The sequence below is a fragment of the Peromyscus eremicus genome, unplaced genomic scaffold, assembly GCF_949786415.1.
Source record: "Peromyscus eremicus unplaced genomic scaffold, PerEre_H2_v1 PerEre#2#unplaced_143, whole genome shotgun sequence".
In the NCBI taxonomy this organism is placed as follows: Eukaryota; Metazoa; Chordata; class Mammalia; order Rodentia; family Cricetidae; genus Peromyscus; species Peromyscus eremicus.
Genome location: NW_026734381.1, coordinates 412,100 through 484,188, shown reverse-complemented (window position 1 = coordinate 484,188; position 72,089 = coordinate 412,100). Strand labels below are relative to the sequence as shown.

Sequence of the window (72,089 nt, the reverse complement as noted above, 5' to 3'; positions counted from 1 at the left end):
GGGTGTTTAGTAAGAAATGGGTTAAGGTTATAGGGAAACCAAGGAAAAAACATTTGTTGAGCAATTAATTTCCAAAAGTGCTCCTAGTACATCTTACTGGGTTCATCATGATGTAGCAAATATGAAAATGCAGCAGCTGTGGATACCTGCAGGAGGTCAAGTAACAGAAGTCTGTCATCCGTGGGGCACATGCTCTCTAGGACAAGTCCCACACTGAAGAGCTCTAACTGCTTGGGGGAGAGAATTATTCCCTTTTGGGGTTGTGACATCTATTAGGACGTCCATGCTACAGTGTGTGGCCCCCCATGCTATTTCACAAGCAACATCACTCAGCTGGAAAAGGCAGTTGTGGCCAATTGTGAGGATCAGAGTTTGACCCCCTGAACCTCTGTGGAAGGAAAGAACTGATCCTGCAAACTGTCTTCTGACTTCTACTCATGCACATGCCTTATACTCACACTCATGTATGCAAATAAGAGTAATTCAGTGTAAATAAAACATTTAAAGTCTGAAGGATCCCTCTCACCTCTTTACATTAGCTATCATTATGTATTTGTCAAAAACATTTCATATTTAATATTGTGTGTGTGTGTGTGTGTGTGTGTGTGTGTGTGTGTGTATTTCCCAAGGAACAAAGAAGAGATTGATGGATCTCTTAGAGTTGTGGTTAGGCAGTTATAATGAGTGATAGGAGTGGAACTTAGGTCCTCTGCAAGAGAAGGACCCCTCTTTAACCAACGAGCCATTTCTCCAGCTCCCTTATGAAATTCTTAACATATCCTGTAAAAAAAAAAAAGAAAAAGAAAAGGATTTCTTCCATAGACTCCTGAGTTATAATATAACCTTATATTCTAGGTTGGTTACATTTCCCCTCTTGATTTTAGACTTCAATCTTGAGTGATATGGGGTGCTACATTGGAGTGTAAGTTAAGTATGCCCTCACATGAAACAAGACTAGCACAAGGATAGTGTAGAAGACATTCCCCCTAAAATATATGTTTCTTAAAATATTTTATTTTAGGTGGGTGATGGTGGCACAAGCCTTTAATTACAGAACTTGAGAGACAGAAGCAAGTGCATCTTTGAGACTGAGGAAAATCTGGTCTACAGAGTAAGTTCCAAAAAGCTAGGGCTACTCAGAGAAACCCTGTCTTGAAAAACAAACAAAAATTTCATTTTTAATTATGTATAAATATGTGTATACATGTGGGTTTGCTCATGAAAAATTAACACATAAAATTTACTAATGGATGCTGGGCGGTGGTGGTGCACGTCTTTAATCCTAGCACTTAGGAGGCAGAGCCAGGTGGATCTTTGTGAGTTTGAGGCCAGCCTGGTCTCCAGAGTGAGCTCCAGGAAAGGTGCAAAGCTACACAGAGAAACCCTGTCTCGAAAAACCAAAAAAAAAAAAAATTACTAATGGAATGTACATTATATTTGACCCTAATGATGTTCATGTGTTGATATAGGGGTTTTTAATGTTTACTAAATTTGTGTACAAAACATGAAGTGTATTGATTGAACATATTTGGTTCAAATGACACCAAGAATGAGTTAACTATGAAGCCTTGCATTTAGAGCCTTGCCATTTTTATAGTTAGCATGGCTTTCTTATAATCAACTGCAATTTTTGTTTTTATTTTGATTTTTTATTTTCCTTAATGGATTAAGTTTAACATTTTAATATTAAACTTGCACATTAGTTTCTATCATAACATTTCTCCCTCAAGGATTTTGGAAATAGCTGTTTGGAACCTGATATGACTTCCACTGTTGGCTGATTTGGAGCTGATTAAAGATATTATTTGTGTATGCTCAAGCTATCTCCAGCATGGAAGACAGTTTAATTCCTGTTCTGTGCAGATTGAGACGATGAATTCTCAGCTCCTTCTCCAGCACCATGTCTGCCTACACACCTCCATGCTTCCCACCCTGATCATAATGGACTAAACATCTGAAACTGTAAATGCTTCCTTTTATAAGTGTTCATATGACCATGGTGTCTCTTCACAGCAATAGAAACCATAACTAAGACACAGGGTCTAAGGAAGTAATTTCAAATGTGTAGATGCAAGTTGTAAAGGTCTGAGGATGTGAATGCTTAAGTTGTAAGAGTCTAAGAAAGTGATTTAAGAAATGTGAAGGGATTTGAAACATGTTTCATATTTTTCTATGCTATTGTTTTACTAAGATTGTAAATGTTAAGAGTTTTAACAGTAATCAGTGGAGTTCTGATAAACTGTTAATCTTTCCCTGGTAAAGTACTAATTACTATCATCATAGTCACAAGCTCAGAATTTAACATGCTTTTGGTTGTTTTCTAGGCATAGACTTAAAAGTGCTTCTCCTTGTGATGAAAACATCTCATTCTAATCTTTATATATCCATCTCTATGGACAGAGGAAAAAATGTTCATGGTTTTAACCCAAAACCACAGCTTGTGGTATGACTCTAATGCATGAGTCTACCCTAGCTGTTTTACAGACACCTGTTAACTGCTTTCACTACAGTGAGAATTTCAGGACTGATTATAAGCAGTGGCAATGCTAAATCATAAAAAAAAACCCTTTTATCTATTTTTGTAAACTTAAAAAATTCATGTAAGCTTCAATGAGTCATGACTTGGATCCTCCGCCTGTCACAGGCCAGACTCCAGGTGTGGACTCCTCTCAACCAACAGCTTAAGCTTCCCCACTAACCTACTGTCTATACTTAAGTGTCCTCTCTCTCTCTCTCTCTCTCTCTCTCTCTCTCTCTCTCTCTCTCTCTCTCTCTCTCTCTCTCTCTGCTACCCCTAGTCTTCAGACTATTTCCATATCCCAACAACCAGGAGCACAGGTCTGGAAGTTTCAGTGGTACACCAAAGAAAAAGATTTTTTTCCATGAAGCTCTTAAATTTTATCTTATTTCTCTAGTCTATACCTATCCAATCAGAGTTCTAATCACTTAAAGACTCGAAACTGCTACAAATCAAAACCAGCTAATCCTAGATTTATTGAAAACCAATGTAAGCTAGATGCTTCTGATGGAATTTCCAACTGTGCTGAGCCTCTGGCTTTAACCACATTTTTCAGACTGCTCCAAAGCTGCCTGCACTTTGCTAGCCCCAGGTCGTCACACAGAACCTAGGAAGCCTGCATTCATCTGTAGATGAATTTCTAAATGGTCTTAATAAATAAAATCATGGAACCAAATATAAGGGTGAAAGCCTTAGAGAAAGATCAGAGGAATAGGACAAACCATGGGCTAATCTCACCTCACTAATTCTGCAGCTTCCAAAAAGAACTTCTTCCTTTATACTCACCTTTTATGCCTTTTTGGTGTCTTCTCTCATTGGCTTTCTTAGCACAGCTACATCACTTCCTCTTCCTACACAGCTTTCTGTCTGTCTGTACAGACCTCCTTACCTCTATGTTTGTTACTGGGATTAAAGGAGTGTGTCGCCATACTTGGCTCTGTTCCCTAGTGTGACCTTGAACCCACAGAGATCCCGCCTAAAAAGTGATAGGATTAAGGCTCTGTGCTACCCATGTTGGACTTCTTTGTTTACTTATAATGACTGGCCTTTTTCCTCTGATCTCTGGGCAAACTTTATTTTTTAAAGCACAAATGAAATACGACTACATTCATCTCCTTCCTCCCAACCTTTGTTCAGTTCTCTAACCTGCCTAGGTCCTGACAATGTTCTAATTTGACCTAAGAAGAAGTTACAGAATAGATTGCATTATCATCAACAAAAGGGTATGATATGTCAGGCCCAAAAGGAAACTTGGTACAAATGGCTAACTGTGGTGCCTATTAGCATAACAAAGTTCATGCTGGCCTCCAAGAACTCTGAGCAAGTATTTGTTATAGAGTCCACTTGGGTATCTGGAATCCTGACTCCACTCAGCTGATCTCATTCCAGGCTCTAGCCTAAACTTCTCCAGATCATGAACTACCCTTCCCCAGCTTCTGCTTTCTACATAACCAAGACATTTTGAAATGCTCCTTCTTGACTCTCTTGGTCTTCTTGCCACTCTCTTTCTAGGCTCCTCTCTGTTCATCCTCCTTTCTTGCTCCCCATCTCAAGGCCTGACCTATTCTGCTGGCCATATTTAGTCTACTACTTTCTCTCCCTGCTCTGGACTCTTCCAGGTGCCCCTGGCTATATTCTCTATCTTGTCTATCAGAAAAAAACTTCCATTTAACCATAAAAGTAAAGAGAGTAATGCATTCTTTTCCAGTCTGCACATCCAGATTTAAATATAAGTGCATCTCTATGACACACAAGCAGAGGAGGACCATGTGGGAGCAGAAAGTACTAACAGGAACATAAGGACAGGACTGGGCAATAGAGGAGAAATACTGAGTAAATTACAATGATGTGCATGTTTGTATCAAAGGTTCCTAATGTAATGCATTATTTTATACATCTACTAAAAATTAAAAAAAAAGAAAAAAGAAAATACAGGTACAAAATACTGAGCATAAATGTAAGTTTATAAAGATCTTACTATACCTTAGGTCTTACTATACCTTAGGCTATTTGAGTTTGAGTATTTCAAACTCTCTATAGATACACTTTTTAAAATTTCTTTTCCACAAAAGTCACAGAATAAAAATTACTTAAAGTTTCTTGTAGTGTTTTTTTTTCTGCTTAAAATGTTACAAAGATTGTTTTAAACTGGGATTCAATAAAGCATATTGGAGTTAGCTAATAATGTATAACAAACCACCAATAAAAGAAGCAAATATTTGTTGACTCAAGACTCCAAGATTCACAGCTAGAGAGATGATGCTGAGGTCAAGAGCATTGTACCACCCTTGTAGAGGACCTGAATTCAATCCCAAGACACAAAGCAGGGGCCTAACAGCACAGTAACTGCAACTCCTTAGGAACCAATCCTCTCTTCTGACATCTAAAGTCACTGAACACAGAAATATGAAAACACACACACACACACACATACATACATACACACACACACACACACACACACACACACACAAACTACAACTACCTCCACTACTATTACTACTAATAATACTTCTATCACTTAATATCTAAAAAAAACCAAAGTCTACAATTCAATAACAGGATTTATTCTGTGACCACACCCAGTCACTCACAAGTACAAGAACAGGAAAATAAAACCCACTCTACATATATATTTTGAATTTATTCCCATGGAAACAGCCCTGGAGGGAAATTGGCAATTTTCTCCTGGAATACTTCATCAAAGGCTTCAGCTTGGGCTACTGTAAAGTGATTCTTCCAGTCCCCAGCCATGCCTAGAAAATGTGAAACAGACACATAGATGGGTTAATGATGATCTCAACACTGCTCTCAGTCCTTCCTTCACATGCTCTTTCCATTGGCTTGACAAGGACCACACAGTTAATAAAGTAGAAGTACCAGTAACTTTCTGGAGAACAAGTATTATTTCCTTGAAGTATTTTACATCAATCTTCTACCTCTGTGGCAATAATCACCCCCCTTCCTGATCTCATGACAACTACAGACTCTAAGGGCTTCCATACTAGCTCTACCTTTCAGATGTTGAAATTATTCCTGCTTCCCACTACACCTGCTTCCATCACATTGTCCAATCCAACAGAGTTTCTTATCTCAATTATCCAAACAGGTTTCAATTCTTCTTTCTAAATTTTAGTGTTTACATATAAAATTTCTACAAAACATGCAATCAACTTTTAAAAGATCTTTAAAAAATATGTTTAATTATGTGTGTGTGTGTGTGTGTGTGTGTGTGTGTGTGTGTGTGTAGGTAGGTACACATGAGAGCAGGTTCCTGCAGAGCTTTGAGGCATCAGATCCTCTTGTTCTGCAGATGCACAATGTTGTGAACTACATGCCAATCATCTTGATGCTTTCATCAGATGAAGGAGACCCAGATATTGCCTGCTGAGAACATCTCAAAATTTCTGGTTTTAGTCATCATGGTGGCTGGTGATGCATCAAGACCTACATGATCTTTTTACTATATCTTTTTTTACCAGTCTTTGGTTCTCATCACTCCATTTTGTATGTCTTTAGTTTTGACATTAGAGATGACAAATTGTCCAATTGCTGTCATTGAATTGTGTATTCCTTCTTTCTAGAGTTCTAATGTCTTCCATATACTCACTTCTTGTTCTTTGGTTTCCTAATTTATGCTGCTGTGACTACCTCTCTCCATATTCCCTTCATGTAGAACCCTGTAGGCCCTATCCTTGCTGTGTTTTATTTAATAACTGTGACTTGCTGGAAAGGAACTTCCTCATAGTTCTGGAGGATGAAGTTTTCACAAAAGGTTGTTTTCCAGACTTTCCCTGGCTTTATTGGCTTGAAGATAGTGGGAGTCTCTCTAGGTTTTCTTTCCTCTATGTCTCAGATTAATGCCGTCCAAGGACACAAGTAAAAATGATTAATGGCTCAAGTATTCTATTTAGAAAACATCCACTGTGAAGTATTGAAATCTCAAACCTTTGAAGTTTGTCAGAAGATGTTTCCTTCATCATGTCTTCATTGTGACAATGTCTTTATAAAAGTTCTGTCAATTAAACAGCAGATGAATGGGAATGAGCATCTCTCTAGTCTGTATTTCCTGCATTGTCTAAATATGGAATCATAATGAGCAAAAATTGTTTGTAGAAAATTATTGCTTGAAGCTTCAAACCAGATTCATCCCACCTAGACAGATGATTGAGTCTCCCAGGTAAAGAATAGCTCTTCAGAGTAGCTCTTCAGAGTAGCTCTTCAGAGGCAAGAAAAGGTATTTATGGGGGTTTTGAGAAGAGCAAGTAAAGGACAGTGAAAATTCATCAAGAGAATTCCTTCCATTTAAGGCCAGTCTAACAGTTAGCAAAGCTTTTCATGCATTATGATTTAGGAAATTAAGTATCTACTTGTAAGTAATTAAATTAATTTTAGAATTAAACTTTAATCATTCATATCTTCAAGATTAAAAAAAGGAACGAATCTGATATAGTAATTGAGGAAAGCAACATTATCCTCATGCATCTTATTCTTCAAAAGTGTTTCCCAGTTATTCATCTCAGTATCCTCTATAATGAAGTCATGAATCATGGTGGGGTGAGTAATGAAGTTGGTCTCCCCCTTCAATGACCTGGTTTCCAGTGGGACTCAGGGCTTATAATGAGTTTGAGTACAAGGAAAATAATTCCTTAGAGTAAAAGCTTTCTTCAAATGTAAAATAAATGAATGTCATATATAATCACTATGATAATTTAATTGCAAATGAGTTATAGAGTCAGATCAAATTTTCTGACAGAACTAAGATATATGATACAAAAAATACTATGTTTTGGAAGAGACTTAACTAAAATCCCATTGTGATCTCATCCTAGAAGCATTTACATGGAAAAGAAGAAATAAAAATTGTCTTCACGGAATTCTATTGCATCAGCTCAAGTGTGTTTCTGACAAAACTTTTATTTGTTATTTTCTATAGCCTTTCCCTATTTAACAAGACATTTTATTCTTCTTGTCATTTCATTAAAGCCTTTTATGTATACATACTGTTTTCCCTCTGCCAAATTCTTATTCATTACAGGAAATCCAAGAATTGGCAAATTCTCTTCTTATGTGGGACCTTCACTTTTAGTGCAGACAACTCTTCTCTCCACAAAGCATGGATGGAGCACAGGTGTTGAAGGTTATCTGTCAACAGCAGTGGATTCTCCAGAGGTCTCAGTACATAGTGTACAGATAAACATATTTTTGAAGTGACATATATGCATGCTCAATTCTGAGTCCAAACTTCTTCTTGTGAGGACACCCGGAGTAATGTATTAAATGTAATCTGCTAAACACTTTAACTTACATATCTATATGTATACCCCTGCTGTCTTTATATTCTAGGACCTGATCCTTACAATCTAGAGTGGAGAAAGTTTGAAGGTTAAGGCTGAAGCCTGTAAATTATTGGGAGAAGAAAATGAAACCCATAACTATCCACTTCCTGCATCTATACCCATGTTCTTTACTTGTTCCCAAAGATATGACATTGGATTAATTCCTTCTTCAATGCCACATCCCATCTTACCAATTATTCTCTAATTACTTAAAGGTGACACTCCAGATGTGATTCATTCTGGCAAAGTTGCTCCTCAATTTTACAGCTGTGAAACTATACCTACAATCTGCTTCCAGCGTAGAGAGGTAGCACAGACATAGAGAAGATGGATATTCCCATTCTTGGAGAGGCAACATTCAGAACAAACTGAGTATGCCTGAGCCTGAAGCAATCCCAATTTAGGTTGGCAAATATCATCAGAGTTTAACACTCATGAATAATTTACTTAATCTTTATGGGGTCTATTCTCAGCATAGTATGAGAAAACAATCTTGACAGGTTCAAAATTTTTCCAGCAATGAATGGAAGTGTTTTCTGTGGTTATCATCCCACGTATATCTTTAGTCCTATGCACTAATTTTTTTTGGAGATTCTATGATACAGGGAATCTTACAAAGCCTCATTGCAACACATCTACCCTTTTGTTTTCCATTGAGGGTACTTAACACAACCATCTGCAATCCCAAGATGATCTGCCAAAGCAAATCATTTGTTTCAGAGCTACTGAAGCCTACATCATCACCATGGAATGACTCTTCTGTACGGTCTGTGAGAAACTATAATGTGATGAGCAATGGCTTCTGAAACATTCCCAACTCTTTCTTAGATTCTCATTAAAACACCAAGCCCTCCACACATTCTGACATCATTTAAAGCTCAAAAATTTCTTCACCTTTTTCAAGAGAACCAAATCATGAGTAGCCATATCTTCAGGCATGAGACTAAAATTGGACATTTTATTTGCTTTCATGGCTTGAAAAGAGCTGTACTTGAGGACCGTATCCAGCTAATCTGGCTCTAATTTTTCTCCGAGGAAGTCACAAATCTCTATGATGCTCTTTGTGTCCTAAAAGAAGAAGAAACAAAATAAAGATAATTATCAGAAAGCTCTGAGAGAACAGATGCAGATATTGGAACTATGGATGAAAGATGAAAAGGGACATAAAGAAAGAAATGGCAACATGAAATGAGAAAGCATTGAAAATGTTTTAGGAAAGAAACAGACCACGTAAAGATGATAGGAATCCCACACAGCATTTGTATGTTGAGTGGGCGTGGAATGTTGCTGATCTGTCACCCTAAAAGACAGAGGCTGGAATTTCTTCTAGGGAGGAAAGGGTGTTAGAGACAGGGTCTCATATAACTGATGCTGTTCTCAAACTTACTTCATCGTGGATAAAGTCCTTAAACATCTATCTGATCCTCCTGCTTCCATCTCTGTAGTGCTGTGTTCACAGGTGTGTGACAACCCACCTATTAAATGCTCTGAGATTTTTTTTTTCTGAGAGAGGGTCTCACTATGGAGCCCTGTCTGGTGGGATGGAAGTTGCTCTGGAGACCAGACTGACCTCAAGCTCAAAGAGATCAGAGACCTACCTACATGCCTTTGCCACCTAAGTGCTGGCAATAAAGGTGGACACCACCATACCCAACCTGCCCTGTGATGTCCAAAGAGACTTTTAGGCATAATTCTAGACAGTGATCCATGGGAATGAAGAGAATGTGCTCAAAGAATTTGAGTGAGGTTACTGTTTACACAATATAATACTCTGTCCTATGGGTAAATGAGAATAATATAGCTTTACACTATCATGAGACTGAGCTCAATAATTATTACTTTGTGGCAGCATGGACCTAGAAACTTCTTGGAGATCGGGAAGTAAATGTGGCTTCCAATGCTGGTGATAAATGTGGCCCTGCCATGAGATTAGACTATCAGGGAACTGAGAGAGAGGAGCTAGCACCAGTATGCTGTGATCTAAGTTACACAGCAGTTCTTTTGTTCATGCAGACAGAAAATATTATAGATGTGCAATAAGGACAGATTAAGACAAAAAAGAGCCTCTAAATGGGTCACAGTGTATTTAAAAATATGAATAGGTTTGGGAGAAAGAAAAAAGAACATATATATATATATATATATATATATATATATATATATATATATATATATATATATCCTACATTAAAATACAGTAAGTTCCTTACACAATAAGCCATGTAAATATGGAAAACATAGAGACAGTATGGATACTGTATGTTATTGTGTTGTCTTTAAATCTTTTGACTACTCATCAACAAATGAGAACTGCAAAGAAACATTTGATTATGAAAGCTGCTAGATTAAATCAACCTTTATATTTTAAAATCATCTTGATATCAAAATTTAATTAAAAAATATGTTACTTTGGGAAAGAGGCTCTGCTTTTATTTCCACAGGAAGGGAGAGACTCTGGATTCATTCTAAGTCAAGAAAAATCAGGTTTGAATAAAAAGACCCCCTAAAAGAATTTCAGATTGGAACAGATGACAAAAATGATGAGGTTTGAGAGAGCCTCTGTTACAGTTCCCTTTGAGTTCTGCATCAGAACAACTTCAAGGCTGCTGGCTGAGATGATCCAACCTCACAGAGTACTTCAGTCAGGACTTGACTATAATCTTAATTTTTTCTGGGTTGCTACAAGATTACTAGTTCCCATAATCAATAGGAAGTAATCTAGAGAACTACACACGCATTCCCAAAAAATAAATTATGAATATTTGTCATGATTTGTTGAGGTTGGTTACAAGTTGCTAAACATAATGGTCAGAAAAGAAAGCTAAACGAAGAGATTAAATCCAGGAATCTTTTTCTGAAAAGAAAAAGGGGGTATAGAAATTATTGGATAAAATGATAGATTACTGAGTCCACTTCAATCCAAAAAACAAGTATTAATCTTAGGTATATTATATTGGTATGGATTTTGGTATCTTGATACAAATTTAAAGTTAATTTTTTATACTGTATGTAATTCTACTCTTATTTCAGGTATTATGTTTATGCATCTCATTTAAAAATGTAATATATAGTTAAATATAGATTAATAGTCATCTATAATAACAAACTTACAGTCATGTTATTTAGGTCTTCAAGGTATACAGAGATATATTTCAGATATATACATAATCTTCAAACACTTCAAAGACCTACAGAATATGGCATTTGAAATGTTTTAAGAACTTAGATATTTCTTGATTTAGTGAGACATCTCTGTTCCTGGCATTATCAATTATTTCAAAAAGGATGATGGGTATGGAAGAAAAACAAATGGAGTTTGTTTTCTTTATGGCAAAAGTAAGCAATAGGGGCAAAGAAACTGTCATTGCCTTAATTGCTGACAGTTATTGTTTAAATTGAACCAGTAGGATGCAAGAAAATTGACTGCTGAACTTTACCAAGACAGTGTAGGACAGTCCTTCAAAATTCTCTATTTTACAGGAAAGTCAGTCAGATATGCTTGGCCTGTAGGTTAGAGTTGGATGCCCCAATGTTACAGAGAAACTTGGGGTAAATGTGCAGGCAAACTGATGTCCCTGTTATTTGGTAACTTTTTAGCTTTCTGGGGTTTTTGATGGAGTTAAAGACTAAAAAGTTATAATCATAGTTTTTCTTAGTTATAATAGAAAGTAAATTCAACACAAAACTTTAGACAAACCAAGATTAAGATAAATAAATATTTTCTCTAATTTTGACAAATGTAAATGGATTAGATATTGTTATTATAATTCTTACTTAATAACTCTTTTAGTTGTATATACTCTTACTATATTAAGGTTAAGATCTTCCTTTTTGTTAGACAAAAAGGGGAACATTCTGTGTAACAATCTTTTTCTATATTATGAATATGGATTACTCACATTAGTTAATAAAATGCTGACAGGCTGGTAGCTGGGCAAGATGTTAGACAGTAAAATCAAACTAAGAATGATGAGAAGAAGGAGAGCAGATTCAGGAGAGATGTCAGCCAGCTGATCAAGAAGTAAGACAATCTAGAGGACAAGTAAAGCCATGTGGTACCTGGCAATACATAGATTAATAGAAATGGGTTAAATTATAGATAAGAGTTAGGTAATAACAAGCCTAAGCTAACAGTCAAGCATTTATAACTCACATTTAGACTCTGAGTTGGTTATTTGGGACCAGGTTGTTGGGACCGGAAACTTCCATTTACATAGTCCTACCTGCAAGATATGTTAGGGCAATGTTGCCACAGAGCGCATGGGAGTAACCAACCAATAACTGATTTTACTTAAGACCCACTCTATGAGTTGGAATCCATAGCTGGCAATGCTTTGTGGACCAGAGACTAGATAGTCTGGGGACCTAGGGTAAAACCAAGTAATACTGGTCTGAAAAATCGGTCACAAAATGGCTCCCAATGGTGTTCTGCTATGCTCAGATAGAGTCTCTTTCAGCCATCATCAGAGAAATTTTCTCCCACGACATTTGGGAAAAATAGAGATTCACAGATAGAGAACACACAGAGTTTGAGATACTTTTGAACAGTCAGCCCTAAATGGAATATCTCTATCAAATCTCTCACTTTAGATCTCAGATAATGCTTCAGAAGAAGAATAAGAATGTTAGAGCCAGAGAAGAGAGAGGACACCAAGAAAACATGACCATTCACATCAACATAGGAAAAGCTTATATGAACCCACAGACTGGAGCAATATGCATAGTGCCACACCAGTCTGCACCAATCCTCTGCTTATATGTTAGGGCCCACAGTTTAGTGATTTTTATGGTCTTCTTAGATGTTTAAACATGTGGGTCTCTGCTTGTGCCTTCTTTGTGCTTATTTCCTTCTGTTGGTTTGTCTTGTCCAACTTTGAGGTGATAATATTATCTCATCATATTGTGCTTCATTTTGTTATATTTTGCTGAAGAGAGCATATGAAAACCCTGAGGTGTTGCCAGTAGAATCTGTGCTGGAGGTACACAAGAATGAGGACATTGATCCCTCCAGGGCTGCCCCACCTGATATCCTACTAAGCCTGTGGGCCAGGGAGAAAACAACCCCTGTGTCCTGAGGGCAGACTTTATGGTGTATGCATGTCATGCTCTCATCCATCCAACTGTTACTTGTTTTTATAACCCTCCTACTCTTTATGATTTTTCTTTCTCTCTCCTGAAGTGGCTTCAATGAAATTAGAAACGATATTGAGATTATGACAATGGCAGGAGTTAAAGCTGTTATGAAGGTCACGGGAAAAACCCAGAAGGTTGGTGGCAGAAAACTGTAGATGGAGTGACATATAGATAGGATAGAAGACAAGAGTTGTCCAGAACTTGTTAAAAGACAACTTGATGATTTACAGAGATGAAGGACTTAGACTGACAGTTTGGTACTTTAAACCATTGCTTGTACTTCTGTGCTTTATAAGAAACCGCAAGTAGATGGCCTCTGGGGTGATAACCTCAGATGTTCTGATAATTATTAACCTGCAAAAGAACAAGCTGACACGCTTTGGATTTCTTCCTGGGAATTTCTATGTGTAATCAAGGGGTACAGGGTAAACTTTGTTGATTTAAAAAAGCATTTTTGAAACTATTGTGAAGAACCCAATCACTTGTTGAATTTTCTAATCCCCTATTTCCTTGTATTATTACAATAAAAGACTGGGGTTGAGTCAGATCAGGAGAAGGCAGAGAAAATGCACATCTTCAGATCTGACAAGACTCGTCAGCTTGCACCAACTCTTGTGTCCCAGTCTTTTTTTTGTGCCTGCCAGACATCCCTGCCCTTTGAGACCCTCGAAACTGCTGAGGCTTGCCCCTTGCAACATTTTTTAAAAATTAATGAATGGAAATTGAGCAACTAGAGTAAAGGTTAACAACTGGAATGTCATTTATACCTGCTGGGAAAGGGAAAATTCCATTTTCTCCAATGAAGTGAAACTAGAGATATCAAACACTCCAGCAAACTCCTCCTGTGAAAGCGTAGTTGACAAACATAATAGGCTCTATAACTGTTTTGTTGTTGTTGTTGTCTTTGTTGGTGGTGGTGGTGTGTGCGTGTGTGTGTGTGCGTGCACGTGTGTGTGTGTGTGTGTGTGTGTGTGTGTGTGTTTCATTTTGTTGCAGTTCAGTGTTTTTATTGTTCTCTTTTTGGTATTGTTTTATTTTGTTTTCTTACAGGGGGATTTTTGTTTTATTTGGATTTTGTTTGTCTTTTCAGAAAGAATTTAAGGTTGTGTGGATAAGGAGGAGGGGAAAATTTGGAAGAAATAGTGAGAGAGAGAGAATATGATCAAAATGTATTTAAATTTAAAATTGTTTTAAATAATAAAAAGTTAATAGGGGAAATGAAAATGAACACAAAGAAGTTACAGCTGTCAGTAACCTTCATCATCACCAGAGTGTAATATAAAAGGTACACAGGTAAGACTGTTTCTTCTCCTCTTTAACTAAATTTTTTCAACTCTTCTAAGGATGGGCAAGTGTTTTCTCTGACAGAGTACACACTTTTTTTTTCTTGTTCAGTGAAAAGTACAATTAATATTTTTTATCTGTGATATATAAGTGATGGTTATTTTTTACTGATAACTTCCAAACTACTTAAACTTTTGAGTTGCTGATCAAATGTGAATATTTTTCTGCTTATATGCTTAGTGTCATTATTATGTGTCCATCAGTAGAGGGAGAATTTTTTAACTATATGAAAAAATACACAAATGAACTTAAAAATATGTTAGTTAATGATCTTGTAAATCAATGTCTCTTTTAGCCAAGGTTGACCTCAAACCCACCATACAAACAATGATAACCTAGAAATTCTGAATCTAACTCTCTCTCCCAGTGCTGGTTTTAGAGTCATGTGACACTTTGCCAAGATTTTTTTTTTAATTTTTAAAATAAGAGATATTTGAGAAATATGCACAGTACTTAATCATATTGATAATCTTCTGTGGGGCATTTCAATGAAATGAAAGCTGCAATGATCTGATAAGGGTGTGGCCTATCAGTCTATTTACAAATATGGCATTACTATATGTTCCAAATTTTAGATTTTTCTCTACTAAGAGTTTTGAAATCTCCAGTGTATTCTAGCCCACCATGCAGAATCCTCTCTACTGCAGAGCACAGGACACAGTCCTCCCTGATTGACTGCATCCTGTACATGCCTAGTCAGATGTGAGTTTCACTCATGTTTTTCATGTGGCTTCAGCACTTGTGCTCTCCCAGGATTCTCAGATGGATTTCCTGCCTTTGTTCCTCTTCTTGCCATCCATAGGAGAATGACTTATATTTGGGAACAACAGTGGAGTGACACTGTGTTACCCATTCCCCACTGACCACTGGGTTACTAGGTGTATTGAATGTGTTGCATAGACAATTAAAAAACCTACACTACAAGTGTGAGCTACCCCACCCTACCCCAGAGTGGAGTAGGGTAAAGAAGATATGGATGATGGACAAGGAGGCTAGAGAGAAAATGCCAGATGCAGGGCAATAAAGGACATTGGACATAATCTCACTTTTATTGACTCTTCATTAGCCTAACACTGACATGGGAATACCTAGGAATGTGAGGTGCTGCATGGGGTGAGTTTGTGAGAGGCTTTGTGATTGCTGTAAGAGTTAAACATACCTGTTCCATGTCTCTGTAGCTCAGGAGCAGGAAGTTGTTGCTTTCTCAAATGCATAGCCAGGCATGTGTGTACTCAAACCATGATCCATATACCACTGTATGAAGGGAAGAGGAAAGTGTTGATTATAAAGAATGAAAGTGAGGTCTGCTTGATATTCTTCACTTTTCCGGAAATGCAGACAGCTTTACTAAGAAAAATCAAACTAGTATTTAAAATATACAATGTGACATTGGACACATACACCCAGATAGTGAGCTGATTATATCAAATTCTTTAGTAAACTAATCACCTCACACCTTTACCCCTGATACTATATGGAGACATACTCTTAGTGGGCTGGAAAAAGCAATCATACCAATACAGTAAGCCAGAGGGTTCTTGGCATGGCCAGACTTGGACTTTATATTACTGTCATGTATAAAGAACTATCTTAACTCTTGCTGAGGGATCTACCTCTAAGCTTCCACCTCTTCTCAATAGTAATTCATCAACCTCTAGGCTTTCACCACTTCTCAATAGTGATTCATTAACACCCTAGCCTCCCAAAACACAGACAACTAGAGAGAGACCTTCCAGGCACAGCCCAAAAGCTTCACCCCAAAGTTTCATTTACATTCCTAGGACTATGGTGATGTGTTCTCAACAGTCACAGTGTCTTCACTGTTTCTAATCTAAGGCTTTCTGTACATGTTTCAGCCTCCATTGCACTCTTGGATTGTTTGCCATTATCTGAAGAACTAACAGAATCAAGTCAGGAGGCATACAACCAAAATATTCAACCCCAAAGGTTCAGATCAGAAGACATCAATTGCAAACTCATAATGATTTTCAAATATCATTGGGAAATATTAGTTGGGTATGACTCAATATTGAATTGGCTGGTCAAGAATTAGGTAATTTTTTTAAGATTTTGCATGAATTCATATTTAAATAGTCTGAGAGATCTAACTGCTGAAGCAGATAGAGAACTGTCCCAAAAGGAAAATGATTACAAGAGGCATATCTGAATCAATTAATTCCCAAACGTGAATGTATTTTAGTTATTTTACCTTCTACCCATTTCCCTACTGGACTTATTATGCAAACAGAGGATAGTATTTTAGAATGGACTTTTTTAGACACCAATTATAAAAAGTTAAAAACATATAGAAAAGTTGGTTTAGTCTCTGTGAGCAATTATGAGACCTGGTTATTTGTTTATGAGGCCCATGTCTTTTTTTTTTCTTGTCAGTTTCCTTTTTTTTATTTTATTTTATTTTTTTTTTAATTTTTATTTTGCAATACAATTCAGTTCTACATATCAGCCACGGATTCCCTTGTTCTCCCCCCTCCCGCCCCCCTCACCTTCCCCTCATCCCGCCCCCCATTCCCATCTCCTCCAGGGCAAAGCCTTCCCCGCAGACTGAGATCAACCTGGTAGACTCAGTCTATGTAGGTCCAGTCCCCTCCTCCCAGGCCGAGCCAAGCGATCCTGCATAGGCCCCAGGTTTCAAACAGCTGACTCATGCAATGAGCACAGGACCCAGTACCACTGCCTGGATGCCTCCCAAACAGATCAGTCCAATCAACTGTCTCACCCACTCAGAGGGCCTGATCCAGTTGGTGACCCCTCAGCCATTGGTTCATATTTCATGTGTTTCCGTTCGTTTGGCTATTTGTCTCTGTGCTTTATCCAACCTTGGTCTCAACAATTCTAGCTCATATAAACCCTCCTCATTCTCGCTAATTGGACTCCCAGAGATCCACCCAGGGCCTAGTCATGGATCTCTGCATCCAGACCCCTCAGTAGTTGGATGAGGTTTCTAGCACGACAATTAGGGTGTTTGGCCATCCCATCACCAGAGTAGGTCAGTTCGGGCTGTCTCTCGACCATTGCCAGCAGTCTGTTGTGGGGGTATCTTTGTGGATTTCTGTGGGCCTCTCTAGCACTTTGCTTTTTCCTATTCTCATGTGGTCTTCATTTACCATGGTCTCCTATTCCTTGTTCTCCCTCTCTGTTGTTGATCCAGCTGGGATATCCCGCTCCCCCAAGCTCTCTTTCCCTCAACCCTCGCCCTTCACTACCCCCACTCATGTCCAGGCTGTTCATGTAGATCTCATTCCATTTCTCTGTCATTGGGCGGTCCCTGTGTCTTTCTTAGGGTCCTGTTTTCCAGGTAGCCTCCCTGGTGATGTGAGTAGCAGTCCAGTCATCCTTGTTCCACATCTAGTATCCTGCTATGAGTGAGTACATACCATGTTTGTCTTTCTGAGTCTGGGTTACCTCACTCAGGATGATTTTTTTTAGATCCATCCATTTGTCTGCAAACCTCATGATGTCATTGTTTTTCTCTGCTGAGTAGTATTCCATTGTGTATATGTACCACATTTTGTTTATCCATTCTTCAGTTGAAGGGCATCTAGGTTGTTTCCATGTTCTGGCTACAAAACAACTCTGAGATACCACCTTACTCCTGTCAGAATGGCTAAGATCAAAAACACTGAAGACACCTTATGCTGGAGAGGATGTGGAGCTAGGGGAACTCTCCTCCACTGCTGGTGGGAATGCAAGCTTGTACAACCACTTTGGAAATCAATATGGCACTTTCTTAGAAAATTGGGAATCCATCTCCCCCAAGATCCAGCTAGACCACTCTTAGGCATATACCCAAGGAATGCTCAACCACACCACAAGAGCACTTGTTCAGCTATGTTCATATCAGCATTGTCTGTAAGAGGCCCATGTCTTTGATCCCTCTATCTCTGCTTTGGTTGAGGGACATCTAGGCTGTTTCTACTTTTTTATTATTATAAATAAAGCTGCCATGAACATAGATGAGCAAGTGTCCGCCAACAATGAAAGAGTGTTCCCCTTTCTTCACATACTTGCCTGAGAGAGCTGTCACTTTAGGTTTATTTTTAATTTAAAATGTATTTATTTTTCTAGAGAGTTTCTCTATAAACTTGGATGTCCCAAAGATTGCTCTGGAGACCAGGCTGGCATTGAACTCACAGAGATTTACCTGCCTCTGCCTCCCCAGTGCTGGGACTAAAGACACTTGCTACCGCCACCCAGCTATCACTTGTGTTTTTGACCTTAGCCTTTATGAGGGGTATATAATGCAATCATTGAGTCATTTGGACTTTTATTTTCATGATGGCAAAGGGTACCAAACATTTCTTTATGTCCTTCTCAGCCATTTGAGATTCCTCTGCTGGGAATTCAGATGTGTACCTAATTTTTAAATTCAGATTATTTAGTTTGTTGATGTCCAGTTTCTTAAATTCTTTTATATTTTGGATATTAGCCTTCTGTCAGATGCGGAGTTGGTGCAAATCTGTTCCCATTCAGTATGCTGTTGTTTTTTACTATTGATGGTATCCTTTGCCTTACAGAAGCTTGTCAATTTCATGAGGTGCCGATTTTTAATTGCTAATCTTAGTGCTTCTGCTCTTAGTGTTCTGTTCAGGAAGTTGTCTCCTGTGCCAATGAGTTCAAGGCTATTCCCCACATTCTCTTCTATAATGTTCATTGTTTCTGGTTGTATGTTGTGATCTTTGAATTGCTTGGATTTGAGTTTTGAGCAGGGTGATAGATATGGATCTACACCATTTGCATTTGTCTACAGGCCAACGTCCAGTAACACCAACAGCATTTGTTGAAGATGCTTTATTTTTCTCATTGTGTATTTCTGACTTTTATAAAATAAAAAAAAATCTGATGAGTGGATTTATGTCTGAGTCTATGATTCAATTACATTGATCCATCTGTGTGTTTTTATGCCAATTCCATGAGGTTTTCATTACTATAGCTCTGCAGTACAGCTTGAAACCTGGGACGTTGATACCTCCAGTTCTTTTATTGTACAGAATTTTCCGGTAGAATTTTTGGGGTCACTTATGTATACTATCATATTACCTGAAATTAATGATATTGTGACTTCATATCCAGTTTGTATCCCCTTGACCTTCTCTAGCTCTTTCTTGATCTAGCTAAAACTTTTAGGACAATATTGACTAGATATGGAAAGAGTGGATAGGCTTCTCGTTTTCCTGGTTTTAGTGCAACTGCTTTGAGATTCTGTTTGAATTGATGTTGGCTTTAGTCTTGCTGTAAATTGCCTTTATTATTTTGAAGTATGATCTTTGTATCACTGATGTTTTCAAGCCTTTAATCATGAAAAAGTCTTGTATTTTTTCAAAGGCATTTTCAGCAACATATGAGATGACCATGTGCTTTTTTTCTTTCAGTTTGTTTATATGTTGGTTTACATGGACAGATTTTTGTATGTTGACCTCTCCATGCATCTCTTGCATAAAACCCATCTGATCATGGTAGATGGTCTCTTTAATATGTTCTTGGATACCTTTTGTGAGTATTTTATTGAGTATTTTTGTCTCAATGTTCATGAGGGAATTTAATCTGTAACTGTCTTTATTTGTTATATCTTTGTGTGGTTTGGGTATCAGGATGACTGTGGCCTCATAAAACGAATTCAGCAATGTTCCTTCTCTTTTTATTTTATTTAATAATTTGTGGATTTGTTGGTATTAGCTCTTCTTAGAATGTAGATTTCTTTGAAGTTAGAATTCTGTGATAATACTTACTTGCCATGTTTTTCTTCTTTGGAAGACTTTTTATTATAAAAATATCCTTTTATTGTGTTACTGCTTTGAACAGACACCATGGCCAAGGTGATTTTTACCATGCTATACTATTTTTCTTTCCGGTTGTGGTAGCACATGCCGGTAGGATTTGCTAAAGGAGGCAGAGGCAGGAGGATCACAAGTTCTGTTAAGAATTTTTTCAAACATTTTACACACCAATCAAAGATCCCACTCTTCCCTCCTCCTACCCTCCCAGCCTGCCCCTCCCAACCTACTCCCTACAAGAGGCAAGAGCCTCCCATGGGGAGGCACATCCAGTAGAGGCAAGTCCAAGCCCTTCTCCCCTGGTCTCAAGGTTACACGAGGTGTCCCATCATAGGTAGTAGGCTCCAAAAAGCCTGCTCATGCACCAGGGAAGGATTCTAATCCTAAAGTCAGGGGGCCCCCAAGCAGATCCTGTTTCATGAAGGCTCCACAGCCATTGATCCAACTTTTATGAGTTCCCACTAGTTTGGTTTGGTCATCTCTGCAGGTTTTCCCATCACGATTCTGATGCACTTTCTCATATAATCCTTCTTCTCTCTTTTTGACTGGACTTCTGGAGCTCTGTCTGGTGGTCGGTGGTGGATCTCTGCAGCTGCTTCCATCAGTCATTGGAGAAAAAGCTCTGTGATGACAGTTAGGGTATTCACCATTCTGATCACTGGGGTAAGCCAGTTCAGTTCAGGCACCCTCTCCACTATTTCTAATAGTCCAAGTAGGGGTCATCCTTGGGGATTCCTGAAAACTTCCCTAGCACCAAGTTTCTCCGTCCCCATGATATCTCCCTCTGTCATGGTATCTATTTACTTGCTTTCCAAATCCATTCCTGTTCCAGCTCAACCATCTCATTCCCTTATGTCCTCATCCCCTATTCCCTATTCTCCATTCTCCACCCCTCATCCCCAGTTTACTCATGGAAATTTCATCTATGTCCCCTTCCAAGGGCTATCCATGTGTCTCTCTTTGGGTCTTCCTTGTTAGCTGGCTTCTCTGGAGTTGTGGGTTGTTGTCTGATTATGCTTTGTTTTACATCTAGTATCCACTTATGAGTGGGTACATACCATGTTTGTCTTCCTGAGTCTGGGTTACCTCACTCAGTATGATATTTTCTAGTTCCATCCATTTGCTTGCAAACCTCATATGTCATTGTTTTTCTCTGCTGAGTAGTACCCTATTGTGTATATGTATCACATTTTATTTATCTATTCTTCAATTGAGGGGCATCTAGGTTTTTCTGGTTTCTGGCGTCTATGAAAAATGCTGCTACGAACATAGTTGAGCATGTGCCCTGTGATATGATTGAGAATTCCTAGGGTATATGCCAAAGAGTGGTATCATTGAGTCTTGAGGTAGATTGATTGCCAAATTTTCTGAGAAACCACCACACTGATTTCCAAAATGCTGTACATGTTTGCATTCCCAACAACAGTGGAGGAGTGTTCCCCTTGCTCCATACCCTCTCCAATGTAAATTCTCTGCAGTGCTTCTGATCCTAGCCATTCTGACAGGTGTAAGATGGTATCTCAGAGTCATTTTGATTTAAATTTCCCTGATTACTTAGGATGTTGAGCAATTCCTTAAATGTCTTTCAGCCATTTGAAATTCTTCCTTTGAGAATTCTTTGTTTAGCTTTATACCCCCCCTTTTTAAATTGGATTGTAAGTTATTTTGATGTCTAGTTTCCTGAGTTCTTTATACATTTTGGAGATCAGTTCTCTGTCAGATATGGGGTTGGTGAAAATCTTTTCCCATTCTGTAGGCTGTCATTTAGTCTTATTTATACTGTTTTTGCCTTACAGAAGCTTCACAGTTTCAAAAGGTCCCATTTATTAGTTGTTGCTCTCAGTGTTTGTGCTAGTAGTGTTATATTTAGGAAATGGTATCCTGTGCCAATGTATTCAAGACTATTTCCTACTTTCTTTTCTATCAGGTTCAGTGTAACTGCTTTTATATTGAGATATTTGATTAACTGGTACTTGAGTTTTGTGCATGGCAACAGATATGGATCTATTTACAATATTCTACATGTTGACAACCACTTATGCCAGCACCATTTGTTGAAGATGTTTTCTTTTGTCAATTGTATAGTTTTGGCTTTTTTTTTGCCAAAATTCATGTGTTAATAGGTGTGTGGGTTAATGTCAGGGTCTCCAATTTTATTCCATTGGTCCACATACAAAGCTGTTTGTATTTCTCAAGCTCTATAGTAGAGCTTGATGTCAGGGGTGGTGATTCCTCCAGATGTTGTTTTATTGTACAGGATTATTTTGGCTATCCTGAGTTTTTTGTTTTTCCATATGAAGTTGAGTATTGTTCTTTCCAGGTCTGTGCAAAATTGTGTTGGGATTTGATGAGGATTTCATTGAATGTGTAGATTATTTTTGGTAAGACTGCCAAGACTTACATAAGACTATGTTAATCCTACCTATCTATGAGTGTGAGAGATCTTTATATTTTCTGATATCTTCTTCAATTTCTTTCTTCAGAGACTTAAAGTTATTGTCATACAGATCTTTCACTTGCTTAGTCAGTGTTAACCTGAAGTATTTTATATTATCTGTGGCTATTATAAAGAGTGATGTTACTCTGATTTCTTTCTCATCCTATTTATCATTTGTATATAGAAGGGTTACTTTTTTTAAGGTTAATCTTGTATCCTACCACAATACTGAAGGTGTTCACCATCTGTAGGAGTTCCCTCTTAGAGGTTTTGGGGTCACTTATGTACACTATCATATCATCTTCAAATACTGAATGTTTGAATCCTTCCTTTCAAATTGGTATCCACTTGATCTCCTTTTGTTGTCTTATTGCTCTAGGTAGAACTCCAAGTACTATATTGAGTAAATATGGGGACAGTGAACAACCTTGTCTTGTTCCTGATTTTAGTGGAATCACTTTGAGTTTCTCTCCATTTAATTTAATGGTGGTGGTTTGCTGTAAATTACCCTTATTATGTTTAGGTATATTCCTTATATTACTGATTTCTCCAAGAACTTTATCATGAAGTGGTATTGGATTTTGGCAAAGGCCTTTTCAGCATCTAATGAAATGATCATATGTGTTTTTTTTCTTTAAGTTTGTTTATATGGTGTATTACATTAACAGACTTTCGTATGTTGAACCATCCTTCCATTTCTGGGATGAAGCCTACTTGATTATGGTGGATAAATTCTTTTGATATGTTGTTGGAGTCAGTTTGTGAATATTTTATTGAGTATTTTTGCATCAATGTTCATGAGGGAAATTGTTCTGTAATTCTCTTTTTGCTGCATCTTTGTTTGGCTTGGGAATCAGAGTAACTGTAGCCTAATAAAAGGAGTTTGGTAACATTCTTTCTGTTTCTATTGGGTGCAAAAATTTGAAGAGTATTTGTATTAACTCTTCTTTGAAAATTTTGTAGAATTCTGCATTGAAACCATCGGGTCCTGGTTTTTTTTTTTTTGGTTGGGAGACTTTTAATGACTGTTTCTATAACCTTAGGAATTATTGGTCTATTTAAATAGTTTATCTGGTCTTGATTTAACTTTGCTATATGGTACCTATTCAGAAAATTGTCCATTTCTTTTAGATTTTCCAATTTTGTGGAGTACAGGGGTTGAATTATGATCTGATGATTCTCTGGATATCCTTGATGTCTGTTGTTATGTCTCCCTTTTCATTTCTGATTTTGTTAATTTGGACGCTCTCTCTCTGTCTTTCGGTTAATTTGGATACGGGCTTGTCTAACTTGTTGATTTTCGCTAAGAACCAACTGTTTGTTTCATTTATTCTTTGTATTATTCCCTTTGTTTCTATTTATTGATTTCAGCTTTTTATTTGATTATTTCCTGGCATCTATTCCTCCTGGATGACTCTGTTTCTTTTTGTTCTAGAGCTTTTAGGTATGCTATTAAGTCACTAGTGTGAGATTTCTCCAACTTCTTTATGTGAGCATTTAGTGTTATGAATTTTCCTTTTAGCACTGTTTTCTTAGTGTCCTGTAAGTTTGGGTATGTATTACATTCACTTTCATTGATCTCTAGGAAGTCTTCAATTTCTTTCTTTATTTCTTCCTTGACCCATTGGTGATTCAATTGAGCATTATTCACTTTCCATGAGAGTGTAGGCTTTCTGTAATTTTTGTTGTTATTTAAATGTTACTTTTAGCCATGGTGGTCTGACAGAATACAGAAGGTTATTCCAATTTTTTTGTATCTGTTGAAATTTGCTTTGTGACTGAGTATGCGATCAATTGTAGAAAATTCCATGGCATGTTGATAAGAAGGTATATTCATTTTTGTTAGAGTGGAATGTTCTGTAGATATCAATTAAGTCCATTTGAATCATAACATCATTTGGGTCCCTTATTTCTATGTTAAATATCAACCTCGAAGATCTGTCCAGTGATGAGAGTAGGGTGTTGAAATCTCCCACTATTAATGTGTGGGGTTTGATACGTGATTTGAGCTTTAGTAATGTTTCTTTTGAATATATGGGTTCCCTTGAATTTGGAGCAAAAATGTTCACAATTGAAACTTCATCTTGGTGGATTTTTCCTATGATGAGTATGTAATTTCCTTCTCAATCTCTTTTGAGTGGTTTTAGTTTGAAGTCTATTTTCTTAGATATTAAGATACCTACACTAGCTTGCTTCTTAAATCCATTTGATTAGAAAATCCTTTCCTAGTCTTTTACTCTGAGGTAGTGTCTGTCTTTGAAGATCACGTGTGTTTCTTGTATGCTGCAGAAGGATGGGTCCTGATTTCATTTACATTCTGTTAGCCTGTGTCTTTTTATAGGTGAATTAAGTCCATTGATATTAAGTGATATTAATGCCCATTGGTTGTTAATTCATGTTACCTTTTGGTGGTAGAGTGTGTGTATTTCTCTTCTTTGGGATTTATTGCTGTGGGGTTATCTATTGCCTGTGTTTTCATGGATGTATCTGACTTCCTTAGGTTGAAATTTTCCTTCTAGTGCTTTTTCTAGGGCCAGATGTGTGGATAGTTATTGTTTAAATCTGGTTTTGTCTTGCAATGTCTTGTTCATTCTGTCCATGGTGATTGAAAGTTTAGCTAGGTATATTAGTCTAGGCTGGCATCCATGGTCTCTTAGTGTCTGCATTACATCTGTGCAGGTCCTTTTGGCTTTCAAAGTCTCCATTGAGAAATTGGGTGTTATTCTGATGGGTCTGTCACTAAATGTTACTTGGTCTTTTTCCTTTGCAGCTCTAATATATTTTCTTTATTCTGTATGTTTAGTGGTTTAATTATTATGTGTAAAGGGACTTTTTTGGGGGGGTCTAGTCTATTTGGTGTTCTATAAGCTTCTTGTATCTTTATAGGTATTTCCTTCTCTAATTTGGGGAAGTTTTATTCCACGATTTTGTTGTGTATATTTTCTTTGTCTTTGAGTAGGTATTCTTCTCCTTCTTCCATCCCTATTATTCTTAGGTTTGGCCTTTTCATTGTGTCCCATATTTCCTGGACATTTTGTGTTATGTCTCTTTTGGCTTTGGTGCTTTCTTTGACTGATGAATCTATTTTCTCTATTGTATCCTCTGTACCAGAGAGTCTTTCTTCCATCTCTTGTATTCTGTTGGTTGTGCTTGTATCTGTGTTTCATGTTGATTTACTCAGATTTTCTGTTTCTGGCATTCTCTCTGTTTGTGTCTTCTTCATTGTTTCTATTTCAATTTCCAGGTCTTGAACTGTTTCCTTCACATGTTTAATTGGTTTTTCCTGGTTTTCTTGCCTTTATTTAAGAGATTTATTGATTTCTTCCATTTTTTGTTTGTCTTTTTCTCAATTTTTCCCATTTTTTTGCTTGTATTTTCCTCAGTTTCTTTATGGGAATTTTTTATTTCTGCTTTAAAGGCCTTCTGCTTCTTCTACATTGTGATGTTCAGGGTTTGCTGTTGTAGTAGGCCTAGGTTCTTCCAGTGATATCACATTGTTTTTTATGTTGTTGTATTTTTGCACTGATGTCTACACTTCTCTTCCTCTTATAAGTGCAAAAGTGGTCTGTGTCTGAGTGAGCTGCTCTTGGTCCACTCTGCTTGCTGTGTCTATTTCTCAGGGGCCCCTCTGGGACCAATCTTACTTAGTTCTTGGTCTAGTTGGAGCTGGCAGATCTCTATATCAGGGAGCTGCTCTTGGTCCAATTCAAGCTAGCTGATTCTGTGACTAAGGGAGAAACTATTGGTCTTATAAAGGCTCTTGGTGTTGGTTTCACTCTTACTCTGCAAGGAAAATTCATGGAATGCAACAAAACTCACTAACAAAAGTTTTATTAAGACAAAGAGAAAGGGATAGATGTGTTCAGGCTTGCTAAAAGAAAACATGAGAAGGGAGGAGGAGGGGACACATGATCTGCCATTTAAGGACTACCCCCTGTGTGTACACATGGGCCCACATGGCTACTCCACACATGCACATAGATCACATGGTCACACCACGCATGCATGGATTATGTAGGACACTGCACAGAATAAACCTTGCTATGACATCCCTCAGGGGGCTGAGCAAGGGGGAGCTGAAGAGAAGAACCCTGCTGAGTCTACTCTCAGGGGGATGAGCAAGGCAGGACTGAAGAGAACCTTGCTAAGACATCCTTCAGGGAGCTGAGCAAGGGGGAGATGAACAGAGGAATCTTGCTGAGACTACTCTCAGGGTACTGAGCAAACGGGAGCTGAAAAAGTTAAGAACTTTTCACTGGAGCTGAAGGAAATTGCTACATTTCAGCAGAGGTTTCACTTTTCGCGGAGTGAAGCAAAAAAAGCAACATTTTAGGATGGGGAAGTGGAGCTCTGCTAGGAACACCCATTAAGTGGAGGCTGAGAAAAGCTCAGCTGTAGTGGCTCTGCAGAAGAGGAGCTGGATTGCTAAATCCTGTGGGGAGAACTTCCCCCACCACACTATGTCTAGCCTGACTCTTGATACCCTTCCCTGCTGAGCTACAAGCTCCAGGCCTGACTCATCCAAGCAGTCAGAATACCTTCCTTTCCAGGGCTGACCTGTTTCATTGCAGCTCCAGCCAACAGAGCAGTCCTAGCAGCTCAAGGTATCTGAGAAACCTTTCCCTCCACTGCTGAGCTGTCTTAAGAAGCTCAAGATATCTGGAATATCTGCAGGGTTGAGCTGTCCTAGCACTTTAGGTATCCAGGATACTTCACCCTCCAGGGCTGAGCTTTCTCATTGCAGCTCCAACTGTCAGAGCTGTCCTAGAAGCTCAAGGTGTCACCTGACTCCCCAAATAGTCAGGATGCCTTCCCCCCAGAGTTGCAAAAGTCACATTTTGGTGCCAAAGCCCAGGAACAAACTCACAGAGTTGCACAACTTACTTACAATGAATCCCTTCTATCTAAGGATTGGGAAAAATACAGAATAGGGGACAGAATGCCCACCAGAACCTGAAGATATGTTGATAGCATATATCCTATAGACATGATAGAAAAAAATACACCTATGAACTCTCAACAGTATATTTACCCAAATGAACCCTCATAATGGCACCAGTTGTTACCCTAATAAGGACAGGGGAAGTTTTGACATCATCTTATCCTTAGATGAAGGAATACAGCAGGTCAATGACTGCTGAAAGAGGGAAACAGAGTCAGCTGCCTCAGGAGGGGAAATCCCATATTGGTGTTCAATCCCAAGTGCTCATCTGAGGATATATTCACATACAAAAAGAACTAAATGGACTTTGTAGGTTATATAAACGTGTGATCATGTAAACATAGCAGTGAAAATTAAAGAAGGAATCATGAATATAGGAAAAGGGGGAAGGCAATGGAGGAGAAAAGCGAGGGTGAGGATCACATGGTGCAGTGAAGGCACTATGAGTTTATCAAAAACAATCCCTACTTTTAAAAATAATTGTACAGGACATTTTTTTCAGGACAACCTTTTTTTATGGTCTCTAAATTTTTTGCCCATTTGAAATCATTCTGAAAGCTGAGTCTGTAGCAGGAATCTTAAAAGTTCTTATTAAGAAAATCAAACCTGAGCCAGGTATTGGGGTGAACCGGAAGATCAGAGAACTAGAACAAGCCACAGCTACCTCACCTTGCCGGATCCTCAGCTGGTCTTGTTTCCTCAGACTGGAGGTCTCTGAGTCCTCATCCAGAATGGGTCTCAGCTGAACTGCTTCTCAAAAGCCTGAATGCTTAACCAGGCCAAATGCTTAAGCAGGCCAAATGCTTCTAGTGCCTGGTCTTCACGCCTTATATACCTTTCTGCCTTCTACCATCACTCCCTGGGATTAAAGACTGGCTTTCTGGGATTAAAGGCTTGAGTCACCATGCTTGGCTGTATCCTTGAACACATGGATTTCTGCCTAGCTTTGCTTCCCAACTGCTGGGATTAAAGGCATGTGCTACAACTGCCTATCCTCTATGTTTAATATTATGGCTGTTTTGTCTCTGACCCCAGATAAGTTTATTAGGGTGCACAATATTTCAGGGAACACAATACCACCACATGAGTCTATTAGAAATTATTTTAAATTAAGCCCTATTTCTATGTCTAAGTACTTATTTTTGAGTTTCTGGTTTGGGGTCATGACCTAAGGCTCACAGTTCTCCAAAACAATCTCTGAATAAGTTCACAGTTGCTTAATACAGCAACCTTTGACTGGTTTCTGCAATCTATCTATATTTCTTCATATCAGCAGCTCATTTCAGAACAAACTTTGGGATGCTAATGATTTTTTTGCCTGCACTATAAATTTTACCTGTCAGCATTTGCTTTAAGCTGAACAGGTGGCCAAGACTGGAATTATCATAGCACCAAGAAATAGTTCTTTGGGATGTCAGACTACATTTGGTTTGAAGGAATACCTTTCCCTGCTATAGGGTATAAAAAAAAATAATTGAAGAAAGTTGTGATAAGTTTGTGATCAGAGATGAAGACACAGTCATACTGACTTACCCAAAGTCAGGTAAGAAACATCATTGAGAATGATTCTGAACTGTCTGTGGAAGGTTAGGGCTTTAATAATCATTCATTATGGTGGTAAATGGAATGCTTTATATATCTCATGTGTTCAATGATTTGTGGTCATGGAGAGCTGTATCTGAGAGCATTTCTACTCAGAGGAAGATCTCTAACCTAACCGGTATAGTCAGAGGAGCAGCTCAAGCGCTACTACTGAACAATGACAGTATTTCCTAAAGCGGATTCTGGCATTGGTTTGTCTCTGTGAGGAAGAGAGTAGAAGAGAGATAATGATGAGAATAAACAGATGAAATAGCATCAAGAGAAAAAGGCATGAATGTAAGACTATGTGGAGGAGGGGACAATGTCAGCTAGAAGAATTACCATGGGCCTTCTCCAGGTAGAGGAAAGATTCTCAAAACTCAGGTAACCAAGAAAGGCATCATGGTCATCTGGGGGAGGGGTATTGGTAGATGGCAGAAGCAGTAACCATTGGTTAAGTATTAGGTTGCTAACATCAAAGGGCAATAACATGGAAAATCCAAGGGCAGTAAACTGCAGGAAGAGGATTCAAATAATAGCCCAGAGAATAAAGCTAGAGAAACACCCACTGACAAATGAGCATATACTCACAAATACAAGTGTGTATGATGAATAGACATAAAGGAATTTATTTACAAAAGGGAAGCAGTACTCATATATACACTGCGGGATGGATGCATCTTAATGACATTGTATTAAATGAAAGGATCCCCATCTCAAGGACAGATTCCATGACTGAATCCCTGACAAATATCTGGGATAGTTGAATTTACTGAACCAGAATGTAGAATGTTGATGTTTTAGGAAAGGAGGGGATGTTCAGTAGGCAGGTAGAGTTTACTGAGTAAAGATTCTCAGTTTCGTTAGTTGAAGCATTTTGAGTGTGCTGGAAGAATATATTTTGTATGTATACCATGTGAATATTGTGAATACCACATGCCTTTGTGATTGAAAACAGCTGCAGTGTAAATTATATGGTTGTATTTTCTATTTAAAGCTTTTCACAGGTGCTCTTGAAATGAATGACAATAACTTTTCCTTCTTGTTCAGGAACTAACTGGCTGATTGAGATTGTTTGCTTGATTCAGACCAAGGGGAATCCCAAATGGATCCAATCTGTGCCCGTCTGGGAACGCTCACCCTGGATAGAGACTCAAAATGGATATGCAATGTTAATCAATAAGGAAGGACCATGCCTCATGAGCTCCCACCTCCCTATTCATCTTTTCCCCAAATCTTTCTTCAGATCCAAGGCCAAGGTCAGTGTCCAGTGGTTGAGAATACTTTGGCCAAATGCACATTTAACTTACTGTGCCATGATGGGCCTTGGAGATCTGCCTGAAATGCACTCTGCGTAGATTTGGTGAGGAAAGCTGGGATTCTCACACACTAGGTGCTGCTAATATGTCCCCTTCACAGACTGTATCAGAGTACTGGGATATCAACCATCTCTCAGTGATCCTGGGCATATGTATGAAAAAAATGTATTATTACAGTAGGGCATTCAGGGACTACACATACAGGTCAAGTTGAGTTCAAATTCTAGTGTACAGTGGATATTACTGTTTTGTTGTGATAAAAGTCAATTAGCTAATCTTGATTCTTCATATAGCCCATGTCAAATGGGTGAATCACCCAAGCAGACTTGTTTATAGGGGAAACAGCCTCACCAGGCACTAATGTTGTAATCTGAGAGATTGTTCAACAATCATGGCTTCTCTGTATCCACTGTGTCTTGCTATGTCTAGCTGTCCACTGAGATCAATAGCCACAGGAATCACTGACATCAGTGAAAGAAGATCTCCAGAAGGAACCAGAGACATACAGGTTCTGACCTACCACAGTTTATTGTTAATAAGAAAGTTTTTTGGAAGTCCCTCCACCTTAGAACCTATAAGTATTTATGGTTAAACCATAAAGACAAACATAGAAAATAATCTCTTTTGAAACTATCACAATGAAGTTGTGACCATTAAACTATATGTGTGTGTCTTATATGGATTTGGGAGACTTGTGTTTGGAGAAATTAAGGTCTAAAAGATGAATTATACTATAATGTCAAAATGAGCATTGATACAAAATATTAATTTCATTTCCTTAAAATTATTTTTTTTAATTTATTTCTTCTATTTTTGAGATTATACTATAATTACATACATTATTCCTCCTCTCTCTTCCTCTCTCCAGGCTCACTACTATACCACTCTTTTCTGTGTTTCAAATTTATATTCTCTTTTTTATTACATCTGTGTATTTATCTACATATTCCTACATATCTTGGTACAATCTTCTCAGTATGCACAATGTTACCTGTATGTAAGTTTTCAGGGATAAGAAATCGATATTGCATAACCAATTGCTATGCTTTTCCCAAGGGAAGCCTATTTCTCTCCATCTCAGCACTTTTTTAGGGGCTCACGTGTCTTTGTATTCACCATTGTGCAATGAAACATTAGCATTAAACTCTGCATCATGATTCTTTTTAGAGTTTTCTTCATATTTACAGTTATAGAAACCAATTAGTTTGTCGTTTTTCACATAGCTTTAGCACAGTATCCATTACTCTTTGTATATGAGATATTCTTTCACAGTGGATGGATAGTCTTTCTCACAGTAAGATATTGATCTTTATAAGTATTGAATCAATCTTGGCTTTTTGTTGTTGCTGTTTTTTTTCAATATTAATGACTGTAGTCATTTTGCTGTTACATTTTTGTAAATCAAATAAAATTATAAAAGATTTTTATAAATATAGATATTTTGCACTTCTGTTTATATTTCATTCAAATAAAAATAACAAATGCTTTTAGAAACCTCATTGATATTCAATTAACATTTTATATAAACTGTGTCATATATAAGGTGGTTTATACTATATTGACCTTCATTTGCATGTTTTTCTATTTAAGGTGATCTATGTTTTCAGAAATCCTAGAGATGTTCTTGTGTCTGGTTATTTTTTCTGGGATAAGTCAAACCTTATTAAGATGCCAGAGTCACTAGAAACTTACTTTGAATGGTTCCTCAAAGGAAATGGTGAGTGTCCTGTTTAAATATAGGGGTTGAGGGAGGCTGAGATACATTTGTGAAGACAAGGTGTGATATAGCTTAGGCTGGCCTGTCTTAAATTCTCTATACAGATAAGGATTGCCTTGAAGGTCTGTTCTGCCTCCATCTACCTAATGAGTTATAAGACTATAAGCACCCACTACCATGTTCTGTTTATTTATTGCTGGGGTTCAACTTCCAATGCCATTTTTGTTATATATCTTGGTTATATCTCTAGCCTTTAGTATATTTTGTAATTTTCTCTTGACTCCAGCTTATTGCTCTACACTCTACCAAACTCTTGATCCAAGGATCATTATCATTATAAATCTAATTGTTAAGTCTTCCTGTTCTCACAAGCCACTGCCTAATGGCACAGCTATGGCTTGACTAGTGATATACCATCCTGGCAATATTTGGAGTATCTAGTTTTTCCAGTACTAATGAAGATGTTATAGCTTGTGGTGAGCAGAACAGCAGTGACAGCAACATCACCAGGACCTATTCCCTCTCCAGCGTGGAGAGTTAACCATGTTGACTGTAAAAGAAAGAGAACTACAGACCGATCTCCCTCATGAACATTGATGCAAAAATACTCAATAAAATACTGGCAAACAGACTCCAAGAACACATCAAAACAATTATCCACCATGATCAAGTAGGATTCATTCCAGGGATGCAAGGATGGTTCAACATACGAAAGTCTGTCAATGTGATACACCATATAAACAAACTCAAAGAAAAAAACCGCATGATCATCTCACTAGATGCTGAAAAGGCATTTGACAAAATCCAACACCCCTTCATGATAAAGGTCTTGGAGCGATCAGGAATACAGGGAACATACCTAAACATAATAAAGGCAATTTACAGCAAGCCAACAGCCAACATCAAATTAAATGGAGAGAAACTCAAAGCAATTCCACTAAAATCAGGAACGAGGCAAGGCTGTCCGCTCTCCCCATACTTATTCAATATAGTACTTGAAGTTCTAGCCAGAGCAATAAGACAACATAAGGAGATTAAGGGGATACAAATTGGAAAGGAAGAAGTCAAGCTTTCCCTATTTGCAGATGACATGATAGTATACTTGAGTTTTTCTCAATCAGAAAATGATTCATTACTCTGATACCACAATTGCCATTATTTACATCAGGGGGCATATGTTGTATGGATGGTTGAAGTATAGATATCAGTGTCCATAGCTGAGTAATATTATTGACAAGAATCTCCCAAAAGTAGCCTACATAAAACCTTCAGTAAAAATGAGGACTGTTCAGGAGAAAGACATATTTCAGTTCATTCTCAGTTTGTTTTCCTTATGTTCTGTGACATGACTATAAGGTTGCCTTTAGAAATAGGGTTTTACCAACTAGTTTTTGTGGGCAACTGACAACAGTGACAATTGCCTAGATTATTTGCAACCTCAGGCCCATTTTAGGCAACAACTCCTAGGGAGGTATCCCAATAATTGCAGTAGAGTTTCCATTTTTAAACCAATAGCTTCTGGGAGCAGTAGTATCTGTTCATGAAAGCTGCCTTGATTTAAACTCTTTAATATATTTTTAAATGAGCTTAAAAACTAATGAGTTTCTATATGGCATTTTCATATATTCTTGGTTTTTGTTAATTCTATCCCAATTTACCCACCCCATCTTTGTATAAACACAATCAGTCTCATATTCCCTCATTCATACTGATACCATATGTGTCCTGGTACTTCTCTCTCCTTAAGGTCTCTTTTTTCTTGCTATTCTTCTAATGGTTCTTTTCTGCCTTCCTCTCCTTTATTTACACATCAAGGTAAACATGCTAAGAATTTGTCTAGGATCCAAGTATGAGAGAAAAGATGCAGTGTTTGTCTATATGTGCTTGTGTTACCTCATTAAGTATATTTTCCAGTTGCAACTATTTTACTGAGAATTTCCTAATTTCATCTTTAGAGCTCAACGAAATTTCATTGTGTCTATATATCATAATATCATCTATTTTCAATTGATGAGCATCTAGGCTAAACCTGTTCTGTAGCTATTGTGAACAGAGCTGCAACAAACACAAATGTTCAAGTACCTATTAGTTGTATATATCTAAGTCTGTAGTAGTATATACCTACCTAGTTTGAATATATACCTAAGATTTGATAGCTGGGTCATATGGAATTTCTGTTTAAAGCATTTGAATGCATACCATAGTCATTTAAATGATGGCTGTATAGTTTACACTCATACCAGTGCTTTTAATTCCCCACAATTTTTCTGAAAATTAAAAAAAAATTAAAAACTAAATTTTATTATAAAACAATTTGCACATAAATAAAAACAGGATTCACCAAAATTATTGAGACTCTTGTATACATTTAGAATTGGTATCCAAAAGAGAAGCAGGGAAACTTCATATTAAATGTTGTACTTTCAACATTGTTTATATTTCACTCAATATATGACCACAAAACCCAAAAATCCATGAGAAATATAGAACTAGAAGAACATTAGCCTATATTCTCTTTCAACAGTCTTGTCCACTATCTGCATCTACTCCTTTCTCATTCCTTTATTTTTAAATTTTCTTTTCTTCTTAAATGTTATCAACATACACTTCAAACATTTACTTGTTTTTTTTTCCATTTTTTGTCTTTGTTGTTGTTTTTGAGACAGGTTTTCTCTATGTTACAACTGTGGCATATATATTTTTTAATAACAGTGGCCAATCTGACAGATGAGATGGAGTCCTAGATAGTTTTTAGTTTCTGTTTGTATTTCCTTGATAGCTAATGATGATGAACACTTTAAAAATACATATGAAGCACTGTCTTTCTTTTATGGTATACTTTTTGGTTCCATAGCACAAGTTTTTGCTCCAGTTTTTTTCTTCATATTGAATATTTTATCATTGTTATTTCTTTGTAGATACTAGATACACATTGTCTGGGAGCATATAACTCAGAAAGCTTTCTTGTATTTTATTAGCTGAATCTTCACATGATTAATGATTTCCTTTGGTCGATAGAAATCTTTTAATTTCATGGGATCCCACTTGTTGAGTATTGGCCTTATTTTCTGAATGAGATGAGTAGCATTTAGAAAGTCCTTACCTGTGATTACCTCTCAAAGTGCACTTCCTGTATTTTCCTCAAGCAGTTTTAAAGTTTTGTGTATTCTGTTGAGGGCCTTGGTACATTTATGATTGCGGTGAATGCGTGTGTGTATTTGTGTATTGTGTATGTGTGATAAAGAATTAAGATCTATATTCATTCTTCTACACATAACTATCCAGTTTCCAAAATACCATGTACCTAAGATCCCATTTTTTCTTCCAATGAATTTTTTTTTTTTATTTTTCAAGGCAGGGTTTCTCTGTGTAGTTTTGGTGCCTGTCCTGGGTCTCACTCTGTAGACCAGAACTGGCCTTGAACTCACAGAGATCCACCTGGCTTTGCCTCCTGAGTGCTGGGATTAAAGGCGTGCACCACTGCTGCCTGGCCCAATGCATGTTTTCAATATTTTGTCAAAAATACAGTGTCTCCAGTTGTGTGAACTTATGTCTTGGTTTTTATTCAGTTAATCCACATGTTTGTTTTGTTTTAGTGCTATTCTGTTTTCATTACTCTGTCTCTGTAGTAGAACTTAAAATAAGGTCCTATCTTTTTTCAAGGTTGCTTTGATTATCTGGAATTGTTTGTACTTTTGTATGAATTTATTATTGAATTTGTTCTTTAGAAATTTCAAAGATGTGTAACTTATATTCTGCTTATTGAAACCCTTTTCCCTCTGTTATCTCCCTCTCACCTTTAGTAACCCCCATTCCCTACAGTTCTCCTTTATAACTTTCATGTCTCTTTATTGATGACCCATCCAATGTAACCACGATTATTATCTTGTGTGGGAATGTGGGTTTTGAACTGCCAATGGAAACCTAGTTGGCACCTCACTGGGGACACAACTGAAGACAGTGTCTTCCTACCACCCAGAATCATTCAGTATTCATAATTTCATTATGGAGTTTAGTGTCCCTTGAGTATCTTCCTCAGTCCACAATGAGTCATTTTTGGCCTAGTCTAATGCAGAATCTTTGCAGCAACTTCAGTTCCTTTTAGATCATAACTACACTTGCTCTGTCATGCCTACACGTCAGCATTTTCCAGCCCTTCTCTTTCTCTTTTCCAGCTTCAACATCCTTTCTGCTCCCCCTTCTGCAATGTACAGGTTAGATGATTTTTCCAGACCTTCAGAGTAGAGCAAACTTCTTGAACTGTTACATGAAAGAAGGAAATTAAGACTTTTTATCAAAGTATTGTTTGAAGTATCATCTTGATACAAAGAGCAGACAAATATTCAAAAAAGAAAACAAACAAACAAAAAACTGTACAGAACTGTAGCTGGGAAGTTTCCCTCCAGGTTCCACCAAGTCCCTGCAGTCCCACAGCCCACTAATAAAATAATCACTCAGAAGCTTTTTTTACTTATAATCTGTATGGCCATGGCAGGCTTCTTGTTATGTAGTTCTAGTATCTTAAATTAACCCATTTCTATTTATCTATAAATTGCCACGTGGCTCATGGCTTTCCAGTATCTTACAGCATGTTTCTCGTGGTGGTGGCTGTAGCTAGAGTTTTCCTGCCTGGCCCACAGTCAGAACAAATCTCTCTCATCTGCCAGTCCCACAGCTGCTCAGACCCAACCAAGTAAACACAGAGACTTATATTGCTTACAAACTCTATGGCCGTACCAGGCTTCTTGCTAACTGTTTTTACAGCTTAAATTAATCCATTTCTATAAATCTATACCTTGTCACGTGGCTCGTGGCTTACCGGCATCTTCACATGCTGTTTGTCATCGTGGCGGCTGGCATGTCTCTGACTCAGCCTTCCACTTCCCAGCTTTATTCTCCTCTTTGTCCCGCCTATACTTCCTCCTGCCTATTGGCCAATCAGTGTTTTATTTACCAACCAATCAGAGCAACCCTGCAATGATCCCTGAGCATTAGAGGCAGTTCTGTAATGTTGCACTTAGGAGTGAGCATTCAACCATTCTGTATCAATTTGAAGGTTATTTATTTTTATTTCTGTGGATAATACTAAAATCTTGATTGGTATTATATTGAGTCTGTTCATTGCTTTTGCTAGGATGGGCATTTTATGACATGAATTTTTCTAGTCTGTGACCATGGGAACATTTTCCATCTCCTAACATCTGCATCAGTTTCTGTCTTCAGTGTATTGAGGTTTTCAGTAATGAGGACTTTGCATCCTTGGTGTATTCATTACTTTTCTATTGCTGTGATAAAACACCATGAACAAAGCAACTTATTGAAGGCATGCTTTGTTTGGAGCTTATGGTTCCAGAGTGATAAGAGTCTATCATCACCATTATAGGAAGCATGGCACCAGGAGACAGGCATGGCATGGGGGTAACACCTAAGACCTCACACCTCAACCCACAAACAGGAGGCAGAAGGAGAGCACTTGAAACAGTCCTAGTCCTTGAAACCTTAAATCCTACCCCAGAGACATATTTCCTCCAGCAAGTTCATACTTGCTGATCTTCCCAAAATATACACCATCTGCGAACCAAGTATTCAAACATTATATGGGACTTTTTTTGATGTTACAGATATTTTTATTATTGCCAATTAAACTATTTTAAATTTGTTTTTTTTTTATTTTTAGTTTGCAGTACAATTCAGTTCTACATATCAGCTACGGATTCTCTTGTTCTCCCCTCCCGCCCCCCTCACCTTCCCCCCAGCCCACCCCCCATTCCCACCTCCTCCAGAGCAAAGCTTCCCCTGAGGACTGAGATCAACATGGTAGACTCAGTCCAGGCAGGTCCAGTCCCCTCCTCCCAGGCCGAGCCAAGCAACCGGGCATAGGCCCCAGGTTTCAAACAGCCAACTCATGTAATGAGCACAGGTCTTGTGACATACAAGGCAATTGATTTCCATTGAGCCATCACCTGAGCCCAGCTTTTAGTCTCTTTGAGGGACTTAATTGTCTCATATATTATGCAATTCACTTTATCTCTACACTTTCTCTGTAGATCCTTTACCACCACCAGGTTTCAATAAAATCTTAGATTCATTGAATTCATGTATCCTACTGCTCTGACACTGGCTTAAGTCTTACCTTCTCTCCTGACTTGATTCAGTTGTTTCTTCAGATAATGGGGAACAATGCAAGCCCTCAATGGAGGGTGAGACATGAAGAGACAACATAACTAGACCAGGAACACTTAGGACATTCTGACTATTGAAAACACATCACAGTAGTACTAGGAATGTAAATGAAGCATTGGGTTGAATGTGGAAGGCTATGACTTGAACGTCTCTAGCTGTCTGTGTTTTAGAGTCTCTGGTCTTAAAGAGTCACTATCCACAAGATGTAGAACCTTAGAGGTGGTTGTTAGTGGGAAGAGATCTCCCTCAGAAGGGGTTAATATAGCTTGCCAGACATGATGGTAATAAAAAGTCCCAACCTGGACATGCTCAGAACCCTCTGGCTTCCTGTATTGTTTTGATCACATTTTACCAACTCATGCCTTTGTCACTGCTGCTTGCCTTTCGGATGTCTCCTCATGGCATCAGAAATAAATCTGTAAGGTGATGAGTTTACTAATGAACAAAATTTTATCTACTTATTTACTCTCTCTCTCTCTCTCTCTCTCTCTCTCTCTCTCTCTCTCTCTCTGTGTGTGTGTGTGTGTGTGTGTGTGTGTGTGTGTGTGTGTGTGTGACAAATGTTATCATTGCCATGAAGACCAGCCTTCAGGAACTCAAGGAATGAATGGGAAGTTATGGTGTCAGCAAACTAATCACTTAACTTGAATTTTCTGTCTGAGGGAGTAAAACTAAATTTGCTGGGGACAGAGAGAGGACTAAATTTAACTCTCTTGGGACAGCAAAAAAGGAGGAAACATACACAAACATTTGTATTTCTCCATCGTTTTCTGTTCTTCTTTATTTTTCTCTTACTGATTATATATCAACAAAATTTCTCAGGCAATATAAAAATTGCAATGTGATTTCATTCTATTTTTCAAGTGAATGATTACAATGAATACAGTTAGAAATCATGATTTCCAATTTCCCTTAAATGATTAAACATCCTACATATTACATGTTTTAGATGAAAAACAAATTATCCCAAGAACTCTCATACATTCATATCCAGCAACTTGGTATAGATTAACAGAATAAAAGCAAGTAAGATATATTTCTCAGCCAGTCTTTTACTGGCAAGCTGGATTTTGTGGTTACAAAGGAAGGGTCAGTCATTTCATTACTTATCTCAAATGGTAATCTTATAAAGAATGTTGAAAGAATCACAAACCAAAATTATTATATATGAAAAACAATCAGTCTTCTGTCTATTAAATACTCAGAGTGTATCTTTATTCATCAATAGCTTTGTTTGTATTAGGAAGAAGGTGGCAGAAATGGGCATTAATTAATCACCATCTTTGAATTATCAGGATTTAAAGAATTAGGGTATTAATCTTCATCTTTAATTACCAATCTATCCTAACAAGAATGATCCATCTGCTAATAATAACCAAGCTGCTTTGTTCTTGTTTCTTGACCTCAATGAGTCCCTCACACAACTATGTGCTCTTCTAAACTTTATATGGTTTCTTCAGGTTTTTCATCTCAAAGTTATTAATAAAAATATCTCATCCTATCTGTAAGTCATATTGGAAGCTTTGTTTTAGCTATGATGCTCACTTAAGTCAATGAACACATATCTCAACATTAAGATTAAAAGAATTTGAGCTAGCTTAACTTCTGGGACACAACTATGCTGTTTATTTTTCACTCTTTTAGGTGGTCTAATACCCAGCTCCAAAATAAATCACATAAGGAGGCTTTTGCTTACTTGTAAATATCCGACCTAAATTTGACTTGTTTCTTGCCAGAATTTCTTAACTTAAATTATTCCATTTACCTTTTGCCTCTGGGATTTTCTTATTCTCTTACACCTATAAATCTTACTCTTACTCCTACTGGGACTGGCTATGTATCTGAGTGGCTGACCCCTGATGTTCCCCTTCTTCTTTCTCATTTCTTGGTCTTTTTTACTCCCAGTATTCTTCTATATATTCTCTGCCTGCCAGCCCCTTCTGTTCTTTCTCCTGCCTCACTATTGGCCTTCAGATCTTTATTAGACCATCAGGTGTTTAGACAGGTACCATAACGCAACTTCACAGAGTTAAACAAATGCAACCTAAGCAAAGGTAACACACCTTAAAATAATATTCTACAAAAGAATTATTTTATTTAATCATTAACCTAAGCCACAGTCTATATGAATCCTCAAGAAAAACTAGCTGTGTGACATTTCCTTGTTCTTATTTTTTATCCTCTGCAGCCCCTGATTTGTCAGGGGTAGGGAAACACCATATCTTGCTTTTGACTTTATTAGTTTTTCTACTAAGCTAACCTCTATCACAATCAGTTACTATATTAAAAACCCTCAATAATCAAAATTCCATTTAACCTTATACTATTATTTTGTATAAAATCTTTGCTTTAAATAGAATAGCTTAGGAGGAAATCATCTTTATAATAATCCACTGATAGAAATGCCCAGGAGAATGGGATATTTCCACTGGATAGTCATAATAAATTAAGGGCAGTGGGTATTTCCCCACACCCATTCATACCATGAAAAAACAGAGGAAAATATCAATGGTAAACATGTAACAGCACAGCATCAATGGCAAGAGACATTCTGGGGCCAAAGCCATCAAGGTCTTGCCTATCTAAGACTCACTCATCTGAGCTTTGCTTCCTGGTAAACTAACCACCTACACTTCAGTTGCCAGCTGCTGATTCTATGACATGGCCACAGGCAAAATATCACACTGAATTATGTAAATACTGGATTTTTTTGTAAAGCTGCCTCTCATTTGCAGAGAAGAGAAGAATATCAGGCAGACCTCAGTTTGATTATTTGTAATCAATATTTCTCTACTCCATTCACACAGTGCCATATGGATCATGGTTTGAGCACACCTGTGCCTGGCTGTCTATGAGAGAAAGGGACAACTTCCTGGTACTGAGCTATGAAGACATGAAAAAGGTAACTGTCATTCTTACAGCAATCACACAATCCATTAGCATTTCACCCCATACAGCATCCCACACTCCTCAGGATTCCCATTGTACCTATTCTATCAGTGGTAGGCTCATGAAAAGTCACTAAATATGAGATTACACCCTATGTCTTTTATTAGCCTGCATCTGGCATTTCCTCTCAGCCTCCTTGTCCACCCTACTTGACCCTGAAGTTGGGTGTGGTAGCTCAAACTTGTTCTACTGGTTTTCCAGTTCTGTCTATACACCACATTCGATACAGCTAATAACCCAGTGGTCAATGGGGAAGGGGTAAACAGTATCATTTCACTGGTGTGTTCAAATGAATGCCATCTCCCTTTGGTGAAAACAAGAGGGCAAAGGCATGCAATCTGTCAGGGAGGTTGGTGTCCTGTGCTCAGCAGTACAGAGGGTTCCACATGGTTAGCTAGAACACACTAGAAATTTCAAAAGTTTTAGAAGATAATATCTAAAATGTATTAACATTAAGTAATGAAATATATCTTAATACTCAGATAGCCCCTAACCTTATATGATTTTGCAGGTTTCATTTCACTGAAATGAACTGCTGAAGGTTATGAATATCCTTAATAATATGTATGTGTCTCAAATATCTCTTATTTTAAAAAATAAAAAATTACATATCTTGGAAGAGTGTCACATAACTCTAAACCATGCATTGCAAGATAGAACTCTAGGTAATCCTTGGTTGTCTGGTGTGTGAGAGACCTTGGCTACAAGAGACATTGTTTCAAAAGACCATTAAGGAAACTAATTTTGAAGTTCATTTGTGTATTTTATGTTCATTTAATTAAAAAATCCTGCTTCTAATGATGGGCACATAATAATGAAACCAAACATATAAGCAAAACAGTATTCTCATTTGATCAACAACCCAAAAATTTAAATAGTTTGGAAGTTATAGGTGAAAAGTAACCATCATTTACACATTTACATATCACAGATAAAAATATCAATTGTAATTTTTACTGAGCAAAAAAAAATGCACTGAGCAAACAGTTTGTCAGAAAAATAAACTTTTCCACCTTAGAATTCTTCAAAAATTTAGTTAAGGAGGAGAAGGAATCTTACAGCCACTCTTTACCTTATAGAAGTAGACTCTGGTGACAACGAAGGCAGCTGGTAGTTGTAACTTTTTTGTATTGATTTCCCTATTATATTTTTTATTGTTTAAAACAATTTGTAAATTTTTACACACACACACACACACACACACACACACACACACACACACATATATTTGGTTTTTCTGGACTGCCCTGGAACTCACCTTGTAGACCAGGCTGACCTTAAACTCACATAGATACACCTGCCTCTGCCTCTCGAGTGCTGGGATTAAAGGTGTGTGCCACCATGCTGGGCAATTTAAATATATTTTGATCATATTCTTTCCCTCCCACAATTCCTTCAGAATTATTTCCCTTTCCTCACCCACCCAAATTTAAATTCTTTGTCAAAAAAAAAGTCCCCAAATGAAAACAATACCAAAAGAGAAAAGCACCATGAGACTGTTCTAGGCCCTTTTTATAGACAGACATTTGTGTAGTTTGTTGCTTAATGGGACCCTGACAGTGTGATTAGGATCCATCTCTTGTGTATGAGCAACCTTTTTAGAGCTCACTGCCTATGGTGGGACAACTTACACAGCCTTGGTGCAGGAGCAGGGGCTTGGACCTGCCTCAACTGTGTGTATTAGACACTGCTGACACCGCATGGGAGACCTTGCCTTGGAGGAGGTGGGAATGGGGGTTAGTGAGGGGAGGCTAGGGAGTCAGAGGAAGGAAAGAAAGGGGATCTGTGGTTGGTATGTAAAATGAATAGAAAATTTCTAATAATAAAAAAAGGAAAAATAAAAACACCAGCTGTAACCAAATGAAAGCATCCCCAAAACACACACAAAACTGTGGAGTCTATTGTATGTAGGTCAATTACTCCTGAACATGAAGACTGCCCTGGAGTACTAGATATATACAGGGGCATTGTAGTGGAGAAACCTGACATTCCCTCTCCCAGCAGGTACAAATGACAGTTAAGGTGTTAACTTTTATCTTAGTGGCTAGAATATCATTCATTCATTCATTCATTCCTTTATAAAAGGATAACAAAATAAAATACAATATGATGAAAGAATACTATCACCTTAGAGTTGGACAAGAAAAATCAACAGAACAAAAGCATCACAAAAAATGGCACAAAAATCACAGACCCATATGTTTGAACACTTGGAAAGCCCATAAAATTATGAAAGTGCAAACTCTAATATAGAGCAGAGAACTGGTGCAGACATGGAGCACAGTGCAGCATGCTTCAGAATGTAGCTTCATACGTGCTTTTCTCATGCTGATGTGGAGGGTCTTGTTTTCTCCATGTCCTCCCTCCTCTCTGACTCTTACACTTTCTTCTTCTTCTGAGGAGTTCTCTGAGCTATAGAGGGAGGGATTTAGTGGAAACATACCATTAAGAACTGATTTGGCCGGGCGGTGGTGGCGCACGCCTTTAATCCCAGCACTCGGGAGGCAGAGCCAGGCGGATCTCTGTGAGTTTGAGGCCAGCCTGGGCTACCAAGTGAGTTCCAGGAAAGGCGCAAAGCTACACAGAGAAACCTTGTCTCGAAAAATAAAAAAAAAAAGAACTGATTTGTTCAAAAACATCCACTCTGTGTAATGTCTGTCTGAGGGTCTCTTATTTGTTCTTGCCAGCTTCAGGAGAAAGCTTCTCTGATGATGGCTGAACAAGGCACAAATCTGAGCATAGTAGTATATCGTTAGGAGTCATTTTGTCACTAAATTGTTAGACCAGCATTAGTTACTTTTACCCTAGGCTCCCAGGGTATCTAGTCTCTGGTCAACAAAGCAGTGTCAGGTATGGATTCCATCTCATGGAGTGGGACTTAAGTAAAATAAATTATTGGTTATTTCCTCCTATGAGCTTTGTGCCACCATTACTCCAGCATATCTCTCAGGTAGGACACAATTGTAGATCAGAGGATTTGTGGCTGGCTTCATGTTTGCATTTATCTTTTGACAGTTTGCAGAGTACCTTCTTTTAACAAAGATTATGGAATGCAGAGCTGAAATCTGTATGTAATCAACATCTCCATGTTCGATGAGTGATAAAGATGTTGTCTTCAGCAATGAATCCTTGCTGTCAGTCTGTGGAGAGCAACCTATAGTCTTGGCAATGGCCTGTGTTAGGGGTTCCCATGGAATCTCTTTGGCCAAGAACTCAATTAGATGTAACCCAATACCAGAAATGGAAGCTTCCTTTGGTAACAAGAGATTGTCATTTGGAATACTATCTCTCTCATTAATTGATAATATTATTTATATTGCCATCACTTATGTATATATTTTAAGAAGTTTTTATTGTACTAGGTTTACATATATTTGCTCAAATATTCCTTAATTTTAGTTGTCACTCCTCATATTCCCTCTCTCCCTCAAGTCCTTCTCTTTTCCTGCTCCCCATTTAATCATCCCATTTCAAGCCTTGCCTATCCACCTGTAATGTGTTCTCTAGGCTTAGTTTTTTTTTTTTCATTATTATTATAGGCTAAAGGGCCTTTCTTTCCTGTTATAGTCTATTTTGTGTTCTGTAAGTTTTTTTTTTTACTTTGATGGATATCTCCTTCTTCAGGTTAGTGAATTATGTTCATGATTTATTTTTGCTTTATTTATTTATTTATTTATTTATTTATTTATTTATTTATTTATTTATTGGTTTTTTTGTCCAAACCAAAATTTCCCTCACTCTCCTATTCCTACTTCTTCCACCACTAACCCCAACCCATTCCATTCCCTTACACTGTTACTCTTCAATACAGCTGGGCCTCCCAATCATATCAGCCAGCCATGGTACATCGAATAGCAGGGCAACTAATCTCTTCCTCTTCTATTAAGGCTGGATCTGGTAATCTGGTAGGAACAATGGGTGTCAAAAGGAGGCAAAATTGTCAGAGACATCCTCTGCTCTCATTATTAGGAGTGTCACATGAACACTAAGTAACACAACTGTAATATATATGAACAGCACCTATATCAGTCTCATGCAGGCCCTTTATTGTTGGTTGAGTCTCTGTGGGCCCCTATGAGCCCAGGTTAGTTTAGTCTGTGGGTTTTCTTTTGGTGTGTTTGATATCACTGGGACCTAAAATCCAGCCTTACCCTCTTCTGTAGGATACTGTGAGCTCCACCTAATGTTTGCATGTAGGGTAGTTCTCTGCATATTTTTCCATGAGTTGCTTTGTTGTAAAGCCTCTGTGATGACAGTTACACTAGACATCAATCTTTGAGAATAGCAGAATATCATTAGGAATCATTTCATTGACATTTTGCCATTCATATTTGGTTCTATCCTAAGACTCTGGGTTAAACTGCTCTGGATCCTGACCCTCAGAGGGGAGCCCCTCTCAAGATATGGGTTGGCATCTGTGCCAGTCATTAGTTGTTCACTCCCCCAATTTCTGCCACATCTTTACCTAAATCACAGGACAGATTGTAGGTAGAAGGCTTTGTGGCTGGGTTAGTGGCCCAGTCCTTCCAATGGACATCTTGCCATAAGAGATGGCCAGTACAATTGCCATATTATGTGTTAATTGGTCAACCTCATAGATTCATGAAAGTTTCCATTGCTCTAGGTTTCCATCTCATCCCTGAGATGCTCCCAGATTCCAATGTCTCTCTTAGTTCTCTCACAACCCATCCTTCACACACATGATCCCTCCTGTTCCCATCTCCATTCTCCCTTCTATATTCTTCCCCCATCCACTATCAATCTCCATTTTACCTCTTCACAGTGAGACTCATGCATACCCCCTTGAGCATACCTAGCTATTTATCTTCTCTGCTCTGTGGGTTGTAGCTTGGTTCTCCTTCACTTTCTACATAATAGTCCCATATGATTGAGTACATACCATTCTTGTATTTCTGGGTCTGGATTACCTTACTCAGGATTATCTTTTCTACTTCCACCGATTCATATTTAATGATGCCATTGTTTTTAACAACTGAGTAGTATTCCATTATGTAAATATGCCATATTTTCTGTATCCATTTTTCTATTGAGGTTATTTACAATTTCTGATTATTACAAATAAAGCTTCTATAAACATGATAGAACAAGTGTCCTTGTGGTATTGAGTGTTCTTTGGGCATAAGTCCAGGAGTGGTATGGTATAACTGAGTCTTGAGGTAGATTGATTCCCAAATTTCCTAGAAACTGCCATATTTATTTCCAAAGTGGCTGTATAAGTTTGCACTCCCACCAGCAGTGGAGGAGCATTCCCCTTGTTCCATGTGCTCTTCATCATAAATCTGTCAATGGTAATTTTGGTCTTAGCTATTCTGACAGATGTAAGATAAAACTCAGTGTTGTCTTTAATTGCGTTTCCCTGATGGCTAAGGTTTGAATATTTCTTTGACTATTTCTCATCTATTTGATACTCCCCTATTGAGAATCCTCTGTTCAGATCTGTACTTTATTTTTAAATTGGATTATTAATTTTATTGGTATCTAGTTTCTTGTGTTCTTTGTATATTTTAGGTATCACACTTATGTCAGATGTAGAACAGGTTAAAATCTTTCCCAATTCTGTGAGTTGCCTTTTGTCCTATTGACAGTTTCCTTTGCTTTACACAAGTTTTTCAGTTTTATGAGATCCCATTTGTTAATTGTCAGTTTTTGTACCTGCTCAATTAACGTCTTGCTCAGAAATGTGTCTCTTGTTCCAATGTCTACAAGGCTATATCCCACTTTCTCTTTTATCAGGTTAAGTGTATCTGGATTTTTGTTGAGGTCTTTGATCCTCTTGGACTTCATTTTTGTACAATGATAGATATGGATTTATTTACATTTCTATACATGCAAACATCCAGGTTTACCAATGCCATTTGTTGAAAATGCTAATTTTTACATGGTACAATTTTGTGTTTTTTTGCCAAAAATCAAATGTTCACAGGTGTATGTATTTACTTCTGGGTCCTTGATCTTATTCCAATGAACAATCTGTCTGCTTTTAATGCCAGTAACATGTGAGGTTTATTACTATTGCTTTGTGGTACAGCTTTAAATCAGGGACAGTGACATCTCCAGAAGTTACTTTCTTGTCCAGGATTGTTTTAGCTATCCAGTTTTTTTTATTTTTCCATACAATGTTGAGTATTGTTATTATTTTAACTTCTGTAAAGAATTGTGTTGGAATTTTGATGGATATTGCATTGAATCTGTAGATTGCTTTTGATATGCTATCCAGTTTAATATGTTAAACCTGATGATCAATGAACATAGGAGACATTTCCATCTTTTAATATCTTCTCCAATTTCTTTCTTCAGAGTCTTTAGGTTGTTTTCATGCTGTTTTTCAACTTGCTTTCTTAGAGTTACACCAAGATCTTTATCTTATTTGTGGCTATAGTGTAGGGTGTTGTTTCCCTGATTTCTTTCTCACGCCAATTATCATTTATATAGACAGTGATACTGAATTTTTTTTAGTTAATTTTGTATCCAAGCACTTCACTTAAGATATTTATCAGTTTTGGAGTTCCTTGGTAGAATTATTGGGGTAGATTAAGTATATTATTGTATCACCTGCAATTTGTTTCCCATTATTCTTCTTAAGTTTTCATATTCTGCAAGATAACACTTCAAGTACTATGCTAAATAGATGTGGAAAGCCCTGTCGTGTTCCTAATTTTTGTGGAATTGCTTTGACTTTCTCTCCATTTAATTTGATGTTGGCTATTGGTCGCAATATATTGCCTTTAGTATGTTTAGGTATGCCCCAATATTCCTGATCTCCCCAAGATATTTATCACGAAGGGGTGTTCCTGTTTGTCAAAGGATTTTGTTTTTCATCTAATAGGATAATCCTGTGGTGCTTTTCTTTCAGTTTGTCTACATGCTGGATTAAATTAAATTAAATTAATGTATATTGAATCATCCTTGCATCTGTGGGATGAAGCCCACCTAATCAGGGTGGATGATCTTTTTGTTTTCTTGGCTTCAGTTTGTGAGTATTTTATTGAGTATTTTTCATCTATGTTCACGAGGGAAATTGGTCTGCAATTCTATTTTTGTTTATTCTTTGTGTGGTTCAGATATTAGGGTAACTGTAGCCTTATATATAAATTGGCAATATTCCATCTATTTCTATTTGGTAGAATAATTTGAGGAGTATTGGTATTAGCTCTTCTTTGAACGTCTGGTAGAATTATGTACAATCAAGTCCTGGGCTACTATTGGTTGGAAGACTTTTATTGACTGCTTCTACATCCTTGGGGATTATGCATCTATATAAATTGTTTTGAACTTTATATAACTTCAGTAAGTGATATATAACACAAATGTTGTTCCCTTCTTTTAGATTTTCCAAGTTTGCGGTGTACACATTTTTGACTTATGGCCCAATGATTTCTTGTCTATCCTATGTGTCTATTGTTATGTCTCTCTTTTCATTTATGATTTTGTTAATTTGGATATTCTATCTCTGCCTTTTAGTAAGTTTGGATATGAGTTTGTCTATCTTGTTGTTTTTCTTCAAAGAACCAACTCTGTGTTTCATTGATTCTTTGCATTGATCTCTTTGTTTTTATTTTTGTTTAATTTTTATTTTTTTGTTTTTTTTCAAGACAGGGCTTCTCTGTGTAGCTTTGCGCCTTTCCTGGAACTCACTTGGTAGCCCAGCCTGGCCTCGAACTCACAGAGATCCGCCTGACTCTGCCTCCCGAGTGCTGAGATTAAAGGTGTGCGCCACCACTGCCCGGCGATCTCTTTGTTTTTAATTTTTTATTTCAGTCCTCTATTTGATTATTTCCTGAAGTCTGTTCTACTATTTGTGTCTGCTTCTTATTGTTCTAGAACTTTTAATTTTGCTTTTAAGTCTCTGGTATAAGAATTCTCTTATTTCCTCAATCAGGGTCTTAGTGCTACGAATCTTCCTTTTAATAATTAAATACTTTATTGTGTTCCATTAGTTAGGGTAGGTCATGGGTTTATTTTCATTGAATTCTAGGAAATCTTTATTATCTTTATTTCTTTCTTGACCTATTGTTAATTCAGTTGGGAGTTTTTCAGTTTTCATGATTTTATAGGCTTTCAACAGTTTATATTGTTTTTAAAATGCAAATTTTACTGACAGTGGTCTCATAGTATATAGTGGGGTATTTCAATTTTTTTTAATCTATAGAGACTTGATTTATGACAGAGTATATGAACAGTTTTGGAAAAGGTTCCACAAGGGACTGAGATATAAGTTTAACCTTTGGTGTTTGGGTGAAATGTCCTGTAGATATATGTTCCAGTCAATTTGAGCCATAATGTCTATTAATTCCATTATTTATCTGTTTAAATATTTCTGGATGGCATGTCCACTTGTAGGAATAATCTGTTGAAGTCTCTCACTATTAATTTTGGGATTTGGTGTTTGGTTTATATATTAGTCATGTGTCTTTTACAAATGTGGGTGCTGTTGCAGTTGGAGAATAGATGTTAAGAATTGAAATGTTATCATGGTGGATTTTTCCCTTAATGAATATGAAATATCCTCCTCCTTTTCTTTTGAATGATTTTGGTTTGAATTCTAACTTTTACATTTAAATTAACCCATTTTTATTAATCTTTGTATTGTCACAGGTCCTGTGGCTTTACCTGTCCTCCAGCACCTTGCTCCTTTGGCATCTCCAGTGTGTCTCTCCACTGTGCCCTTCTTCTTCCCCTCCTTAGTTTAGTTTTTCCACCTAACCTTATCCAGCTGGGGTATTGGGCAATACGCTTCTTTATTAAACCAATCAGAACATAATTTACACAGGGTATAGAAATATTCCACAACATTTTCCTCTTTTTTGTCTAAATTAATAGAAAGGTTTTAGCATTAATATAGTAAAGCTCTATACAATGGAAACAGTTATTAAGTAAGAATTACAGTAGCCATTCCCAAATCCATTTGTATTTGGCAATAGTAGATAAAATAATTATCTAACTAATCTTAGTCTGAAGTTTTGTATCTAATTAACTTATTTATTTTTCAACTCCATCAAACACCAGAAGCATGAAATATTACTTAATGACAGGGACATCAGGCTACCATAACAGTCACCCAAAGTTCTTTTGCAATGATGGGACATTCATCTTTGACCTACAGGCCTAGAATATCTGCCAGACTTTACTGTGAAGCAGAGAAGTCTAAAGGACTTCCCGACTTGTCTTGGTAAAGTTTGGCAGTCACCACTTGTTGCATTCTCCTCTTCCAGTTTTTTCAGTGACTATCAACAATTGAGTCAATGGTAGTTTTTTTGCCCACATTGCTAGCTTTATTCATTAAAAAAAACTCCATACAGTTTCTTTGATGTTCATCATCTATTCTGAAGTTTATTGGTGCTGCCAGGGCAGACACATCTCACTTTCATGAAAAGCTTAAATTGTTAAAATATTTAAAATGCCATATTTTGTAGTTCTTTGAACTTTTTGAAGATTACCTATCTATTTGTAATACATGTTTGTATACCTAGAACATCGAACTAACAAGACTATAAATTTGACTATTATAAATGACTATTGATCTGTATTTCTTTATTGTATATTATGTTTATAATTGAGTTGCATAAGAAATACCTTAAACAAGTGTATAATACATTATAATAAGATTAACTATAAATTGGTATAAATAATGTAAAATTCATTCCAATGTTTAATATTTAGAGATTAACAACTGTTTAGGGAGATTAAAGGAAATTCCATAATCTACTTTTATCCCATAATAATCAAACATTTTTCCCATAATTTCTGTATCATATCCCCTTTCTTCTTTAGAAAGAGATTGATTATGACCAATATCAATTTGGAACCAACCCTCCTTAAGTGAAAACAAATATTTATAACCAATATTTTGGTAACGTAGGCGTAATTTTCTAGACTACTTCCTGCTGATCGGTGGGTGCTGGTAATCTTTCAGGGACTCTAGGAAATCAAGATAATAGTTAAGTTTTGGCTGGAGTGTTTGTGAGGCTGGATCATCTAAGCTAGCAATCGTAAAGCTATTTTGGTTGTTGGATCATCTGGAACATTTTTATTAGTGATTTGTCACCTTGTTCTGAAAATATGTAATCTTTTAAAGGTAACATATTATTGGTGAAATTATTTAGGCCACTCCACGTAGTTAAAAGGAGATTTATTTAATGGTGTAACTTACAAATTAAGGGATAGGTAGGTCGCGGGGTCTGGGGAAGGTGTATCACAGTCCAGCGGTGTTCTCTGGAGCTCTGCTTTGTCCGCCTCCACCATCCAGGGTCCTGGAACCAAGAGAGCGTTCACCGATCCAGATCTCGGGTCCCCATGCGCCTCCCTTGGCCCCGCCTTGTAGGCGTGACAGTTGCCGAAATCTCAATGGGGGTTGGAACTTCCAGAACAAAGCTGGAATGGCTACCCACTACATCTCCCCCTTTTTGTCTAAATAAGAAAGTTCTAACCTAATACAAGACTATATACAAAGGAATGGTTATCAAATATTGTCCAGAAATAATGAGGGATAATGACCTAGATAAGATGGAACTACAACCAATGCAAACAATATCAAGCAAGAAACACATATTAAAATCCAGAGAAGTATAGAGCATAGGTAAATGGCATGTTACAAAGATCATTCCAAAAGGTGTCCTATCCTAAAGAACCTGAATCTAATACTTAATATGTTCTATCTACTAAGTTGTAACTATAACTGCTAGTTTTCAATCCCATCAAAGACCTGAGAAGGAATATAATGGTACCTGAGAAATGGTAGATGGATGCAAGCAACTTTCGGGAATCTTGCGAGAGTAGACCGAGACAGCTGGCAGCCTGGACAGTCACCTAATGTTTCTCAGCATTGTTGGTGCATTCAAATTGGCTACAGGCCTAAAGTATCTGACAGACCATTTTCAGAAGCAGGAATTCTGAAAGACCATCTTACCCTGTCTTGGCAGAGTACAGTGGTCGCTTTCCTTGTGTCCCGCTTGTCCAGAAAGGATAGCATTGCATTTGTACTGTCAGCTGTCGAGGCAAGGGCAGTTCTTTGCCCAGTAGGCCATTTTGTGCCAAGAAGACAAACTTCCAAATGGAAATGTCTAGAAGCCCAACATTCTCTCGGGATCAAATTGGTGCAGCCAGGAGCAATTGTGTCTCACATCGACAGAATTCTAAGTTATTTAAATGCCATATTCTCTAGGTCTATGAAGTGTTTGAAGATTACCTGTCCATCTGACCTATGTATCTGTAAATCTGTATAACCTAACTAACGTAACTATAGAGATGACAAGCATAGGTGACTATAAATCTATAGGTCTTATCTACTGAAATAACCTAAGGACTAAGGCTTCACATAAACAAGGTAGACAGTCTATAAGCAAGTGTATGGTAAAGAACGATGACTTCAAAATTGTGACAATACACAAGATGTTATAACAGAGGTAGGAGTGTATAGTGTGATATACAATATGACAATAATCTTAAATATATATCAATATACCGAATATCCTAAACAGAAGTAGAACATACATAAGTATGATAGATATAAATTTACATTTGTATCAATATACAAATATTTCAAATAAGAGTAGAAATATATGTACATTATACCAAGTATAGTTCTGTATTTGTATCAATATACAAATTATCTTAAACAGGAATATAAAAATAGTTTACATTTGTATCAACATATAAGAATCCATAACAGTGCAAATTACAGTGCAAATTATTTAAGGCTGCTATTTTACTAAATTTGTTTACTAGTATACACAATAATCTACCATAATGTCTTATACCTATCCATTCCATTTCTTCCTTTCCTTTTTTTTAAGAGTACTGAGTTTAATATTTCCTTCCACCCCCAACCCTATAACCATCATCCATAACCCTGAGAATTATGAAACCTAAGGGAGAAGGGGCGTCGTTTTCTTAGAATTGCTTCCTGCTGTTTAGGGGGTGATGTTATCTCTGTTGGGTACTGTGAGAAAGTGCAGATAGTTAAATTTCAGTTAGACTAACTGTAGGTTCTGCAGCAAGTCTTAGAGTAATGGGTAAGATTGTCTGAAATTCTGGTAAGAAGTGTAGTATGATGATGATTACCATGGCATCATTCTGGATTGGGTAGAGTTGTTGTTGGGGCCCCATCTTCCTTCTGGAGACTTCTGAGATTGCTATTAGAAAAACTTATTTGTTATCAAAATGGAAGATTTGGATTTAAAGAGGACATAGCATGTAAGAAAGGATTCTGAGAAATCAAGAGTAAGCATGGAGAGAATTAGAATCTAGAAGACAATGGTCCCTTTTTATTGGTTTCCTTCTGTCCCACACCAGAGGGCTCTTCTGATATGGTACTGAAGAATCTCTCAAACTTTTCTTTTAGCAATATGCTTGGGTTTAGAGAAGGAGTGAGCCAATTCCATCTCCAAAGCCAGCTTGGCTTATAATTGAATTGGAACCACAACTTTTCTATATTGATAGAGAGATAGATGTTAGACAGTGAGATTTTACCGTGTGTAGATTGGTACCAATAGATTCTTTCTTTCTGCTGTAAACATCCAGATATCCAAGGCCTTATGATTTTTGGAAGATGGGTATTTCCATTATCCTGGAAAAACAAAAACAGAACCCTACCCCAACCTTGATTGTTAAATTTTTCTTACAACTTGTAGAGATGTCACATTGGTGGATGATCTTTTACTTCACCTCATCAAGGGCTTTTTCCTGTTCAAATCGAATTTTTATTAATTTTGTTGGTATCCATAGCTTTTCTTCTCCTGCAGAAACAAAGGCAAAACCCCTTCCCCAACGTAGAACATATCCAGGTTTCCATTCTGAGGTCAGCACATCCTTGAAATAAACTGGTTGGTTTAGCTCGGGAGTTTTGTCTGTCGTCCAATGTCTCTCTGCAGCTGTTGTTCCTTTCTCATCAGCATTGAGAAAATTCAAGGTTAATAAAGCACTATGCAATCTATTTCTAGGAGTCATTGTTACCTGTTGCTGTTTATTTAGCATATCCTTTAAAGTTCGATTGGATCTTTCTATGACTGCTTGGCCTGTGGGATTGTGTGGTATACCTGTAACATGCTTTATATTGTAATAAGCAAAGAATTGTCTCATTTTATTGGAGACATATGCTGAAGCATTGTCTGTCTTAATTTGTACAGGGATCCCCAAGATGGCCATAACTTCTAATAGGTGTGTAATCACAGAATCAGCCTTTTCAGAAATCATAGGAGTTGCCCATTGAAATCCTGAATAGGTGTCAATGGTATGATGTACATACTTTAATCTTCCAAATTCTGCAAAATGAAACACATCCATCTGCCAAATTTCATTTCTTTGTATACCTTTTGGATTGCTCCCTGCAGGTAATGGAAGTTGGTTATAGATGGAACAAGTAGGACATTTTTTCACAATATCCTTAGCCTGTTGCCAAGTGATGGAGAAATCCTTCTTCAAACCTTTGCTATTTGCATGGTATTTCTTATGAAATTCTGAAGCTTCTAGCACATTACCTATTAGTAACTGATCAATCTCATCATTACCTTGTGCTAGAGGTCCTGGCAGACCTGTATGGGATCTGATATGTGTTATATATATATAGGATGTTCCCTTTTTCTGATGATTTCCTGCAATTGTATGAATAATGAAGTTAATTCTGTATTATCAGGAATAAATTCAGCAGTTTCAGTATGTAAAACAACTCTCTCTGCATATTGAGAGTCAGTGACTATATTGAGGGGTTCTGTGAAGTCCATCAGTACCATAAGAATGGCATACAGTTCTGCCTTTTGTACAGAGCTGTATGGACTTTGTACCACTTTACTTAAGTCTCCTGATTTATATCCTGCTTTCCCTGATTTATTTGCATCAGTATAGAATGTGAGGACTCCAGAAATTGGCTTTTGTCATACAATGTGAGGAAGGACCCATTCGGTTTTCTTTATAAATTCTATTCTCTTGCTTTTGGGATAGTGGTTGTTAATCTCTCCCAAAAAGTTACTGCAGGCTCTCTGCAAGTATTCATTATCTTTCCATAGTGATGAAATTTCTTCATTAGTTAAAGGTACTACAATTTCTGCTGGGTCCATTCCTGTCAACTGGCGAAGTCTTAGTTTACCTTTTTGAATCAAATCAGAGATCTTTTCTATATAAGTCTTTAATTTCTTATTTGGTTTACGTGGTAGGAATATCCATTCCAATATAATATCTTCCCTCTGCATCAAAATACCTGTTGGGGAATGTCTGGAGGGGAATATGACAAGAATGCATTTAAGTTCTGGATCCACACGATCCACATGTGCTTCTCGAATTGTCTTTTCTACTAGAGCCAATTACTTCTCAGCTTCGGCTGATAATTCTCTTGGACTATTTAATTCTTTGTCCCCTTCTAGAGTATTAGCCAAATTTTGTAGTCCATCTTTGGGTATTCCCATGATACCCAGTAAGTTGGAAATGCTTCCTAATAACTTTTGAAAATCATTAAGAGTCTTCAATCGATCTCTCCTTAGCTGTACCTTTTGGGGTCTAATTTTTTGTAGCTCTATCTTATATCCTAAGTAGTTAATAGAATCTCCTCTTTGTATTTTTTCAGGAGCAATTTGTAGTCCCCAGTGAGGCAAAACTTTTTTTACTTCTTCAAACATGCTTTCTAATGTATCTAACTTTGGATCAGCTAATAGGATATCATCCATATAGTGATAAATTATGGATTGTGGAAACTTTACACGAATTATCTCCAATGGTTTCTGCATAAAGTATTGGCACAAAGTAGGGCTGTTTAACATTCCCTGTGGGAGGACCTTCCATTGATATCTCTTGACTGGCTGAGAATTGTTATAATTAAGTACTGTGAAGGCAAATTTTTCTCTATCATTTTCTTGTAAGGGTATGGTAAAGAAACAGTCTTTTAAGTCAATAACTATTATAGGCCATTCTTTAGGTAGCACAGAGGGCAAGGGCATCCCAGTCTGTAGGGAGCCCATTGGCTGAATTACTTTATTAATAGCTCTCAGATCTGTCAGCATTCTCCAATTACCAGACTTTTTTTTAAATAACAAATACAGGAGAATTCCAAGGGCTGGTAGATTCTTCAATGTGTTGAGCATTTAACTGCTCTTGAACCAGCTGTTCTAAAGCTTGTAGCTTCTCTTTTGTCAAAGGCCATTGTCTAACCCAGACAGGTTTATTAGTTAGCCATTTTAAAGGTAAGGCAGTTGGTACTTCTGAGAGTTCAACAGCAGTTGTGCTCTGTTTGTGAACAGCCTGAATGGTTGGTGCCTGATTTTTATAGCATGCGATGATATTATTCCTAGAAACATGCATTGGTCTGTATTCTTTTTCTGAAAGTGTAGGAATTTTAATCTAGGTATTCCACTGTTGTAACAGATCTCGGCCCCAAAGATTTACTGCTACATTTGCTACATATGGCTTCAGTCTTCCTCTCTGTCCTTCTGGCCCTATGCATTCAACCCATCTCGAACTCTGTTTTATCTGAGATAGGGTGCCAAACCCTAAAAGTTGGACATCTACCTCTTGAAGAGGCCAATTCGGATGCCATGATTTTGGTGTAATTAAAGTCACATCTGCACCTGTGTCTACCAGTCCCTCCATAACCAGGCCATTAATTCGAATTCTAAGCTTTGGTCTTTGATCATTTATGGAAGTCTGCCAAAATATTTGTTTTATAGTGTTCTTTGTAAACTGTGATCCACCCATCAGAGCTGTTTTATCATCCATTGCAGTATCGGTTTTTACATTAGGCAGTGGTTTATTCAGTTGTCCTGGAGAGGAATTTCTTCCACAGTGGCTGGGAATGTTCGTACTACATTTGATTTGGGGGCCTGCAAGAGGCCCCCTGAGGCGTTTCCAGCCAGTAAAGGGTTACCTCGTATATCTATTTTTGATCTGCACTCACTGGTCCAATGTCGGCCTTTGCCACACCTTCTACATAATCCGGGAGGTGGTTGGGGTCTCCTGTTTAGGCTATTCCTAAAAGGAGTATTACTCCTAGGAGTACCCCACGTACAGTTTTTACTTATATGACCTGGTGTACCACATTTAAAACATTTGGTAACACGGGGCCTTCTTTCACCTCTGGGATTTGTCTCTCCTATCCAAGCCTCATTACTGTAGTTACGAGACTCAACACCATTAGTATACTGAATCCATTCTTCCAAAGGAGCTGATCTGATCTTTAATGGTGTAAGTATTCTTCTGCATTCTGCATTAGCATTGTCGAACGCCAAGGACTCAATTAATACTTTTCTTAATTCTTTATCTGATACAGCTCTTGTTATAGCTGTGTTCAGTCTTTGTAAAAAATCAGTGAAGGGTTCGTGCGGTCCCTGAAATATCTTTGTGTATACCTCAGTTGGTTTTCCAGGTTCTGGAATTTTTTCCCAAGCATTTAGAGCTGCTGTACGGCATAGGGATATTGTACGTTCATCATAAATGGCTTGTACATTCCTGTCAGCAAAACATCCCTCACCAAGTATTTGATCTTGGGAGATCACAAAACCTCTGAGTTTACCTTGTTGTTCTAAATTTTTTGCCTCTTCTCTCAACCAGCTTTTCCATTGTAGCTGCTGACTATATTCTAGAACAGCTGAAATTAACTGATGCCAGTCATCTGGGATGATTCTATGTGAGGTAGACCACGAATTTAACAATTGTTTTATGTATGTGGAGTGTATCCCATACGTAACTACTGCTTCCTTTATATTTTTAAAGTCCCTTGTTGAAATTGCTTGTAATGTATATGTATTATATGGCTCGGGGTGTGTGTCATCCGCTGGCTTCTCATCGATGATAACAGGATAAGCCATTGTGTGAGAGCCATTTGGAGATGTTACAACCTCTATGGTCTTGCCCTTCTGCTTATTAGGTCCCTTGTCATGTTTACTGAGAGTTTCTTCTAAGGCCTGCAAACGAGCACCTAGGGTCTGTTCTAGGGAGTGAACCTCTTCTCTGGCAAGGGACTCCAGATTTCTCATGGAATCATAGAAGTTTTTATGTTCCTCAGAAACACATGATTCCATGGACCTTATCTTATCAATTAATGATAATCTTTCTTCCTTATATAGTGTCTGGAGAGTTAGTGTTCTGTCCATTAAATATTCACATTTATTATCAATAAGATCAATTTTTGGTACAAGCCTGTTTTGTAAATCCTGATTAGCAGATTCCAGAGAAAGAATCTTTTTCTCTAAGGTCTCATTGCTATCCATTAAAGCAGATTCCAGAGATAGAATCTTTTTCTGTAAGTCTTCATTGCTATCTTTAAAAGTCTGTAAATCCTGGTTAGCAGATTCCAGAGAAAGAATCTTTTTCTGTAAGCCTTCATTGCTCTCGCTTAAAGCCTGTATCAGTCCCAATAATGACTCATCTTTGTTCTTGTTTTTAAACAAGTGTTTGAACACTGCGTGGATTATTACAATGAATGCCAAAATGGTACAGGCCAGATATGCCTTAGGATGGTCGTATATTTCCAGGAAGATGTCATTCATCATACAGGCAAAAAGGTTTTCAAATTCTTGTGAGGTAATGTTGTCAGCCATATTACAAGAATTACTCAAAATTTGTTAGTCAATTTTAAGGTGTAAAATTATCAGGTACTTTTACTTACCTTTCGTGGTTTTGGGGGGTGTAGTAGCACTTTTCAGCCAGCAGGTGGCGATGGTACAACTCCAAAGCAGGGCCTGCTGGTGATCTTGGCTGACTGCAGCTCGCTGGAGTCAAGATGGCAGAGCCGAGCCGCAGCTGAGGTGCCTGCATGCACTCAGGAAGCTGGGGAGTGCCTCTTTCGCTGGTCTGGGGCTAAGCTAGGGGGCTGAGACCGGACTAGCTGCTCCCTTTTTCGGGAATGGAACCGTGTAGGCATTCCCTGGTTATATGGAACTTTGCAGGCGGGTTTAGGTACCAGCTAGCCGGGGAGGAGGCTGAGGGCGGGAGCCACCCAGGCTTTTGGAATTTGCCCCACGTGAGCGCCAGATATTGGTGAAATTATTTAGGCCACTCCACATAGTTAAAAGGAGATTTATTTAATGGCGTAACTTACAAATTAAGGGATAGGTAGGACGCGGGGTCTGGGGAAGGTGTATCACAGTCCAGCGGTGTTCTCTGGAGCTCTGCTTTGTCCACCTCAACCATTCAGGGTCCTGGAACCAAGAGAGCGTTCGCCTATCCAGATCTCGGGTCCCCAGGCGCCTCCCTTGGCCCCGCCTTGTAGGCGTGACAGTTGCCAAAGTCTCAATGGGGGTTGGAACTTCCAGAACAAAGCTGGAATGGCTACCCACTACAACATATATACCTGAGTTAAAAAATATAAACTTTGCATTGTACACAGGCTAGCCAAAAAGATTTTTTTGTTTTATGTTTGAGCAGGTAAAACATACATCATATTTCTTGTATTTACTTTAGGTTTATTTTCTCATTTCTGTATTCAGGATTTTAGGGGTTTTTCTTCAAACAAACCTGATTTTCCTTGACCTGGGATGAATCCATAGCCTCTTATTTTCTGTGGAAACAAGTGCAATTTTTCCACATTTAACATATCTTTTGACTTTAATTTTGAAGTCAAGATAATTTTAAAATATATAGGTTGGTTTAATTTAATAGTTTTCAAAATCAAATGTCTTTCAGAAGTTGTTTTTCACTCATTAACAGTCAAAAAATCTAAATACAGTACAGAATATAATATAGAATTTAGACTCTCAGTGTTTTCTGATCTATATATGGCTTATCATAATTTTTATTACTCTAATTTTAAGAATTTTACTTAATTCTTTTAAAATCATTTTTCATCTATGACTGTTTCTATCATTTCTCTTCTTCTCCCAAGCCTATACACATTTTTCAAACACACTGTAATCTACTTAGAGGCATTTTTGTCTGAATTTGTACTTACTGTGTATTTCTAAACCTTTCTGTCTTTATGAGCAAAAACCCTCAATCTGCCACCTACTATGTGGCTGAGAAATGCCACTCTGCACCTCATCCTGTGTGAGACTGTGAGAACTTCCTATGCTGCCGATCAAGCCCACATGTCACAGCCAGAGGATGTGTCTCTGTACAGTGGCTCACATGAGAGGCATGAACTATGAAGCTGCTCTTGGCTTCATTTTTGTATGTCTAGAAACAATTTTTAAGCTCTCTCACACTTTACATGGATACATGTGCCCAATCGTGGGTGCCCTATGTAAATGGACATTTCTTTCCCACCCGACAGTTCTCAAATTACCACTCAGAAGCTTATGATCATTCCAAAATTCTCATCCAATAGCTCAGGCTTGTTACTAACCAGCTCTTACATTTAAATTAACCCATTTTATTAATCTATGTATTGCCACATGTCCTGTGGCTTTACCTGCCTGTAACATCTTACTTTTTCAGTGGCTTACTCTCTCTTGGCCCTTCTTTTTCTCCTCCATAATTTGGTTTACTTCCTAACCTTATACCACATGGCTATTGGTCAGTCAACTTTGTTATTAAATCAATCAGAGCATAATTTACACACTGTGTAGGAATATTCCATAGCACTTAGAAAAGGTGATGACTTATGAGTGGAGAATAAGAAGGACCCCAGGATGGAAGAAAGCAGTTTTCCACAGGAACTGCATAGATAATCACCTGGAAATGGGGGCACTGAGTGAGGATAGGCCACAGCACAATTTTGATATAAGGCTTTGAATAAAACTGAATGATCAGAGTTGGGATAATGCAGGTAAAGGTGAAGATCTACAGTTAGCCTACTTCCTTTCCTGGTCAGAGTGACATGTGGGTTCTTATGGAGCGTCTTCTTGATCTGGAGGTGAGGGGAAAGCAATGAGTAGGTAGAAGGAGCTTTGGAGACTAAGACCTATGTTATACACATTATATTGGGGAATTTTGGGGAGAGACTATAGCAGGTGTTCTGCACAGAGATGAGGATGAAACTAGGATAATGGACTTGAGGAGGAAATGGAGAGATAAACCTCTGCATTGAGTCTACTACTTCCATGCCCAGTTTTGCCTGTGGGTTCTTGGGAAATGGTTGATTGACTTGAGGTGTGGGACCAATCAACAATTTATAGTAGGGGTATTTAGGAGGGTCTCTGAGATCCACTAGAGATGGAGGTGTCTGATGTAGGTGTTTTGATGCAGAATTAGGGATAACACTGGGGGATGGGACTCAAAGAAATGGAGAGTGAGCCAAAAATCTATAGTTAGCTTACAATTCCCTGGTCAGAGTAATCTGTGGGTTCCCAAAGAGGGCCAGTTGAAGTAGGGGCTTGGGATTATCCTATGAGTTGGAAGAGTCAGGATAAGAGGAGAAGCTCTTTGGGATCCACTCTAGATGGGGGGAGTAGCCACAGATATTCTGTGGCAGAACTTGGTATGAGACTTTGGAGTTGGAACTGGAAGAAAAGAGGAAAAGGAGAAAATATGTGGTCAGCCAACCTACTTCCCTGGCATGACTCAGAAAAATAATCTTTGATGAAATATATTAAGGATAAACAAAAACAGAAAATTTGAATCATTCCAAAATAATTTGCTCTCTTGATTTTATCTTCCAGGGAAAGAAATTTTCCATGTAAAAAGCAAAGCCATCCATCAGATACTTTGTCTTTTGAGGAATATTTGAATTTTTCTTTGTAAAATTCAATTTTTCCCAGGAAACTTCATTACCCACCTCTGCTGCATGCTTATTCATTTTCCCTTAAGTCTCCTTTGCAACCATTCAATGCACTGTTTTCAGTTATTACCATGGTTGTTTACCTTTACATTAAATATTAACTGAGTCTGTGATAAAATATGTAATAAAAGTTTAGAGCCAAAAATTCCTTTATGAGGAATTTGTAGGGCTTGGATTCTAAGCAAAGTCTTCCTTATTCCAAAGTTTTGCATTCTTATGACTAACTCCTAGAATTGAGCCAGTTGTGGCAGTGCACAGTTATAATCCCAGTCTGGGCGGTCTGAGGTAAAAAGGTTGTGAATTTGATGCCCATCTAAGTAACAGCATGAAATCATAATTCAAAACAAAATAACATATTGGCAGTAGCCCCAAGTAAAAATTATTGAGAACATTTTTATGAAAGTGTTTTAAATCTGTGTTACGCTCAGTTACCCATAGGAAAAAGTATCATGAACCCCGATCAAATTATTTGTGCATATTGCCTTCACTCACATTGACTGCTGTCTATAAGTATTTCTATAAGTATTGTTAAACAGAGGGCAGGTTTGGTATCTTGGTGCATACCTTTAATGCTTGCACTTAAGGGGAAAAGCCTCTTTGTGTTTTGAGGTCAGTCTGGTCTCCACAGCAATTTGCATCAGACCAGATAGGACTCCCTCCGTAGCATACTGTCTCAAGACAAAAATCCCATTGCATTTAGTAGGTAGGTTGGCATACACCTGTGAATACACCAATAAAGTGTTAGAGACAAGATGATCAGAAGTTTAAGGTCTTCATTCAATACAACGTAAATTTTGGGACATCCTAAGTTATATGGGACCCATCTAATATTAAGTCCCCCATAATAAAAATCGCAGCCTTTGTATTTTAAGGGCCAGAGATCAGTCACATTGCAAGCTGACTAAATATACAAATGTTATGTGTGACTCTTTCCCTCTTTACAAGGCCTGTTTCTTTCCTAAACCCCATTGAATACTTTCTCATTTTATGATGCCATTTCATTCTTCATGTTTCTTTTTCCATCTTCCATCTGTAGTTACCTTCTCTGCATCTGTTCTCTCAGAGTTCTCTATTACCCTCATTTTTGTTTTGATTTTTCTTTTAGAGTACAAGGGGAACCATAGAGAAGATCTGTGACTTCCTAGGAAAGAAACTGGAGCCAGATGAGCTAGATCTGGTCCTCAAGTACAGCTCCTTCCAAGCCATGAAAGAAAAAAATGTGTCTAATTTTAGTCTCATCATTAAAGATGTGATTATTAATGGTTTGGCCCTCATGAGAAAAGGTGAAGAAACTCTTTATATCCAAAATATGTAAGAATAAGTGGAAGAGTTTTTTGTTCCAATGAAGCTGTAAGAAATTCTTGTGAATATGTCAATAGTCGTTGCTCATCTCTCATAGTTTCTCAGAGACCTTGCAGTGGAATCTTTCTGTGGTGATGACATGGACTTCAGAAACACTGAAAAGATTGCTTTTTTTCTGGGAGATGATCTTGGGATTTTAGAGGGTTGTGTTCAATATCCTCAATGGAAAATGAGAGACATGTTTTTGTTTGTCTTTCTTAGGCTTTCTGTATCATAGCCCTAAACTCTAAGAAAATGTTTAATGGAAAGAACCAAAGATATATAATGGATGATAACCACAAAATACACTTCCATTCACTGCTCTAAAAGATGTTCAACAGGTCAAGATTGTTGATCCATTGCAGGCTAAGATTAGAACTTATAAGAACTAAGTGAATTATCCTCCAGTGTTAAAATATGATGACATTTGCCAAGCTCAATTTGGATTGCTTCACAATCATATTTACTGTCTTTCTTCTGAATTGTCTCCCTTGAAATGGGAATATTCATCTTCTCTATGTCTGTGCCACCTCTCTATGCTATGAGCAAATTGTTGGTATGGTTTCATAGCTGTGCAGTTGAGGAGTGACTGCCAGAATACACCACACCAAATTAGTGAATAATTGATGAGATGGGACTCAGGGCTGAAGAAGGAATGAGATAGATGTGAGGTATTTGGGGATGACTAAAAAACTTGGATATAAATGCAGAAAGTAGAGAGTTACAGGTTTAATTTTCCTCTTCTAATTACTTACATGCTTCATTCTTAATCTTCAGTCAACCTCCAACCTACAGTGTGAAGATCAGGTCATAAGACTCTAAGGATATCAGGAGTATAGATAGAGATAAGTAAGTTAAAGTCATTAGTGTATTGCATTTAATTCAGTACTCCTGGTATCCTCACAAGAGGAAATTACACTCAGATTTGGGCACACAAAATGTCAACTCAAGAAAATGGTCATCTGTACACTAAGGACTGAGGCCTATGGTAGGGTCCACTGGCATTGACCCCATTGACCCATAACCTCAGACTCCTGTGCTCCAGACTCTATGAAGATAGAGTTCTCTGTACAAGAACTGAAGACCTCAAGTAAGAGAAGAAATAGCCCATTATTGGATTTCCTGAAGTAAATAATAATTTGGCAGAGATAAAAGAGTATGTGTACAAAATGGCTTCAATGAAATGCCAAAACAAAAAGGTGGCTTGTTTAATAGAGACAGACTACTGAAACTAACAAAAGTTTTATCTGAGATGCACTGGAATAGATGAAATAGAGTTTAGAACAAAATTACATGAAGAAAACTGTACTTTCCTCTTTTCCAAGTCTGTTTTTTCCAGAATGAGACCACATTGGGATTTTAGTTTAGTCTCTTCTAAAACATAGTATTTTCATGTATCATATTTTTAGGAGAAAAATATATAGTAGTTATTTCAAAAAACAGGATATGGCCCTAAATTCATATGTGCTTTAATTATCATAGTGATCATATAAGACACCCATTTCTTGTGTATTTAAAGATAACTTTTATTCTGAGAAATTGTTTTCCTTGTATTAAACTCACTATAAGCCATGAATCTCACAAGAAACCAGGTCAATGAAGGGGGAGACAAACTTCATTGCACCCCTCACCCTGATTCATGACTCCAGTGCAGAAGGTGCTGAGATGCATATGTTGGGAAACATTTTGAAAAGAATAAGAAGAATGAGGAAAATGTTGATCTTCTTAATTCCTACATTAGATTGATTCCTTTGCTTAATATGAAAAGTATGAGCATATCAAAGATTAATTCTAAAACTTATTTCATTACTTACCAATAGACCGAATCCTTAAAGCATAATGCATGAAAAATTGTGTTAAATGTTATACTAGCTTTGAACAAGAGGAGTTCTCTCAACTTTTTTTTGTCCTTTAGTTGTTTTTCTCAGGACACCAGAGAGATACATTTTCTTGCCTCTAGAGAGATAATCTGAAGAGCTAATATTTACCTGGGAGACTCACTTATCAGGCTAGATAGGATTAATTTAGTTTAAAGCTCCAGTGAACAATTTTCCACAAACAATTTGGTCATTATGATTCAATATTTAGATACTTCATGAAATACAGACCGGAGAGTTGTTCTGTTTAGTTGACATAACTTTGATAAAGACATTGTCACAATCAAGACACATGGGAGGAAATGTCTTCTGACAAACTACAAAGGTTTTGACCCTCATTCACAGTAGATATTTACTAGACAGAGTACTTGAGTCAGTAATCATTTTCTCTGGTGTACAAAAAAGGTATTAATCTGAGAAACAGAGGGAAGACCTATATAGAAGCCACTATCTACAGGTCAAAAAAGCCAGGAGGGTATGAAAAACATTTTATGAGACCTGCAGCCTCTGAAACTAGGAGGAAGTTCCTTTCCAACAGGAGTTAAGCCACTGTGCATTAGGGTTTTGCTGACCCTGGACACATCAGAGTTTCAGGAGGTTTTTAGAAAGAAGCACTGAAGAAAAATACATGCATGAAAGGTACACAAGATTTTGAGATGGTTGGACTGAGAACTTCATGAGTACACTCCACAAACATGATTCTCTCATCTGGATTGATTCATTCCATTTGCAGACATAGTGAATTTGCTGAGATTCTGATAGCTCAGCATCCAGTCTGGCTTATGAGATTCAAGATTACTGTGGAATACAATAACACAACTTGTTTCACTAATGAGTATAATAATGAAGCTGAAAGTAGCAATGGGCATTGATAGATTCCAGTATCAATAGATGACACTCTTACAGTCATCGCAAGTAATGGTATATTATTTGACTATTGTGTATCAATAATTATATTTTCTTTAATGTGTACAACTGGGCATTTAAAGTTAACTTATGTGATACACAAATATTGTATTTTTGTAAGGAAAAAAAACATGACTTCTAGCCAGGCGGTGGTGGCACACGCCTTTAATCCCAGCACTCGGGAGGCAGAGCCAGGTGGATCCCTGTGAGTTCGAGGCCAGCCTGGGCTACCAATTGAGTTCCAGGAAAGGCGCAAAGCTACACAGAGAAACCTTGTCTCGAAAAAACCAAAAAAAAACCCAAAAAACAAAAACCAAAAACCAAAACAAACAAACAAAAAAACCCAACAACAGCAATACAAACATGACTTCTGTGGTCAGTCTTTTTGGCTTCAAATCTACATGCATCACTATACTGCTGGTAAGTCCTCAAGGACTAATTTTTCTTCATCAGCAAAATGGTAACAAGGCCACTATCTTTCTTACTCATTCACTAATACTGAGAATGTTTTTGTATGTCTGATACACTTTAATAAATGAAGCTTCTGATAATTTAAGAAATACTTTACTTTTCAAATATATTAGATGCATATTTGAAGCATGTTGAAAAAGAGGAATTTCATCAAAGTGTCACAGCTATGAAATAAAATACAGCAAGGAGAAGACCTGTAGAATTCTACACGGAGAGAAGATAGGAAGAGAGGGTCACCATCACAAAAATAGGGAAACAGAAGAAAAAGAAGTAACTATGTGGAACTCATCAGCACTTCATGGTTAAGGAACACATAATACAATGTGATAATTTGGACTATAGGAGATCTCTACGTCCAAGCCTAAAACCTCCTAGAATGTGGTTATGAGAACCAAGGCATGGTTAAAAAAATACTGGGAATGAAATCATCTTCACGCATCAGCAAACTCCATACTGACTGAAAACAGACATCCTGGGATGCACTCAGCAGGCAGTATTTTGTGTCTGTTGTATCTGATGGAAATATTGAGATGACTGATATGGAGCTCACCACTGTGTGTGTATCCAGCTCCATGGTATCTGATATCTTCAACCTCTGCAGGCATGTGCATTCATATGCAGCTACAGACACATAATTAGAATTAATTTTAAAAGGTGTTTTAAAAGTTGCTGGTATAGTTTGCAGAACAGTTATAAGTTAACCCTAAAAGAAAGAAAGAATGATTTAAGTGTGTTTGGGTAAGTGAGATATGAAACTCTGTTGGGCTCGATAGTATGATGGAAGCATGTCTAGTGAGAAGGAGAAATAATCTAGACATTAAAAATATAGATCCAGTGTCCATGTTGTTATATATTTTGGAGTTGAAAAATTGGTATAAGAGATGGTTGACATTACTTACACAGAGGTACAAGTCTGTTTGCATTCTTTTCAAAGCATAAGAATTGTTCTCCATAGAGTAACTGTTAGTTCTACTTTATTGACTGTGTGTTCCTACTTACGCAGATGGTAAAATCATGTGAATAAAGGAATGAGAGCAGATTTACAATCATCATTAACCCATCTCTGTGTTGCTTCACATTTTCCAGGTGTGGCTGGGGACTGGAAGAATCACTTTACAGTAGCTCAAGCTGAAACCTTTGATAAAGTATTCCAGGAGAAAATGGCTGGTTTTCCTCCAGGGCTGTTTCCATGGAAATAAATTCTTAAAATTTTAAAAACTTATATGGACACTGGTGTTTATTTTCCTGTCCTTGTACAGGTGACTGAGTGGATATGGTCATAGAATACATCCTATTATTGAATTGTGTAGGTTTTTTTCTAAAATGTATTAGTAGTAATAATAGCAGTAGTAATAGTGGTCATAGTAATGGCGTAGTGGTGGTTATTTTATATGAGTCTCTGTGTGTGTGTGTGTGTGTGTGTGTGTGTATGCACAAGTGCATGTTGTAGGTGTGCATCGTGCACATGGGTGTGCACATATATTTCTGTGTGTAGTACCTTTAGATGAGAAGAATGCATTGGTTCCCATGGAGTTGCCACTGCATGTGCTGTAGACTCCTTTATTTGTGTCCTAAAAAGTAAATTCAGGTTTTCTATGAGGGTAGTACAGTGATCTTAACCTCTGAATCATCTCTCCAGCCCTGAATCTTGTAGTCTTGAGTTATCAAATATTTGTTCCTATTATGACTGGTCTACTATACATTGACAGTTAAATCCAATTTGCTTCACAGAATTCCAGCTTAAAACAACCTTTGTAGTATCTGAAATATAAAACATACTACAGAAATTTTTAGATAATTTTTCCTCTGTTACATCTGGGCAAAAAGTAAATAAATTATATTTATAGAGACATTAAACATAATTTAATTACTGTATGGTAGAATATCTTCATAAACTTACATTTCTTCTCACAACTGTGTATTTGTATTTCAGCTTTTTCCTTCTTTTTGGGTAATTTTTACTGGGTGTATACAATAATGGGATTCATTATAAAACTGGTTCATACATGCACATCATTGCCATTTTCTCAGTATTGCCCCTCTACTGCCAAGTGCCGTACATTCACTCATGTTAGTACTTTCACCTCCCACATAGCACCTCTCTGTTTGAGTGTCCTATAAACATACTTATATTTAAATATAGATGTTCAGAATGGAGAAATAATACAATATTTTTTCTTTTTTATGATTACAGGGAAGTTATTTATTTTAGGTATGATGGAGAATATACCTAGGGGCATCTAGAAGAGTCCAGACACAGAGAGAAAGTAGTAGACAGAACATGGCCAGCAGAATAGGCCAGGCCACTACGTGGGAATCAAGAAAGCAAGACTAAAACAGAATAAGATGAGAGAGGGTGGCCAAGAAGATAAAGAGTGCCAAGAATAGGCATTATCAAATTGACACTGTTATATATAAATCAGAGGCTGGGGAATAGAAGTCTATGACCTGGGTAAGTTTAGGATAGGGACTGGGGTGAGAAGAGCAAAGAGGCGTCAGGATGCTGAATACTTGTGTGAACTCTGTACCAGTATTTGCCATGAGAGCATGGAGGCCAGCATGTATTTGGTACGCTAATAGGCACCAATTTAGCCATTTGTCCTAAGGATGTTTTTGGTCCTGACATTCCAGACTGTTTTTTGGTGATGAAGGCCTATGTAATCTGTTCTGAAACTGCTTCTTGGCTGAAATTACAATGGTGTTGTCAAGACCTTGGATGTTTGGAGCTTATCAAAGATTGGAAGGAAGGAGTTGAGTTAAGGTTGGAGACATCTGTTTTGATTGCTATCTAGGTTTACAGAGACAACCTGGGGCAGGCAAAGAGCTTTATAGCAGTATGAAAATTCTAGTTAAAGCCAGAGGCTCAGGCCAGTTTGGAATTCCATCAGAAACATCAAGTTAATATGGTTTACAGCAAGTGTAAGGGTACCTGATTTTAATTTGGAGCAGTTTATATTTTTTAAATAATGAGAAATCTGATGGGACAGATATAGACTGGAGAAAAAAGATAGAGTTAATGAGCATAGTGGAAAATCTTTTTCTTGGGTATATGCTTGAAACCTCCAGATCCATAGGTAATAGGGTGTGCAAATAGTCTGAAGCCTAAGAGTATCAGAGTTAGATAGCTAGATGCACAGATAAATAGGTAGATAGTTAGATAGATCCCAATGCTAGGAATTGACAGTAGGTAAGTAGGGAAGCTTAAGCTGTTGATTGACGGGAGTACTTATCAAGAGTATGAGTTGTGACAGATGGATCCAAGATGTAAATGCTTGAAGCTCACATGAATTTCTTAAATATACACGAGATGAAAATTTTATATATATTATCATTGCTACTGCTTATAATCTGTACTTAAAATTTCACTGTTGAAAAATCAGTTAATAGGTGTGTATCACAAATTGCTAAATGGTCTTATTAATAAAAAAGTAAAACCCAGAGCCAAATATTGAGGTAAAAGCTAAAAGATTGGAGAAGCAGAGCAAATCCACAATGTTCTTACCTATACAAAATCCTCAGCCACAAGAGAGAAACTTCTTCTTTGCTCAGGCCTTATTGTGATGGTATTTTACTTGTACTGAAATGTGATTTTAATTGTATGCTAATAAATAAAGTTGCTTGGGGGTCAGAGCTATTAGAGCCATAGCAAGTGCATGACGGTGGTGGCACATGCCTTTAATCCCAGCATTTGGTAGACAGAGCTAGGTAGATCTCTGTGTGTTCAAGGATACAGCCAACATTGAAGACACATGCTTTTAATCTCAATACCATAGAGGACCTGGAGGGTCGTACATACAGGCAGTGATGAAGCAGTCATGTGTTTGGGTTTACAACCAATAAGAAGGCAGAACAGACAGTCTATATAAAGATGAACAGACAGGAAGTAGGCCCTTTTTTAGAGAGCTCTCTTGGCTGAAGCAGGAAGGGTAAGGCTCTTAGCTCTGACCTCTTGGCTTTCTTCTCTGAATCGGCTCTGTGTTTCTTATTTAATAGATGGTTGGTTACATCTACACCTTATAAACCTTTTTCTGCCCTGGCATCTGGGATTAAAGGCTTGTATGCTTCCCAAGCAAAGACATGAGATCTCAAGAGTTGGGATTAAAGATGTATTCCTTGACATCTGGCTCTGTTCCCATTGTGGACTTGAACTCACAGACACACTGACAGATCTGTCTCCTGAGTGAGAGGATTAAGGCTGTGTGCCATCACTGTCTGGTCTCTATTTCTAATCTAGTGCCTGGCTCTGTCCTCTGATCCGCAGATAAGTTTTATCCAGGTGTATAATGTATAACCACATTTCCCCTTTTTGTCTAAAATAATAAAAGATTATTTCTCAAGTCCTTGTTTAAGTAGACTCTAAGGCTGGATCATTTCAGCTGGGCAACTTGAAATTGTCCTGAGCAGTTTGTAGTCCAAAGCTGATCTTTGGGTGGTGATTATCCTCTTAGTGGTACTATCATCCTCCTGATGAAATCCTTGTTGGGTGGTCCCTTCATCATTTTTGGAGACTTCAAAATCACTGTTATGTATGGTCATGGTACTCTGCAGAAAACTGATAGAGACTCATACCCCAAATCATATACAGGCAGGTAAATGAAGCCTTTTTTCTAGGATTATTTAATACACTATGACCATGAATATTATATATATAATATATATATATGTATATATATATATATAAAGAAAAGTTTTAAAGAGTTAAAATAAAACCAAGGAATTATGAAAATAGTGGCAATAGAATAGTCCCTTATTTTTTCCCTATCCCATTTCTAGAGTCTCTTATGACTTGATACAGAGATTTTTAATTTTCTTTTAACAAACATGCTTGGGTTTAGAAAAAGAGAGAGCCATGCTCCACCTCCAAAAATAGCTGTAATTTTTAATTGAACTGGGACTGCATAAAGAGTATTTTCATTATATGCTCATAGAGATCATCAAAAACAAACTTTTAGGAAGACTTATGAAATTTTATCTTGTTAATTATGAGATATACCATGTACCAACAGGTCAATTTACTCTTTTTCTTGGAACATTTCTTGGATGTTTGTCTTTTTCTTTAAGATGTCTCTTTTTCCCAGTGAAAAGAAAGAGTTTTTTTAAATCAATAACTATAAGAGGTCATCCTTTAGGTAACAGAGAAGACAAAGGAATCCCAGATTGTAGAGAGCCCACTGGCTGAATTACCTTTTAAAAAGCTCTTTTATCTGTTACCATTCTCCACTTACCAGATTTCTTTAAAATAACAGATACAGGAGAATTACAAGGTCTGATTGATTCTTCAGTATGCTGGGAATTTAACTGCTCTTGTACCACCTGTTCTAAGGCCTGTAGTTTATCTCTTGTTGAGTTGATTTGAATTCTAGCCACTGTCCTGAGTCCTCAAGGTATTATTGGCTCAATAGTTTTTGCTGTGGGATGTTCTGTATGGCAAATGTGTTGCTAATTAGTCAATAAATAAAACACTGGTTGGCCATTGGCTAGGCAGGAAGTGTAGGCGGCAAAAGGAGGAGAATAAAGCTGGGAAGTGGAAGGCTGAGTCAGAGAGACACTGCCAGCCGCCACGATGAGAAACAGCATTTGAAGA

The 72,089-nt window shown here is 37.5% G+C and overlaps 1 pseudogene; it reads left to right on the top strand.

Annotated features, from left to right (window-relative positions):
• The first annotated feature begins 28,916 nt into the window (after positions 1-28,916).
• LOC131901618 (sulfotransferase 2A1-like) lies at positions 28,917-67,704 on the top strand (annotated as a pseudogene).
• Positions 67,705-72,089: the final 4,385 nt, after the last annotated feature.